General features: G+C 44.0%; 1 protein-coding gene across 2 annotated transcripts; it reads right to left on the reverse strand.

Annotated features, from left to right (window-relative positions):
- Window positions 1–9,471: 9,471 nt before the first annotated feature.
- Window positions 9,472–53,131, reverse strand: TPPP (tubulin polymerization promoting protein). Of its 2 annotated transcripts, none has more exons than XM_035134878.3 (4): window positions 52,387–52,606; window positions 38,315–38,629; window positions 16,742–16,892; window positions 9,472–11,320 (listed from the first exon to the last, which is right to left on the reverse strand). In XM_035134878.3, exons 2-4 carry the CDS (start codon window positions 38,623–38,625, stop codon window positions 11,126–11,128), a joined length of 657 nt encoding a protein of 218 aa, XP_034990769.1. In that variant the 5' UTR covers window positions 38,626–38,629; window positions 52,387–52,606; the 3' UTR covers window positions 9,472–11,125. The 2 variants fall into 2 exon arrangements, with proteins under 2 accessions (XP_034990769.1, XP_088512255.1); XM_088656129.1 differs by lacking the exon at window positions 52,387–52,606 and adding an exon at window positions 53,027–53,131 and having other exon boundaries at window positions 9,835–11,320.
- Window positions 53,132–59,754: the final 6,623 nt, after the last annotated feature.

Raw genomic sequence — 59,754 nt, forward strand, 5'->3', positions numbered from 1 at the left:
CAACCGTGGTCCGGCAGCGGTGGCAGAGCACCAGGGAAGCCTCGAACTGCAAAGGCTCCCCCTGCTGGTGAATTCCGTAACATCCATCAGCCCCTCACCCTGCACCCCAGAGCTTAAGTCTGAAGTTACACCAGGTGTTTTCCAAACTAGAAATTCTCAGTAACTGATCTCACTCCATGTTTACATAGGACTTTCATAACGTTCGAATCTCAGTGGGGACAACACGCACAATCTGGCAAAATGGGCACTACGTATGTTAAAATGCATGGTTGCGTTTTAACATGTTACTATTATAACAGCTATGGGGAGGATCCAGTAAGAATTCACACTGCTAGAAGGGGATTAACCGCCCACTACGCTTGCATCCTGACAAAAATTGCACCTCCAAAAAACATTCCCCCGAGAGAGCGGCTGCTGCTGGTGTATAAATCTATGCAGGCTCACTCATCAAGGCACACACCCCGTTTCATTTTAGTAGCTTCCAGAAAAAGCATGCCTAGGGCCCACTGTGCTCAGAGCAGCCAAATGTTACGCCTTCTGAGATCTGCGAGTACATTGTACAGGTTGCTGGTTCACTGGTTTTAATGCAAGACGTGTCAATGAGAAAAAAGAAACAGGTGGGAGCGCATGCCAGCTTTTATTATGCTGTCTAGTGTTCCGGGAGAGATAACAGCAAGTTCACCTTCTCCACCAGTAGTCAGCGTATGGTGCAATTGCATCTCTAGGTAGCCAAAGGGAAGCAAATTGAAAGCAAACCATGTGTTGTCATATGCTGGGGTAGCCAATGTGGTACCTTTAACTCCCATTAGCGTCTCCCAGCACGGCAAATGGTCAGGGTTGGGAGTCATCCAATAAGACGGGGGGGGGGGAATCACCACATTTCCCCTTCCCTGGCCATATGCCAATATTTTTATATATATACAACAAAAAGGTAAGCCAAACCTGTGTTTCCTTAAATTGTGCAAAACAAAAAAGAGGCAACAAAACATGCTCACAGTATTAGTCAAAAATACATTTTCAATGTAAATATATAATCTTCCTCTTGTGCTTAAAGTATGTGGAAACATTTACATTTCAACAAGGATAAACTCATATACTTATCCCTCTCCAGTTAACACCGCAGAGCAGGAGTTTTATAACTTGCTACCTTCCGAGAACCCTTTCTACATCTACACCTGATACAGAAACCGAGTTTGTTGCAGAAGAGAAGACACACAAGCAGCTCCTAGGAGAGAGTCCCTGTTCTTGTTGGCCCTGGCTGGCCCAGCCTCCTGTCCCCCACTAAACCAGAAGTGACCCCAAAACACACTAGTTTCCCTTATGTTTAGCTATGAATTGAGGGAGAAAGATGGCTATTGGAAGACAATGGTTAGGATCCAGTCTGAGGTTGTTGCACTTATTTCAGTGTCACCAAAGTTCACCTAAACGCAGCTGCAAAGTTATGCACACTTAACTGGGTGTACATCTGATAAAACTGAATGGGGTTTACTCCTAAGTAGACATTATTTAGGAGCAAGTCCCATTTAACTCAACAAGGCCCACCTTGGAGGAGACGTGTAGGAATGCATGGTTATTCTAGATACAACCCAGAAGCGTGGATCTGTCACTGTAGGTTCTCCAGATGCTGTGGACTAGTAACTTTAAAAGTACCATGCTGCCCTGGGCTAATGGGAATTGAAGTCCAGAACATCTGGAGAGCACAGGGTTTGGGATGGCTGCTGTAAACATTTGAGGAACATCCCCCCCCAAAAAAAAAACCATGAACAAAGTCAGGGAAGAGGAGGCAGTGGTGGAACACATGTAGTGGTTGACACACGTCTTTGCCAAGTGTGCCTAATGCACCTTTCGCCTGCAAATATGACCGCCAAAACCCCATAGAACCACGTGATAAAGTTGACATGCATTAGTTGTGAAATGGCTTCCATACACCAGTCATCTGATGTATGCAAAATGCAACAGCTGCATTCTGTGGTTCACATTTACCCCAATCATCAACTATACCCATATTCAATATTTACTTTTAAAATACATACAAACCCATCTAACTTTAAAAATAACAGCTAGTTTAAGAATTTTATGAACCATGCAAGTTTCTACGCTCCTCCCTGTCAACTACTGTTTATTCATTTTAAATTTGATTTGAGTAAGTTTTGACTTGCACTGACAATTTTAAACATAAGCGAGCCTTCCTTAAAAGAATGCAGAGACTGCAGCCAGAACCAGTTCCTTCAAGTGTCAAGAAACTTCATAACAAAAATCATTAAGATTTTGGTCATGGTGTGGTCTCTTAATCCATGTGCCATTTCTGGAGTAGCCATTCTGCCCTTTGGCAGTATCAGGATCTGTCCTTCACATTGATCATGCTCACACAATGCAAGCCTGAGACCACTGAAATAAATGGACATTTTGTCATATGCCTCAACTTTTGCGGAGTCTATTTAGAATATATAACCCTGAAAATGTTTGCTGTCATTTAAATTTCAGTTCCATGCATACTTGCATCTTGCAGACAATTCCAGGACAGACTTGAATATGTCTCCTGTTGGGAGCACAGAACCTAAACTGCAATTAAGTCTATCTAGCTCTTCCTCAGAACTATTTGCCACAACCAACTGGCCATGGGCAGGGAAATGGCCCACAAGGATTTCTACACATCAAAATGATTGTGTGGCTGCTCTCAGAAAGATGGTTGCTGTCAGGAAGCAAAGATGGAACAGGGCTGCCAGCTCCTGAGGACCCAACCCTTTTGAGCCCCCACACTGGGTGGTTGGGGGGGCAATGTTTAAAAAAGTCAGACCCAGGCGCAAAGTGATTTCATTGGCCGGATCTTTCTCCTCCTCCTGCCACAGAGGTGAAGGTGGGAGGAAGCAACTTTCAGGCAGTGGCAGGAGGAGGAGGAGGAGCCACCAGCCATTGAAGCAATGATGCCATCGCTTTCAGCTCCGCACCTGGCCCTTCTCAATGTCCTGATGTCGGGACGTTGCGCGTGTGATGTCGCATATGCAATGTCAGCCCTCCCAATCTCCCTCACAAGTTGGGGCTTCTGAGATGGAAGAGTTAATATCCATGTCCAAAACTGATGTGACCCATGCAGAATGCTAGATTGTTCGACCACAACTCCAACCTACAGCTCCACATTTATATCACACCAACCATGCAGTGAAACAATTACATGATCTCTTGGTCATATGTCAACCAGTTCATATTCTCAGTATATTAAGCAGGTCTTGTAGATTTGCCCCCTTAAAAGCAGAACCACTGTTGTAGTTTTCCCTAGTTTTATCAATATCTGTTAGCCCATGACCCTAGTTTGCTTGGAACAGAACAGCTACGGGAAATAATTTCCCTTTTAGCAAAAATACCCTGCTTTATTCATGGATTATTGCTTCCTTATATTTAACTGTTCATAACACTGGAGAGAACAGAAATATACTTTAGCATCTTAAATGTGTGAAAAATATATATCTATTCACAGTTAGGAGGAGGGGATTTTCCTAACTAATGCAGGGATTGTTGTTGTTTAGTTGTGTCCGACTCTTCGTGACCCCATGGACCAGAGCACAACAGGCAGTCTTCCACTGCCTCACGCAGGTTTAACCCACAGTGCCACCTACACCCCCTTTATCTTGCTTAGATAAATGTTAATGCTTATAAATGGGCAGCGTGACGCAAATTTAAGCCACTTATGCACGCAAAGTTTGGTGGGATAGGAGAGCTGGGGGGAAATTCACACCCAACAACCAATGTGCCCCTTGGGTTTCAGAAACATGGGTAGACGACCCATGGGTAGACGACCCATGACGAGTACATGGCCCAGGACACAAATTCCATGGTCCTCAAGTGGCTATGGTGGCTCATTTACATCTGAAAGTATATACACAGTTCTGACCAAATTAAGCCTCCTATATACAAAATATACATCAGGAAGCTTAGTTTGGTCAGAATCCGGGGCTTTTTAGACGGTCTACGCATGTACTGTCTGAAACCAAAGGAGTGCATTGGTTGCCAGATGTGAAATATATTGGCATTGTTTTCAGCTCCCCTACCCTGCTAAGTAAGATACTGATTTGGATCAGAATTTAAAACATACAAACACTGATTTAGAACGTAGTCCAGTTTGCAATCCAAAATATGCTTAGCGAGTAAGGTCCTCTGGGCATTTAGTTATTCACCTTCAGATGCCACCTGAACAGCAATACATAGTCAGAAAACAGAGGGAGACGAGGCCTTTCAGAGGGAGAAAAGGTCTTTTGGAATTCCAGTGAATTACAGGTGCAGTAGAAGTCAAGTACAGTGTACTCTACTCTCATTCTTTAACCAAACGGTGATTTAAAGAGGGATAGATTATGACAAGCCGCTTACATGTAACTAAGATCTGTTCTAGGTAGTCTACCGATGTTTTTAACATTTATCACCCATATCAAGTATTACCAATCGCAGGCACACAGATACATCTTGGCTCCCATGACTGAGTAGCTAACATGGAACATTAAAAGTTCGCAATGCAAGCCTAACATACAAAAAAGGAGTGACTGCTTTGGATTACCATGACGACGGCTTGCACATTTCCCTCCTTTTTGTGAAGTTTGAGACAGTGGCTTCTATACACAGCTGCACATGTAAGGCATAGGGAGACTTCAAGACACACTGTAGAGTACACTCAGGCACAAAGAGTTGAAAGTTTATTCCATGACAATATCCCACAAAGTAAATGGGAGTTTCAAAAAATTCCGATTTAAGATACAGTAAGCCCACAACTTACACAGGGGATACGTTCTGGAGATCATGCCTAAAGCCAAAATCACTTGCGTGTTCAGACCCAGAGACCTCCCCCCCTAAATAAAAACATATTTGACTCAAATTTTAGTTTGGTTTTTGGCAGAATTTAGGCCACAAATTTATTGATTACAGAAAGTGAGTGGTTGCATAGGTTCTGGTTCGACTAGCTCCCTGCACCCTTGCAGGTAGCGCTGACCCAGAGCTCTATCGTAGGTGAGCCAAGGGTGAACACATGAGGTAGAAAGCCCCGGTACAGGCTATGTCCACTCCCGCAGATGCTGCCCTGGTCTCAGGCACAGGCACAACCGCCTCTTGGGGGTTGACCAAACCAAGTTGAGTCCCTGGATTCCTTTAACAGAACACCTTTCACATAGGGATGGCGAGACCGTTCTTCCATCCCTATCACCTGAACCAGTGCCTATCCACAACCTTAACAAGTTGTGACGATTTGCTACGTGGCAAGCGAAACCCAAATGGCAACAGCCAATCAGCCAAGTGGGGGGAATTCCTGCCGTGCCCCTGTCCCAACAACAGACGACACACGACTGCATAGCAAGGTCAAGCGCAAAATGCCCTAAATAGAGGGAGAGGTGGGCGGGTGTTCCGATGCACGAGCCAAAAGAGGAAGCTCTGGGTTGTGTGCATAGTTATTTATAGGTCCCTCGATCCGTTGAGACAGCACAGCATTGGCCAGATTGAACCCAGCAACGAGGGACCTACCAGTCGGGTGTTGTGGCTGATCAATATACCCACCCACAACACGAGGGTCAGTCTCCAGGTCTCACCGCAACACATGCCCTCTTTTAGGGAGGACACGCTTTATAGTCAAAACCCATTGATGGCTGGGATTGCCAAAGTCATTTTTCTTGGGTCCTCACCCCCTTTTATTTATTCGGTTTTTTGGCCATGCGTGTAGAGCTTAATGCACACAAGTTAAATGTGCCCAAGTTGTGGCTTACTGTATGTTGGGGGATGGGGTCAAACAGTATAAGTTGCTACTCCCTAGAGAAGCACAAGGGCACCCCAAACTGAGACAGGAATAATAGTTTTATGTTTGGGAGACTGCAAAGTCATTTGCAAAGTAATCTCATTTGGGAGGCTTAAGAATAAACTATATACACACAAAAAAACAAAAGCATTGCAAAGCAATCCCCCCTATATAGGAAGCTAAAGCTTGGCATAGCATCTATCTGCTTTGCACATTAAAAAAGATGCAAGTTCATTTCTTGGCATCTCCTTCTAAGAGGATCTTTGGGCAATGGTAGAAAAAGCCACTTTCTGCCCGAGAGCTTACAGAGCTGCCTCCTGATCAAAGTAAACTGCTATGGGCATAGCTGCCAAGTCTCCCGTATTCCCCGGGAAATCCCCGTTTTTCCAGCTGTTCCTAGCTGAAAAAACTGATTTTTTTTGTTTTTCCCGGTTTATTCTGGTGCGACGGCCATTTTGAAACTGGGCAGAGCATGCTCAGAAGTGACTTTTGATGCTGCTCTGCCCAGTTCCATAATGGCTGCAGTGCGACTTCTGGCGCGGCGGCCATTTTGGAACTGGGCAAAGCGGCATCAAAAGTCACTTCTGAGCATGCTCCGCCCAGTTCCAAAATGGCGGCAGCGCTACTTCCGGCCTGCTACTTCCGGCCCGGTCCCTTATTTCTCGGACAGCAACTTGGCAGGTATGGCTTTGGGCTGAAGTCCAAACTGACGGATGGTCTCCCTCAGGATAAGGCGACTTCATACATCAAGGTGTAAGGCAGAGTCTATATATAAAAAAATGTAGAAGGGCCATGTTTGTTATAGTCCACTTTTCTTGGAAACCGCTTGACCGATTCCGCTCAAATTTGGACACAGCGCTCCTTGCCAATACGAGACTGTTTGCAGAACCTTAAATTGTTAAGATCCCACCTCCAGCACATCTAAAAACGTGATTTTCTCTTTTAAAAAGGCAAAATATACCGCCCTCAAGTGGACATCAAAGGAACAGACGGTAAATATTGCCAGAATCCCGCCCACTCCTCTTCCTCCTCCTCCTCCTCCTAGGCTGAAGCCTTTACAGACTAGGCTGAATGGAAGTACTGACTCGCCTGGGGAGGGGAGGAGGGGAGGGGACGGGTTGTAGGTCGGGACAGAGTTGGGGATTAACCAGGATGAGCCGGGGGGCGGGACGAACAGAATAGGTCATGGATCAGGACATGGTGGGGGCAGTCACAGGGATTAGCCACTGCAACGTGTGGCAGGGCCAGCTAGTTGGTAATAAAAAGCTCCATTCTGGGCAGGGCCGGCCTGGCCTGAGGCAAAACAGGAAGGTGCCACCCTGCTGGCGTTGTGTGGCAGCGCCCACAAAGCGGCGCCAATAACGGTGAGTTCTAGCAAGGTCTTGCAGAGCACACAAGGTCTGGTGAGATTTCTGCAAGGTCACACTGGAAGCTGCTACTGCTGCTGCCGCTACTGCCACTTCTCCAGCGGTGGCAGAAGTGGTGGGGAGCCTTTGAGGGTGCCATCTCTTGGAGTTCCACCACCTAAGGCAGCTGCCCCAGCCTGCCTCATGGGTGGACGGGCCCTGATCCTGGGAAGGCCTTCCCTCTTAAAGTGTCCCTGCTGCTCCTCCCTTCTGCCTGAATTGCTGTGCTTGGGCTTAGGAGGCCAGATAAATTGCCCACCTTATTCTAGACTTGTTTTAGATGTCAACTAAACACAAAGGAAGTGAGTAGGGGTTTTTTTGGGGGGGGGATGCGGGTAAGTTACATTCAGCCCAAAACGTCCAGTACAAATTCCAGTGACATGCACAGGAATGCAAGCAGGGGGGGGGGGAAGAAGATTGACTTGACTCCATAAATTGTATGTCTATAAAATTGGAAGGGAAATACAGGCTCCCATATACATACGCAGGTCCTTCTTGGGTGAGGAATGGGCTGTATTCTGGGCACATTTTTCCAGGTCTCAGCAGATAACAAGGAAGTCCCAGTGTGCATGATGCTACAAAAGTGTGCACCATTAAGAGGCTGCATAAAACTGCACGTATGTATATTTATTTATATATACATAATATACCCTGTAGTGATTTACACATAGCAAAAGAACACTATGTGCTTAATGTGATTTATTCAATCAGCAAAGAATTGTAAACACCTTGTGGTAGTAAAATAGCTTTTTGAAAAAACCTACAGATTGTATCATTTTCACATTTGAAGAATTCATATTTCCCCCTATTTATAAGCGTTCAAAAGGGCCTGATGACGATAACCTGTTGTATGGAAAGGAGACAACAAAGGCCGGCATCACTGGACGTTTACAGTATGTTTTGCACTTAAATAAATCTTTAAAGGGGGCAGAAATCACTGACAAGGAATATACAGGGATGAGAGTAGCTGATATAGTAAGAATATTCCAAGTACACTATTGCATGCAAACAGCGACTTAGGTTGCAATCCTATGCATGTTCACCCAGGAGCGAACCCCAAAGAACACAGTGGGACTTATTTTTGAGCAGACATGAATGGGATTGTGTTATTAGGTGACTGGACTGGAGGAAGTAGTCATTTTTTCCCATAAACTGTGGTCTGATGCATGGACACCCAGGCCTTGCTTCTTATGAGACAGCCTCCTCCTTTAGTGGCACAGTGGTAGAAAAAGGGATAGAAAAAGCCAACAGTTTCAGAACAAGGAATGGGGATGGGGAAAGGAAGAGAAACCGGGATGTCAGAAGAGCGTGTCATTGTTTCACAAAACTGCTCGCTTTTTAGACGTTCACGCTTCAATGGTAGCATCTCTTTGTCTTTTTGTTTTAAAATAAATGAAAATGAACATGGATTGCTCATTTTAAAAGTAGCTTTCCCTGGCTCTAGAAGGCCACCTGATATGTAATGCCTGCTCTAAAATCTTTAGATGACAGTTCTGCAGTAGACTTCAGTGCTAAAGGAAGTTTCTATCAAAAACAAAACTACTATTTGCCCAGAACCTGGTGGCATTATTGTTACCTTAAGCTCCTCCTTACAATGAGCAATCAGTGTTCATGGCCAATTCGTGTGAGCAAATAGCTGCCAGGTTTTGGACAAAAAAATGTTTCCCGAAAAGCAAAATACACAAGAGACAAGCTAGACTGGATCAACAAATCAGGTATCTTCCTGGTGTGCTCATCTGCTCATATTGCACGAATGGAGTCTTTCACATCCATTGTGTTGATTAGCTGCCACTGGATGACATAGCTGGATTTGTTCTGAATTTAGTGTAATTAAGTTTACAGTAATGAAGTTTAGTGTAATGAAGTTCCGGGTGTTCCCCATAAGCCTAGCCTCGTGTTAAGCTTGACAAATGGGTTCCAGAGGGTCTGTATTAAAATATTCAGTGCTCATTGTTCCATCAAAGCAAACAGCCCTATTATCAATTATAGGTAGGTAGCCGTGTTGGTCTGATGCAGTCAAAACAAAATTTAAAAAATCCTTCCAGTAGCACCTTAGAGACCAGCTATTATCAACACTCTAGATACTGAGCTTGTCCCCAGAAAGCAGTTGGATATATATAACTGATAGTAACTATCACTATTTCAATACCAACAGGACTGGCACACTCACAGACCCTTTCTAGCAACCACTAAAACCACCATCCTGCAAAAACATGCTGAGAATTCTACAGACTTCCTTCTTCCCAAACCTGACATTTCAAAATGTCAAAAAACAAAGGTTCCAGGCATACAACGGCAGTGCTTAACAACATTATCATCATTATTTTGGATTCATGCTTGTGGTACATGCTGAAGAATGCATGGTTGTAAAGTCACAATAAATACCTTCCTTAACAATTAGGATAAAGACAACTGCAAATGACAGATGGCCAGTGACCGGACAAGGGCCAACTTCAAGGTGCTGGCCTGTGCGAAGGAACAGTCAGAGTTACTGTAAGCAAATCAGTGCAGCCAACTCTTCAGCGTTTACTCGGCCTGTCAAAGAGATAGCTATTAAGAATGGCAGTAAAGTTGACCAATCTCTATTTTTCTACAGAGGAGATACAGCTGAACCGTATTCCACAGAAAACAAGACTGAGGACTCCACTTCTGGCAAACCTCCAAGAGAAAATTACAGCTATTATTTTACTGGATTGTAAGTTCAACACAGTGTGGTATTTACTCAATCATAAAGACAGGACACATAAAAATCACCTTATTGACTAGACAATTACTCTTCAGCATACACACACAGAAATCCTTCAAATAAATAAATACATTATGTATGTTGTCCTTTTTCAGAAAATATGTTAATTATATCCTTTTTTCTCCCTTAAAAGAAGCAACATTTCAGCACTATTTAGACTGGCTCACTGGAACATGATGGCTGATGACATCATTTGTAAAACAATGAATCTGCATTTAATCTTTTCTACCTTTGTTTTGCATCAGCAAACAATCTGACAATTAAATTCTGTCTGCTTTACACTGAGTGAACAAGAAAACAACAAATTTCCTTTATTTTGGAACTATTTAACCAACATAATGAATCAAAATGTTGTTTAAGGTAATGATCCAGACAAAGCAGATAATTTCAACTGGTAGTATTTCAAATACCGGTAGATATTTGGGTGGGGGTTTGAACTGTCATATTTCATGTTTCTTGCAATCTTACAGAAATAGTAATACATAACTTCAATGACACATAGTGTTTTGGTTTTTGGTTTTGGTTTTTTAAAAAAGAAAATATATTCGGAGGCTAGAAGTGAGAGCTGCAATTTCCCTTTTCTTTGAGAAGATGGGACAAGTGGGGTCTCAGTTTTCTACTAATGGAGGGGGAAAGTTGCTTTAAATTATTGTTTCTGCTCTTGTTCGCAAATGGTTGAAATAAATGTATTGGCTTTTACAGGATAGCACCTTTTTAAAATAAAAATAAAAGTCAATAGCCATTTAATTCCCTTCAGTTAAAGGCTGAATTCTTACATTTGAGGTGCATCTGTTCCATATTAAGACATTGTTCGATAAAATTAATCAAATTGAGCAATTGGATTCTTTTTAGCAAAGCTACTAGCACACGTAGCCTCCACTGTAGAAAAAAAAAGACAGCAGAACAAGACAGAGAATTAGGCATATAGGAATGTTTGCGATCTGCTACCAGTACAGACGAGGTGTGGTGAGAGAGCCCTTGGGTGTGGTTTCTTGCTCAGAACGCGTTGCTGCTTCCTTTTCACTGCCATAAAGCATGAGGAATGTAATGAAGTGGTGCTTTCACTGCAAGTCTCAGTCGATGTCAAAAGTGGATCCTACAAGACAGCTTTCCAACATAGTCTTTTTGGCATTGACAGCAACAGGTGAGACTCGTCTTGCTCACCCCTCACAGGTGAACCTTCCTTCAGGCTTTGAACCTTCAGGCTTACTTGCTTCCTTGCACTTTCTGATCATAGGTGCCAGCGTGCTTATACCCAGATACATAGCCAGATGTGTCCACCAGATCTTCACGTCCTGCTTTGCCTTTGCCTTTCCCAGTTGGATCAAATCTCTCTTTATGGGAACCAGTGAAACGCGTTGTGTCTGTAAGCCGTGAGACAGTCGGAGATGAAATGGCTTTCTATTAATGGGGTGAGAGAAAGACAGACAGAAGAGGGCATTAACAGTGTAATTGGTATTTGAAGAAGTGTGCATGCATACTATTTTATCTTTATAATGTAAATAACACACACACACACACACACACACACACACACACGTGCATGAATATATATGTAAATCAAGGTACTAAAACTTCATGGTCCTGAGGACCACTGTTCTGCTTTGCTTGTTCCTTGCAGACCACCAACCATGACTGGCTCATGGCTTTTGGCTTCCCCAAACAAAACAGGATGGGGGGTTTGAATGCTCAGTCAATAACTGGGATCAAATGAACCGTCACAGTACTGACAAGTTTTATTCAGTACTGCTCCAGCAGTTCCTCAAGCATAATGAGATGTGAATTGCCATGTGATGTTTCAGCCGTCCTCCTAAATCTGGTGGTGGTGGGGAAATGATGTTTATATTCATAAGTTTTGGGGGGAGGAAATTCTATCCCTGGTCTACATGAGCACTTCTAAAACATATGTTCAAATAGCCGGTGGTTTTGCTGGTGCTTTCAAATGCAGTAGGCACTTCTTCTTGAAATGCCCACATTGTTTGACAGCTAAACCACCCATGATGTAAACAGATTTAGCTCCTTAGAAGACCTAGAATCAATAGAACTCTGGGATGAGTTTTAAAACATAACCCAGCTTGCACCAAGAAATGGGCCAGGTGTCCTCTCTGTGGTCAAAGCAAAGGCAGAAAACTATGCAATGGTGCTTACCTTTAAAGCCCTACTCAGCCTAAGACCTGGGTACCTGAAATAACAGCTGTGCCCACACTTATCTGCCCCTTTACCGAGGTCATTTTCTAAGGGTCTCCTCTAGCTCCCTCCACCACCCAAGGCAAGGTGACCCGTGACAGAGAGCTCTTGTCGGTGGTGGCACCCCAAACCAGAGGGCATGGGAAAATAAACACACATTTGCCAGATGCTGAACAGTTAACATTGTTGGCACCAGGCAGGTGTATTTTTATCTGCACAGGCTTTTGAATATATTTTAATGTAATAATGGTTTTTAATGTTTATGTTTTATTTATGTTTTATCTTTCTTTTGTAAACTGCCCTGGACATCCTGCAAAAGGGTACTATAAAAATGTTGACATTGTTCTCGTAAGTGTTATGTTCTTTACATTGTGAGGTATTCCTGACCTCTTGGCAACTACTGTATGTTGGAAAGCTCTTAACCAAGTTTTCATTTGTTCACCTTTACTTCCCAATGGTGTCATGCTTAGTACAATCCTTGGGAATTGTTATTTTTTGTGACTTTCTTTGGGAAATTACAACAGCAACAAATAGATTGATACAACAAATTATGCAATCAATCCAATTGTGTTTTTTTAAAAAATTACATAGTGTAGCATAAAATGAGTGATGAGATCTCTGTCTGAAAGGTCTTATCTAAAAATAGACAAGAAAGTGGGAGAGGGAATTGTGTGAATAATATATTATTATTTCAGTGACAGCAACAGGTTTAATTACAGTAGGATATTAGGACTGCACAGAGTTTGCTTCTACATCATTGCAGAGGATTGTGGGACACACTCTCGGTTCACAGGGAGAGTTGGCCATGTCTAAGCATGAATGCTTGGACAAGTAAACTACTTCCAGCTTGATAGCTAGACCTTAACCATCCTGCCCTAGGGAAAAGCCTCACCTTCCTGAAGGGCTGGCCCAGAACGTTTCGCTGCTTGAGGCAAACCTCCCTGCCGCTGCACCCCACTACAAGCATGCGCTGCTGCCTCCTCCTCCTCCACGGACACACCATGCTGCTGCCATGTCCCTGCCTCCTCCACCCTGGGTGTGCCCTGCCACCACGGACACCCCCCTTGCCACTGCCACAGGGGGCAGCTTTGGTAAGTAGGTGGTGGAGGTGTGGCAGCAGAGATGAAGCACAGTTGTACAGGCAGAGGAGTCCGCAAGCGGCATGCTCCTTGGGCCCAGGTCCGCCGCCCGAGGTGTCTGCCTCACAGCCCTGCCTGCCTGTGTGGTACAGCTAGCCTTGCTACAGCATTTTCTTACTATCTGGCCATCATAAAGGCCACTTCAAAGGTTTCTGAATTAAAGCACTGCATTTGTCTTCAGTGCATTTATGGGAGGTGACCATGCACACCGTCCAATATGCCCAGATCCCCTGCAGCTTTCAATACTGAAAAGGAAAGTCATTATTTGGGTTTAAAATACAGTGGTACCTCGGTTTATGAACACAATTGGTTCCGGAAGTCTGTTCATAAACTGAAGCGTTCATAAACTGAAGTGAACTTTCCCATTGAAAGTAATGGAAAGTGGATTGATCCGTTCCAGACGGGTCCGCGGAGTACTCAACCTGAAGCGTACTAAACCCGAAGCATGGGTGTAATTGGTTTCGGAAGTCTGTTCATAAACTGAAGCGTTCATAAACTGAAGCGAACTTTCCCATTGAAAGTAATGGAAAGTGAATTAATCTGTTCCAGATGGGTCCGCGGCGTTCGTAAACCGAAAATTCGTAAACCGAGGTGTTCATAAACCGAGGCTCCACTGTAATTAATTTATTAAAAAATTAAAACAAGTTGCCCCTTCAGCATGTGGTAGAAATTTAAGAGGGATATCTGATACTTGAGCAAATGCTATTATTTTCACTGCGGACTGGTGCCAGTAGAGATTTTGCCAGTGCCGAGAAAACAGTAAGAGATGCAGGACCGACCTAGTCGTGAGGCAACTGCCTTAGGAGGCAGGATCCATGGGGCAGTAGATCCCATACATAGATCTTTAGTCCCCCCCCCAATCCTGATGTACCCTCATCCCTTCTTGCCTGGCCAGGGAAGGAAGCACCATTTTGTGGTTTGCCTCAGGTGCCAAAATGTCTTGGGCTTGCCCTAAGGACTGGGGATTCCTTCCAAATTGCTCCTAACTGAGTAAACGTTGGGCTTTCCAAAGTCCACCCAAAGGAATGATGAAACATTGCCACGTCCTTTCTCAAAGCTGGTGGCTGCAAGCCTTTCTGGCCACCTCTTAACACAAATCATTCTGGGAGACAGGGTGATTGAAGAGTCTGCCTCTAAAGGCATCTACTTCAAAAGAAAAATGGAATTTGAGCTAGGAAAACCCATGGGCTCTGCTGGACGTGCTCAAAAGAACCTCGGAGATAACAATTCAAATGGAGTAAGAGTTTCCATTCCTTTCTTTTTCACCGCTCATTGTGGATGCTGTGAAATTTATAGGTTGGATGGAAGAGCTCAAGTGACAGCTGTTCTAAACTTGATTAATGTCCACCATGCTTTGCACATCTATCAACCAAGGCATCAAAGAAACAGCAACGGTCTCCGATACAACAGTGGGGTCAGCCTCTAAGAAACCACAGGTTCACTTCTTTGCAGTTTTCCTAATCCATAGCAATCAACCATGTACATGTCACATTATTCTTAAGTCAAATCTCAGCTTGTCCAGTAGCTGTGCAGTCAGAGGCTTCTGATGGGAGTGCCTGCTTCACAGAAAACACTGTTCAAGATTGCATTTTGAATTTGGGGCACCTTTGTGTACATATCACACATCGACCACATTACATGAGTTAGGGGGATTCTATTCCCAGGCACAGGAGCAGGTTGTCCTCCTTCATTGATCAATCTCAGGCTTTCATCATATTAAGTTCTGTTGAGGTAAGAAGCAGAGCGTGGCCCTCCAACTCAGCCATCACCTCAGCAAACGTCTCAGCTTCAGTTCAATTTCTGTAAAGTGCCATGGGTCTTGAACCAGGAATAATGGCATCGCTTTCTCCCAGTAGTGGATGGGGGTGGGTGGGCTGCCACGGCTTACCTAACCTCCAGCTGGTTGCTACTGCTTACCAGGAGATGGAGTCAGTGGTGATACCAGCGTGTTGCAAATGTACTGGGCTCGGCTCTGCTGGCATATTTGTACTGTGCCAATCTTTCTCCTCATCTAGCGCCTGGTATGTCGCAGAAACACAACTAACCAGAGGTCAGGTGAGCAGTGGCAAGCCACTGCTGCTTACTCCCTATCATGGTATTTGGTAAAAGAGCCTCTGGTGCCCTTAAACCCATAATATAATGCATTGTTGATAAAGCTTGGTGTGAAAGAGGTAGTGCCACGGCCTGCTTGGCAATGCCATGGGCTGGTGATGGCTCGCCTTCTGTTAATCTTCAGAATTGGCCCTGGATTTTGAGAGTAGAAGCAAGCAACTCATTTCCAGTTAGGACTGAGCTGCAGCTTGGTGATCTAATACCCAGTGTGGCTTAGAATGCACCACAATGTGCATCCACCCCTTTTGGGGGGTGGGGAATAGGTAAGCAAAGACAGCCACACTGTGATTGCCCCTTTGTAGTTCAAAGTTCTCACTTTCCATTTAGCTGTATGTTGATGAGCACTGTGCGGACTAGAGCAAAATTATTTATACACGTGGCAAAGGCAAACTAAATGGCTGGGGTATTGTTCTAAAAAAGGAATGATCAACTGACTAAGCTTGGGCAGCTCAATCCTCCCAAATCCTACTATTTGGAGACTGCACCATGCCCCCCTTTGACATCACTGACAGCCTATGTATTATATATATACAGTGGTACCTCTGGTTGCAGACACAATCCATTCTGGGGTGCCATTCGCACCCCGAAAAGTCCGCAACCAGAGCAGCACTTCTGCACATGCGCAAAGTGTGATAGAGTGCTTTTGCGCATGCACGAAATGTGCAGAATGCTTCTGCGTGTGCGGCAAAACCCAGAAGTAAACACTTTTGGGTTTGCCACATTTGCAAGCTGAAAAGAGGCAACCTGAAGCAGACGCAACATGAGGTATGACTGTATATATATATACACACACACGTCACTAAGCTTGCAGTAGAATGGGAAAGATGCAAGAGCGAAAGAGCTGATTTTATTCTCACTGAAGACTGGCTTCATCCATTTCCACCCTTGCATCATTCACTCATTTAGCCACGTTATGTGTGGGGTGGGGGTGATATCTGCTGGTACAGTGGGAGCCACACAATGGCATGGTACAGAGAGAAGGCTGCTATCTTTGTTCTGAATTGTTCCATGGCTGATAAGCAAGTGGCATGTTATCAAAGTCCTACAAACCAGAAAGCCCACATTCTGAGAATTATGCAGTAGGAAAAACAGAATTTCTGTATTTTGCACATTTTAACTGAAAACAAGAAGTTTCTAGTAGAAATCAAAATCTTTACGCTTTAGGTGAACAGGAATATTGGTCATTAGGCTGCATCTCTTATGCAATGTTCTTGCTTAGCAAAAGCGGCCCTGCCACAGAGAACCTTAGAGTGAAACCAGATGAACATGCTGCTGGGTTGATCAAAACTTCAGGACTCTTCTTGTGAGAGAAAATGAGAAGTCTAGATTTGAAGAGAGGCCTTAGAAAAGAATGTAAGAGTTACTGAACATTAGGCTCCCATACCGTGACTCCAGCTATGACGGGTGCCTTCCCTTCAATGAGCTTGTGCATTTCTTGCACTGCTTCCTCGTTGCTCTTGTCTTTGAAACGCTTCTTGGAGAGCTCCTGAAGTGCTTCCTTGAACTGCTCAAAAGTAATTGTCCTGGATTTCCCCCTAAAGCATACAAAACAAAAATGGGAGGCGTTACAGAAACATCTCAATGTACCTATAAGGATTACTGCGCAAACAATATTTACTATGTGGACCACTAAATCTCCCAGTTTCCATGTCCTATGCAACTCTTAACAGAACATCTAAACTCAAGTTTCAGCTCTAAAACAGTTTTACTGTCCCCACAGGTTGCCTTCTGTGCTTTGGAGAAGTCAAAGAGCCATTTGACGTCAGAAAGAGAATAGATCATTGTGAGGCACCTTCCCCTTTGCTATCAATCTTTGTTATTAACAATGTAAAGCCAGTTTTGGAATATTTTGGAAAGATGTCACTGCTCTGCTCCTAATTTTCTCAAAACTGGAGGAGGCTATAGGTGAACATATGAGGTCTTAGTATGGGAACAGGGGCACAAATATTGGCCTTGATCTAGCTAAAGTCAGTCCCAGGCCTTACGGTGAAACCCTATTCTTGTCCACTGAAAAATAAGTTGCAACAAACTTGTTGCAACTTTCTTAATCCCATTGCTTTCAGTGGGACCTCCAACACAATCTTATGGTGGTTTAGTTAGAATTTAGTTCTGCGATGCTCAGTTGGGGGACTTACAATAAAAAAATGAGAAGATACTTAGTCACAAGGAACTTTAGTTGAATCGGGGCAACTGGCTTTTAAGAAAGTAAAATGGCAAGATGACAGCAATAAAAGGAGGGGGGAGGATCCCAGAAGGTATTTTGGGGAGACTTTTGATATGCAACAGAAATGGTAATATTGAGCATTTTGTGACCATTTTTTTAAGCAAACACAGTGAATAGTGTTCACACAAAAACATACAGGTCACACCTATCCCATTCTGCTGTGTTCTTAAATTAATTTTTTGTTGTGTCGTCACTGACTGGCAGATAATTGATCTACCTGGAAGTTTGCCCTGAGGCTAATCAAGTATCATCCCTGTTCTTGAGCAGATGCCAAGAGATCTGCGAGGAGCAATTAAGTCATGACCTTGGTCTTAGAGCAATGGCTTCACAGAGGAAAAGAGGGCCATGCTTTTAAAACCCCTGCTCTTCTCGCACCAAGGAGCCACACATGAGCTTGTCGTACTTGTTGCACATTTTATTCAGTTAATCTGTTACCAGCTACTGATACAGTTATTTTAGCTGAGTTATTACTTTAGTAATCAGTCCTATGTATATTCTTTTCCTTGTCATTTCTCTGGTTTCAATGGCTTTTGAAAAGTATCTGAAACATACTGCATTTCTCAGCTCAAAACTGCTCTGTATGTCCACTTACTCAACACACATGGATTTTCTCCACCCACCCAGAAACAAACATAATAACCAGACTAGACTCATGCATAACAAACATTAAACCAAACCATGGTTTACTGTAAATGCATGTCAACCCCTTTCCTTGGTCCTGCTTCTTCCATGCTTCCCACAGCTAAGCTGTGGTTTGGCTTACAGGCATACTGCTAAACCAATCTGTGCCATCATTAGTCCATTTTCCTGGAAACTTAAAATAGCTCCCCTCCCTCTCTTCTCTGACCCCAGAGTCGGAAGTTAATAAAATAATAATAATAATAATAATAATAATAATAATAATAATAATAATAATAAATACCGTACTATTGTGGGGACTTCCAAACTGGCCTGACTTCCAAATGGTCTTACATCTCTCCTCACTCTTAGTAGGAATCTCCCTTCTCTGTAGTCACATGGTCACACAAATTCACAAACTGCTTCTCAGCCTTCCATGCTCTCTCTCTCTCTCTCTCTCTCTCTCTCTCTCTCTCTCTCTCTCTCTCTCTCCCCCCCCCATGCTGTGCAGCTAAAATCTAACTCTCCTATAGGTTGTGGAACTGAAGGTGAACTGAGGACAGGCAAAGGCTGAATACTCTGTTCCAGTTCTACACTTTCAGGGATTTGAAAGAGGCAGAATGAGCCTCAGGCTCAGAATTATTCGTCAATAGTCGTACCACATAGAAACATGAGCATAAGCCAGTTAGGCAGTGAGTGCCTGACCTAATTACGGTACTCAGTTTCTAAGATAAATCCTAAAAGATATTGAGCAATATTGTCACCAAATACTCACCATGGTTCTACACACATCTCTAATTTAGGGCAATTTATTTTACTCAAACTGGACTGAATGTTATATCACATAACAACACCCAGGTTAATTAAAATTAGTTTGGAGAACTTAGGTTGTAAGTGGGCTATCCATCCAGGGAAGATGCTAATTCCAGTTTATTTTAGTTCTTCCAGGTTAGAAATTAAAGTAATAAAACAGTCTAAAAAGACAGGCCCCACCTCCTGCACTCAAACAGCAGCACCTTTCTCAACTGTGTTCAGCTGTCAACTGTAATAATAGGAAATGCCTGGCCTCTTGGAAAATGGCAAGGTCTATATGGGTCAACAAGGGAAGTCAATGTGCTAGATAACTGTACAGTACCTGCTTTGTAGGTATAGAAACTTCTACATAACTCTCATCCCAAACAACCCAATGCCAGACGTCACCATGACCAATTTCAGTGCTAAATGAAGTCAATTAGGATGAATGAGCAGCCTGAAGCTTTTGTAGGCAATGGTCTGCCCCCATGGCTAAGAGGGCCAGAAAAGCTGCCTTTAAACAGAAGAGGTTTCCAATGCTGGGGAGTAAAATATTACACATCCTAAATGGGAAATAAAAAAATTAACAAAACAAGAATGTTGCTCCTATCACTCTCTGTGTGTTCACTGCGCCAGCGAGGGTAGGGTGGCAAATCAACCATGACCTCTCTGTTATTTATTCATTTATATACTGCCCTTCATTTGAAGATTGCAGAGTGATCTACAAAACAAAAACACAAAATACGTAACAAAAACAAGCAAACCAACCAACCAATAACCCTCGCCCACAAGCACATTTAAAAAGTCACACAATGTTAATCAGCTAAAGGCCTCGTTATGAAGGAAAGTTTTTGCCTGGCGCCTAAAGGCATATAATGAAGATGCCAGGAGAGCCTACCTAGGGAGAGTACACAAAGAAGGGCCTCAGATTATGATCGCAGGGTCCAGATTGCCTCAGAGGGAGAGAAGCAGTCCTTGAGGTTTTCAGACTTTCACAGGTCAAAGCCAGCACTTTGAATTGGCAGCCAGTGCAGTGGGGCCAGAACTGGTGCTATATGCTCAAACCATCTTGTCCCAGTAAGCAACCTGGCCAATGAATTTTGCACCGGCTGAAGTTTTTCAACCGTCTTGCAGCTGAAGAGGTGAACAGGCTACAGTCTTGCTGCTTAACGCTAATACAGTGGTACCACTACTTACGAATTTAATGAGTTCCGAACGCACATTTGTAAGTCAAAAAAATTTGTAAGTCGAATCCCATAGGAATGCATTGGGAGAAAAAAATTGTAAGTAGAAGCAACCCTATCTAAAAATTCGTAAGTAGAAAAAATCCTATCTAAACCGCATCCAAGATGGCGGACGGAGCTCCATTCGTAAGTAGAAACATTCGTAAGTAGAGGTACCACTGTACATTCTATGGGCTGCATTTCTTTGTAACTTATGAAACTGACTTGGTTGCAACAGCTCACTACTGCTCTTTCTTTGCCTGCAAAGCTCATGGCAAACGACAGAGCCAGGAAACAACACCTGTATTTTGTCTGCCAATCAAGCTGAACAAGTATTCCAGTTCCAAATATGTAACAGAAGGAAGCTGGCATTGAGGGAGTCACCCTCAAAACTGCACCGCCCCCCCAGCCAACGCTGTTTGGTTGATAAATCACATTGTTGTGGCAGAGAAGAAAAGAAAAAGGAACCTAGCTGGCAGTTTCTCCCACCTCCTATAAAAGCCTGCACACTGCTGTTGTCTTAAATTAAAGGGGGCTCTGTGGACACAGAAACAGTGCTGGAAGGAATCTATCTGGAATATTAACCTCTAACCAAGAAAGGCCAATTTAGAATAACCAAGCAAAGCACTCCAACTAGTATGGAATGTGTTGTCACTCCAAGCAACAAAGAATTGTGATATAAACAGACCACAGAAACATCCCCAAAAGTAAACACAAAGCAGAAAAAAAATTCTCCAAACTGAAAAGCATCAACAGCTGCTGTTTTCAATAATTTTCTGCTGCTTTATCAACCTACTATTTTGCACATGAAAGTGAAAAATGAACACGAGAATGACCTGGACTAGTGACTCCACACCACTGGTCCAATTGTCAGATTTTAAAGCCATCCTTGTTAAAGGTTGTTTTTTTAAAAAAAGTTAAGTCCAGTCAAAGGCAACTATGGGGTGCAGCACTCACTCATCTTGCTTCAGGTGAAGGGAGCAGGCGTTTGTCCACAGACAGCTTTCTGGGTCATGTGGCCAGAATGACTAAACCGCTACTGGCGCACAGAACACCGTGAAAGAAGCCAGAGTGCACAGAAACGCTGTTTACCTTCCCACCACCACCTATATATCTACTTGCACTGGTGTGCCTTCGAACTGCCAAGTTGGCAGGAGCTGGGAGCTCACTCCATCGTGGGAATTCGAACCGCCAACCTTCCGATCAGCAGGCCCAAGAGGCTCAGTGGTTTAGACAGTGCCACCTGATTCCCCTTTGTTACTCCATCCTTGTTAAACCCCCTTGTTACAACCTTTACCAAAGGTGTCGTGGGCTTTGAAGACACTCGAGCTCAGGATGAAAGGGAGAAGCATGCTAAAAGGAAGTCACTTTTGGCAACCCCTCATCCTGATCAACTCCCACCCGGAAACCTATGTCCCCACTGCGCAACAACGTGTGGATCCAGAATTGGCCTCACAATCTCTTACTGTTAAAACAGTGTTCATAGAAGACAATCTTGCTCGGCTACGAGTGATCGCCAAAGAAGAAGAAGTTACTGAGTATCCTTGTTACTGAGAGCTGGTCCTGCAGCGAGACTGACCATCTTCCAGGGACAATTAGTCTGGTTATTGTAACATATAGCAGATATGCTTTTTACAGACTAGGTAGGATAGGTAGATATATCATGCACCTTGAATACAGCTCAGTTTTCATGATCTTACCTCATTCCAACTGCACCTTATTTTCTCATTTACTCGGTCGCTCCCCGTATGACACATTCAAACAGGAGTTATATAGGCTTGATTTGCACATAATACTAAGCCAAACTATGGCGATGCATGAACTCATTGTAAAAAAAATTGACAAATTCAATTTGCCCCTGGTTGTCATGTCGCCTTGCTACCTGCAGCTAAGCCATGGTTTGGCTTAATGTTACATGCCAACTGGGCCACAGACTAATTAGCCTGGGGCACTGGACCTTGAGGAGTGACGGGAACTCCTCAATCTTTCGTGGTCCTCAATCTGTCTTGTTTGTAGTGCTGACAGACTGAGGACCATTTATCCAAGAACATGCAATCATGTGATACAGCTTATCCTGGTTTGCATCACTTCCGACTGCATATCTGAAGGTTTCCCAACTCTCTGCACGTAGAAAACTAATGCATTAGGGGAAAAGGTGCAGCCCAGAAAATCTCCCAGACATTTTCTGCATGCAAGGAGGGGGGTGGAGGTTGCGGAGCATCCTGTAACTCTCTTGCCTCAAGTAGTTCAGTTCATGAGAAACTTCACTTCATTTCACTCATAAATATAATGTTAAAGGCCCAGTTTATACACAAACAGACCATGTACAACTCTGTGGCGATTTGTGTAAATTATTGTCTGGGATCAAAGGACAAAGAAGTCAGTTTGGTTCCCATGGGGAGAAAATGTTTAGAGCTCCAATAAGCTTCAATGCTTTTGCCCCTCAGAAGCCACATTGTTTGGTGTTTAAAAAAGAAGTAGAGGAGGAGGAGAGAAATAATTTGCTGGAAGAACATGAAAGGAATGAAGGGGGAGGGGGAGATGACATGGGGGGGAGACCTTGACATTCACTAGCAATGCTTTTGCTGCTATTAAGGCACCACAGCTGTTTATTAGTAAACATCTGTCAAAATGCACAAACTCGTATTTCATGCTAGGGCTGAGGAATGTCTTGTTTTCAACATCATGATATATCACCTGCTAAACATTGTGATATACCAATATATTACGATGTCTGAAATAAGGATGGAGCTACGTAGAGGAGAACGAGGTAATGTCCTGGCAGCTGCTACTATTTAGGAGTCTAAAACTGATAATGTTTGAAATTACCTTTAGCATAGTACAGTACTACAACTGTAATTTTATAGCAGAGATAATTTTAAAGTAACACATGTTCTCTAAAACTAAAACTGCAGAAGTAATTAGTAGCACAGATATCGAAGTTAAGATGTTCCCTAAAATGTTCCCTAAATGTTCCCTAAAACTTTAATTACATTACTAAACAAGGAAGAAGCCAATTCTGTGTCATACTTTTAGATATTCAAATACTATTGAGTTTTAGTTGAATGTGTGTATATATCCCCCAACACCAGTTATTTGATTGTTTGTTAATTTTCTTTTATAAACCAAGCCAAACTAGAAAGAATGGATAAAATTTTACAGAACAAAATAATAGAAGGGAGACACAAACATGCAGAAGGGGAGAACGGAGAGAAGAGGCTTACAGAAGAGGGCAAGGTTTATTTTTATTTTTAAACTCAGAAGTAAATAAGCCCAGTTTATTTTTCACAGGACTAGAGCTTTCCAAGCAAGCCCTGGCTGAGGGCAACAGCCATTCAAAGGGCAGGACTGGACAGCAACACAGGGTTTTTTTGGGGGGGGGAGGTGAGAAGGAAAGGGCTTCCTGCTCTTGCGAGGGCCCCAGTAGGGCTCAGGTGTCAGATGGGCCCTACCGGCCGAGGGAGCCCAATGGAGGACGAAAGGGGCTCCCAGAAAGAAGTCTAGAGCTGGCTCAGATGGTGCATTGTAGATGGATATTGCCTGTTACTGTTGCATTGCGCCACTAAGCAGGAATGGGGAGCCTGTGGCCCTCCAGATGTTGCTTGACTGCAACTTCCAGCCAGCACTGTCAGGGATGTTAGGAAATGTATTCCAGCCACAGGCTCCCCATCCTAATCAACCAACCATTCTGGAAGTGCATGGGGAGGTGGAACACGCTCTACCCAAAACACATGCATTGGAATATACAAATCTAAGAACTGCCCTGAAGAATCAGCCCATCTAGTTGAGCATGGGCCTGTTCTCCAGTGCAACGCAGATCCTTACAGGAAGTCTGCAAGCAGGACCTGTATTCATCTGTGTTCCCCACTTCTGATTCCTGTTAGATATTTCTGCACTCTACAGTATTTCCACCACATTTAACATTAGCCTTCTGGTTCTTTCCCAACATGTTTTTGGATAGTTACTATTTTTTCTATTGTTCATTGCTAGAATTAGGTACCATCTCAACATTACCTTAGAGCAATTTTCTGTTAAGCTTGTATTTAAATGAGAACTGCTTCCAGAGTTTCTCTCAGACTTCTACGGAAATAATATGTCCAACATCTTAAGCTCGTTTAACCATGTACTCTTTCACTTGCTCAGGCTTGCTCTCATATTTTGGTTTGTATAATCTTAAATTATCCATACTTTCTCCATTTTTGAAATCACTTTCTCAGATGAACAGTTTGCTCTCAAGTACTCTAGTACTGAAAACACTCAAATCATGGTGGAATTTGAAGGTGTGTACATCTTATTTCAGAGTCCTCAGTCATGTTATTGTTGTTATTATTAGAACAATTATTTTATAAAGTTTGTATTTGTATATCTAAATAGGTTGCTCATAACTGGGAATCTTGTGGCTCACTACTGGCCAGTGACTATTTGCACCCCTTGAGAGGGAGGAAGTGGGAGGAAAACTGCTATGGCAGTCCATTCCTGACCCTCTTAACTCACCCCTACGGCACCCATTTCCCTTCACATTTCTCTGCCACATCCCTTTGTAAGATATGCTACAGCACATGGATTGATGGCAGTTACCATCCAAGTGGCATCCAGCCCGCCTTCCTGCTATGGAGCAATTTCTCAGGCCAGTGGAGGGATTGCTGAAAGCGTCTCCTAAGCCATGCCTCATATGCACTGCCCTGTGGCCTCTTGTGTTTACCGAGAAGTACCAGTATATCCAAACAACGCAGCATTTCTTTAAACAATAGTTTCCCACTATTGTTAAGCACAGAGCAAGTCAGCAATTGAACAGGATTAACAACAGCACAATGACCTGCTGTCCTGTTACAAGGCCACTCACTCATCATTTTCATGTTTCCATTCATTCATTCATTTTTTATTATTATTATATATTTGTAAGAGAGGCATTATCTTGTGGGACATTAAATTAGGAGTTCTATTGATATTAAATATGAACGAATAAGAAAAAGGCTGCCATTGACTACAAAAACAATTCATGTACTGATTTCCTTAAATTAATAAACCTATAATCCTTACAGCTGAGCGTATCAGAATAAAATAATAATAATGAACATTTGGATGGTACCACAAAACACTGCAATGCATAATACTTTACTGCTATGCTAGATGCCTACCTAGCACAAGCTGATAACCTCCATAAATGGTACCAGCAGGCACTCAGTTCAGCTGAGCAAAAGGCACATTATTCTGTAGAGCAGCGGAAAATTTCGTCACGCTACCAGTTCCAACATGCCCCTCGAGTTAAAGATGTTGATTCTTGAGCTAGACACATTATTTTTTCCTTAGCCTCTCCTCAATCTTGCAAATAAAAGCTGCTTTACACATCACATTTTTAAGGTGTACATACCCAAGATGCTTGGATATAATGTGTGTTTCCAAAAAAACCCAGTGTATTTGTAAACACATTTATTGGAGAGGTACATATTCAGGGAGCCGTGAGATATAATACTGCACCCTGATGATTGCACACTTAGGGATGTTTCCTCTGTAAAACAGTGAAGTGCTCCAGAATCCACAAACATTGCTAACCTGTAAATATGTCAGATATCATTGGCACACTGAGAGCTTAGAAAAGGATAAAAGAAGAGCTGGAATATTTTCCAGCTTATAAAACCTTTCCTCATTTGCCATAGCGAGTAGCAGTTAAAGAGACCTCCAATAAGAAGGAAAGGAAAATGATCATTAATTAAAGACTTTCTAAATATATGAATACCTGGATGGTTTTTGTTTTGGAGTGGGGATGCCAAGTAACTTTTGCAGGGTACCATAGCTGGTATGGCTTTATTGTTAGTTAAAGAGAGCAGCATTATTAAGTGAGCCCCAGAAAGAAACGTAGCATAAACCAGGCCAGCTACATCCTGATCTCAAGCTGAGGCCTAGGAAGAATCTGCAAACAAACAGAAGAGAAGTAGTTACAGGCAGGTAGCCGTGTTGGTCTGAGTCGAAGCAAAATAAAAAAATTCCTTCAGTAGCACCTTAAAGACTTGAAGACCTTAAAGACTTGAAGAAGTGTGCATGCACACGACAGCTCATACCAGAAGAGAAGTACTCATCCATTCTGAACAGCAAAAAACACCAAGAGAAGCCTCAGACATCTTCTAAAAATAGTGGAGCCATAACAGTGGGACGAACCCACAGAACGGGAACATCTATCAGGCCAGTGAAATTGTAACACCCAGAAGTTTAAAAACGAAGAACAGTGAATGAGATCCACAGTATTCTAGCATGAGAGAGTTAGTTGCCAATGCCACAATGGAGGGGCCTGGAAATTTTAAGAGCCATTCTACAAATCGTGCTGAAGGAGGGATCAAAATTCTGGCTGTGTACTTCAGACTGGCGGGAAGCTGGGGAGAGAAAACGGCATGAAAATCTTTCTTGTGTACAAACTAGCATATTAAGGATTACAATATTTAAAAAGATACTTAAGTATACCTTCCAAAAAAAAAAACAGAAGCTTTTCTATTGGGGCTGATGGATAATGGAATTGCAAAAAGTGACCAGAGATTTTTTATGTATGCCATGGCCGCCACTAGATTACTAATTGCTCAAAAGTGGAAGTCACATGAGTTACCTCAGATTACGGAGTGGCAAACAAAGCTATTAGATCTTATGGAAATGGCCAAACTGACTTATAGAATACGGGACCAGGGTGACGAGAAATTCCATAGAGAATGGAGTAAATTTGTAGACTTTGCTAGGATGAACTATAAAGGAATGAAAACGTTGGCGGTTACGAGTTAAATCCTATATTTGTGATCTTAAGAGAAAGTTGAAATACGCGAGAGGACGGAACTAACTTACCTGCTGAGGGGGTGGGGGGAAGTCAGAGCTGGGGACAGCTATGTATCACATGGATTAATGTGTGTTGTTTAAATTGTTAAAAAATGGAAAATCAATAAAAATTTAATGGTTAAAAAAATTAATGGTTAAAAATTTAATGGTTAAAAATATTAAGGATTACAATAATGCTTCTACCTGGTCTATTAAATTTCTACATGAAGGGTGTACGGACACACACTTGTGTGCTTTAAATTGGGGAAGCGTTTAAAAAAGGTGAAGAAGAAGAAAGAAGAGGAGGAATCTTTATTATGGCCATAGGTCAGCAAAAGCACCTACATCCATAAGTTGTTGTTGTTGTTGTTGTTTAGTCGTGTCTGACTCTTCGTGACCCCATGGACCAGAGCACACCAGGCACTCCTGTCATCCACTGTAGTGCATGCTAAATAGTCAATAGGGCAACTGTAGAAGTTGGGTGTACAAATACTCATTCTCTCAATTATGACAGACCAGCATAAGACAAAAACACATAAAGCACATACATAAAGGGTTGTTCAGATCAAATTGGCATCTTTCCTGTCATTTGTTCCTGCAATAAATAAAATTATTAATTGACTCCATCCCCCCAGGCAGGAACGAACAAAAATAATGTGAGAGTAAAGCTTGTTTATTAAAGGTGCCAAGAGACCTGTGGCGGGCAAAAACCACTTCTAGAAACATTAAGGTAGTAAGCTGGTGTTACTCTGAAACTTGTAGAGACCCACACATTTTGTAAATAAGTAGTTTATTACAAAAGGCAGCACATGTCCCAAAACAAAGTTCTCACAAGGAACTTGATCCTCTAAAACAGCTTCACTGAAACTTCCTGTCCCTCAGGGAAGTAGAGAATGTGAAACAACATTTTTTTACAAACCAAATGGTTTCTCTGGAGAAAAACAATATTCAACTACAACACTGAAAGTTGTTGGTTTAACACTGAAAGTTGTTGGTTTAAACAACAACAAAAACAAAAACACCATTAATAATATGAACAAGCCCTCAGATATTACCAGTGTATTGTGGTGTGGAAATCACCTTGCCCATAAAAAGTTGGGCAATGGTGTTGTTATTCAGATCCTCAAGCTTTTGTTTCCAGGAAAATGCTGTGATGGAAACAGGGAAGTTAATCTAACTCAGGTGTCCTGTCTGAATTCAGTTTCTGCCATTGTTGTATTCAGCCTCTCCATTTTCCCACTGAGGAAAAATTTGGCCATGCTTCCTTCACTTCCTATATTAATCTCCTGTTTAGCAACCTAAAAATGTAAACAGATGCGATAATTCACCTCGGCACTGGTCACTATGGTGATTTTTCTACAGTTGTTCTGCAGGGGAGTGTTTTGCAGGAAATATGGTTATAATTAAAGAGCTCTTTAAAAAAAAATCAAAAAATCATATCCTTGTGAGCTTCACCTCACCCAACCCCACATACCAGTAGTTATTCTATGGGAAGTCCAAACAGAGACAAAAACAAAGAGAGCTTCCAGCATTTGAAGTGGGGCTCTAGGGTAGGGGTGGCTCATCTGTCTACCTCCAAGTGTCATTGGACTGCCAGCACCCCTGGTCAGTCTGGCCAATGGTGGACCACAGGCACAATTACTGCCTATGCAAACCAGCACCCAGCATGAAGAAGAGGGCAACAGGGGAATTACTGTCTGATCTATGGGCTGTTTCTGCATATCTTACATATGAGGACCTGGGTTTCACAAAATTGCACAACACGTAGAAATTGGACAATATTTTAGAGGTGTCCTATTTACTATTCTGCTTTCTCACTAAAGGCCTTAGTGCATAAAACTGTGTTTCTGTGCTACATACTGGTACATGGATTTAGAAATTAAAATCTCGTTCCCACATCACTACAACTTTCAAATGGGATAAGTAAAATACCAAGAGATGAAAGAAGGCAATAGGTGCATGCTTGCGTTTCCTACCCCTTCTGGAGTTAAAAACAAAATAAAATCCTAGATATTAACCACACCATTGAAGTCAACGTGAAAACTCAAAAGAGGAATGGTTTCATGTAACGTCAACTTCGGCTCCTTTAGCAATACAAGTCTCCCTTTATCTATATATAGTACATAAATTTCACACCAATTATCGTCTCTGTCAAAGCATGCAAAGACTGTTTTTTGATGGCAGTCCATTCTGTAACAAGATGCAATTAATAAGTTGCACTGTACTCTTTTGGCCCAAATCCCTTGCTACTTTTTTTAATCATGTCCCAAGCAGCTCCAATCCAAGTGCTCACTGCTTGGTTAGCATTTAACAAGCCAATGTTTCCATTCTTGTGCCGTAACTCTACTCTCAGGATTTCTGTTTGCCTGGCATGTAGCTATTGCAGCCTAGCATCATGATTAATGGATACTCTCTCTGCAGTTGAAAGCAGCCTTCAGGTCAACCTGTATCCACAACACAGCATCACATTTGCTGAGCAAATGTTACACGAGTAGAAGCAATTTTGATGTGCTGGTTTGAGCAACTCATGCTCCCTTATCCCCCACTGAAATATGCTGGAAAATACCAAGCACATCACAATCCAATTCACCTCACTTTACCACATAATAAAGACAGTAGTGCAAATAAATAAAACTGGCCATCACTGATACAAAAAAACCAGTATAATGTGCAACCCCCACAATATTCTGAGCAAAGCTCTTTGGAAGCATCACAAATTAGTCCCCCAAAGTTGGTAACATACAAGGTGTTTTTTTTAAAACTAGCCAGCTTGTCCACACATACTGTATATCTTCACCATCTGCAAACTAAAAGCAAAAGATTAAAAAGTCCCACCCCAATTACATTTGTCACAGGAGAGTGACTATGAGCCCATAGCTCTGTCATGACTCTTCATAGAATCATAGAATCGTAGAGTTGGAAGAGACCCCAAGGGCCATCCAGTCCAACCCCCTGCTGAGCAGGAAACACCATCATAGCATTCCTTACATATGGCTGTCAAGCCTCTGCTTAAAGACCTCCAAAGAAGGAAACTCCACCACACTCCTTGGTAGCAAATTCCACTGTCAAACAGCTCTTACTGTCAGGAAGTTCTTTCTAATGTTTAGGTGGAATCTTCTTTCTTGTAGTTTGAATCCATTGCTCCATGTCCACTTCTCTGGAGCAGCAGAAAACAACCTTTCACCCTCCTCTATATGACATCCTTTTATATATTTGAACATGGCTATCATATCACCCCTTAACCTTCTCTTCTCCAGGCTAAACATACCCAGCTCCCTAAGCCGTTCCTCATAAGGCATCGTTTCTAGGCCTTTGACCATTTTGGTTGCCCTCTTCTGGACACGTTCCAGCTTGTCAGTATCCTTCTTGAACTGTGGTGCCCAGAACTGGACACAGTACTCCAGGGTGAGGTCTGACCAGAGCAGAATACAGTGGTACTATTACTTCCCTTGATCTAGACGCTATACTCCTATTGTTTAGCCTGGAGAAGAGAAGGTTAAGGGGTGATATGATAGCCATGTTCAAATATATAAAAGGATGTCATATAGAGGAGGGTGAAAGGTGAAACAGTAAGAGCTGTTCGACAGTGGAATTTGCTGCCAAGAAGTGTGGTGGAGTCTCCTTCTTTGGAAGTCTTTAAGCCGGAATTAAGATTGCCGGAAGAAATATCAACAACCTCAGATATGCAGATGACACAACCTTGATGGCAGAAAGCGAGGAGGAATTAAAGAACCTTTTAATGAGGGTGAAAGAGGAGAGCGCAAAATATGGTCTGAAGCTCAACATCAAAAAAACCAAGATCATGGCCACCGGTCCCATCACCTCCTGGCAAATAGAAGGGGAAGAAATGGAGGCAGTGAGAGATTTTACTTTCTTGGGCTCCTTGATCACTGCAGATGGTGACAGCAGTCACGAAATTAAAAGACGCCTGCTTCTTGGGAGAAGAGCAATGACAAACCTAGACAGCATCTTAAAAAGCAGAGACATCACCTTGCCGACAAAGGTCCGTATAGTTAAAGCTATGGTTTTCCCAGTAGTGATGTATGGAAGTGAGAGCTGGACCATAAAGAAGGCTGATCGCCGAAGAATTGATGCTTTTGAATTATGGTGCTGGAGGAGACTCTTGAGAGTCCCATGGACTGCTAGAAGATCAAACCTATCCATTCTTAAGGAAATCAGCCCTGAGTGCTCCCTGGAAGGACAGATCGTGAAGCTGAGGCTCCAATACTTTGGCCACCTCATGAGAAGAGAAGAATCCTTGGAAAAGACCCTGATGTTGGGAAAGATTGAGGGCACTAGGAGAAGGGGACGACAGAGGACAAGATGGTTGGACAGTGTTCTCGAAGCTACGAACATGAGTTTGACCAAACTGCGGGAGGCAGTGCAAGACAGGAGTGCCTGGCGTGCTATGGTCCATGGGGTCACGAAGAGTCGGACACGACTAAACGACTAAACAACAACAAGCAGAGGCTTGACAGACATATGTCAAGAATGCTTTGATGGTGTTTCCTGCTTGGCAGGGGGTTGGCCTGGATGGCCCTTGTGGTCTCTTCCAACTCTATGATTCTATGATTCTATATGCACATGAAACAGCTTTGGATAGCATGAACAGCTGCATCGCACATATTCCCTGATTCAGGTCAACATACATCAGTATCCCAGACAAAGCCCAGGAGAGAATATAGACCCTATAAAAGACAGTCCACTTAGTATCTGGCACAAAAGGCAAACTCTCTCAAGAGACTACTTCATCCAAAGTATTTCTCATGCTTCCTTAAAAATGCATTTCTACTAAGGTTTTGTTCGTCTGTTTAATGATCAATTGATTTGAAAGCCAGATGACTGATCACCAAAAACACTGTTAGCACATCTTTTCAAGAGCTGACAGAGTGTGTCATTTAGCCACAAGAAGAGCTCACCCTATTAGATAAAGCATTCAGAGAGTCTCCAGAGATTATAAGGAAGTATTGAACCAGCACAGCTTTCCTCCAACTAATTTCATAAAGGACTTGTTTTAAAGGAATGGCAATTGTGAAACGCTCACCCCTTCGAAGTCTTAAGCAACAACATGCAAGGAAGGTAGAAGAGGCTTCCTTGCCTAAAATCCACCTACCCAGCTGTCAGGGACAACGGCTACATCTGGCTTACTTGATTTGCTGTATGCAGACATGCTTGCCTCAGGTGAGAAGCTTTTCAAGAGACCAGTGAGACCTGTACAGTGGGAACCGGGCTACAACAGCTGGCAATTGGAACTTGTGTTGTTGACAACATGGGTGGAAATTTTCAGAAGATAAGACACAGTGTGCCATAGGAGCACTCCAGGGAAAACCAACTACTTCTCCCCCCACCCCATAGCTGTCAAGTTTTCCCTTTTCTCGCAAGGAAGCCTATTCAGCATAAGGGAATTTCCCTTAAAAAGAGGGAGAACTTGACAGCTATGCCCCCCCCCAAACCCAGTATTTATTCTTTTGATGGGTGTGAAGAGACCTTTGGGGTGTGAAGAGACCTAAGTGTATTTATGGTGTCTCTTTATATTAACATTAATGTTGCTAGCAATCTGGTACAGAGACCCACATTTAAAATGTAACACTTGGTAACATCAGAGAAAAACACATATACAAACAGATGTTTCTATGGAGACATCTATCTAAATAAATGCTCACAAGAGATCCAGGGCATGATGTCATTCAGGCCTCCTGTGGCCATAGCAACATGCCAGTATGTGCAGAAATATTTGGATTTTTTCCCCTGTCAAGTAATGGCATCAAATGAGCAACTTAATGGCCATATTTTTCAGTGGCATCCACCACGGCTGTGGCTTTGAAAATAAAAAAGTATTTATACAGGAGGCTATTTGATTACTGCAACCAGCCAGGCAACATGACTTATGGCATATCTGCAGTATCAAATTCCCACAAACAGTTGCTGACCCCGATAAAAAGGAAAATTTATATGCCCAAAGCAATATGTCATAGGTTCCTCATATCTATTCTTAGAAGATTTTGGCTCCTCCCTCCCCTATCAGGATATAAAACACACACATGGTTAGTTTCAATGTGCAGGAGTGCACAGCTAAGCCAGGGAAAGCTGAGGATTGTATCCTATGCAAGTCCTACTTAGAGTAAACCCATTGACATGAATAGCCATAATTTAATTCACCTCCATTAATTTCAATGGGTTTACTCTGAGTAAAGCTTGGTTAGATGCAACCTGCATGAAGTTTTCCACACATTTGTGTCTGTACATATTTTGTTTTGCAATATTTACATCACATTTTGCTAGTTATGGGATGGAAAGAACTATGTAAAACCCTGAAGCCAGTGCCCTCCAGATGTGCAGAGTCATCTCCTTGCTTCTGAGAGCAGCAAATATTGGTCAAATGTTCATCATTGCAACCTTAGGGACTAGAAACTCATATTTTATTTAATTTCATTTTTAACGAAAGCTGAGTTTCTTAGGATGCCCAGTTCTCTGTCTAGTACCAAATTCATTGTTTGCTCAATCAAAATAACAAGTAAGTCTGCAATCATAAGCACACTTACCAGAGAAGAAGGAGGACTTGCTGTCATGGAAGATTTAGAGGACACACCAGTGTGGAAGCTAAACAAGAACTCTATTGTCTCTCTTAAACAAGAACAGTAACAGGAAACTCCTAGCTCCACCCTGACACAACTATTTATTGATACTGTCCACACACTTGTTTCTGAGTAACAGGATTGCATTGGGCATATAGGGTTAGAATACCTTTGGGTGACCCTCTCTTCTCCTGCACAGGTGTTCTCATTCAGCATCACACAACATCACAAATCACCTGTAATCTGCTGTTGTTGTTAACCTCTTCTCCTTGCTATTCCTTGAAAACTATTTTTTTAAAAAACCAGTCAGATTCTGCCTATTTCTCCTTCCACAGAGTAAAACCAGAAAACCCAAATTGAGATTTTATTGACTGTGTTGCTTTAAGAGAGGGAAATGATGGAAACATATACTGTGGTTTCTTACAATGGATGGGTGAAGTCGGTTAATGGGGAACGAATGGTGTAATATTAAAATATGTGACCTTAATCTGTTGATCGCTACAGACGGCTATTTTAACACTTTTTTTGAGACTGCTTAATCCAGGCTGCTGACATCTGTTAAACGGAGGATGGCAACATAATCCAACTATTTACTACACACTGGATGAAAAGAGGAAGGGCAGGAGTAAAACAAAAAATAACCTTTTCAGCAAATCATACGCACCAGCTGTTACTGAGCTGTGTCACTTTACACTGTAGGTATATCTGAATGTTTCTTCATATATAAAAGGGCTCTGCAGATAGAAAACTAGCATGTCAGGATAGAGACTAGGCCAGAACCCACCCACCCCCTCTTGACAGGCTAGCTTTTGATGTGCAGTGCATTTAAGCATGTGATTCTTTCACCATATAAAGAGCAACTACAATAGGAGAGGAAGCAGACTCACTAGAATTCATAGTTTCAACATCTAGTTAATATATATTCTTTGTTTTTGTTTCAAAATGGTGGGAAATTACAGGAAAATGCATTATTCAGGAGATATGGTAGGGTGTCCTGGCCTGTGTTTAGTTCCAGCTTCTGTACCACCTTGGAGCTGAATGGCTGATAGTGGCAGACTATGAGTTCAAAGTCCCAGATTTACCTCTTCACTGCACTAATGCATGGAGCCTATGCAATTTAAACCACTCTTCCACGCTGCAGGTGCCTAACTGGTAATAACTACCATCCACATAGAATGGAAAGGTGGGAAAGACCTTGATGGTCATCTAGTGATTCTAGCCACTGAGCCCCCTGCCTTAGTACAGGACAGCTAAAGGTGAAACATTCCTCCTTAGTTCTCATGTACAATGGTACCTCGGGTTACGAACACAATCCATTCCAGGTCGCAGTTCGTAACCCGAAAAGTTCGTAACCCGAACCGCCATTTTGCGCATGCGCAAAGCACTATTTTCGCACTTTGCGCATGCGCAAACCGTGTGCGCCGCTTCTGCGCACGCGCAGAACATGCGTGCGGCGAAAATACTTCCGGGTTTGCGCAGTTCGTAACCCGAGGTGTTCGTAACCCGAGGTGTTCGTAACCCAAGGTACGACTGTACCTCTCCCACACAGGGATGTGATTAGTTTTGTAATTGTGAAACAAAAATCCTGCCCACTCTTCCATAGTGCAGAATCAGCAAAAGATAAACGAGAGAAAAAGAGTGTCTTCTTTTTTAAATAGTTTTTGAGCTTATGGCACAGACAGGATTAAAGCTTTGGACTTAATAGGTTGCTGAAATGCATTGTAACTATTTGCAAACTTAGTTAACTACAAGCCAAACTATGGAAGGACTGGAGTCCAGGCAGAATAGTTCGGCATTATACTGCAGTGTTAGTTTGTGTCACTAAAGGTAAAGGGTAAAGGGACCCCTGACAGTTAAGTCCAGTCACAAACAACTCTGGGGTTGCAGTACTGATTTCACTTTACTGGCCAAGGTAGACGGCATACAGCTTCCAGGTCATGTGGCCAGCATGACTAAGCCACTTCTGGCAAACCAGAGCAGCGCACGGAAAGGCCATTTACCTTCCCGCTGGAGCAGTACCTATTTATCTACTTGCACTTTCACGCTTTTTCGAACTGCTAGGTTAGCAGGAGCTGGGACCGAGCAACGGGAGCCCACCCCGTCACAGGGATTTGAACTGCCGACCTTCCGATCGGCAAGCCCACGTCACTAGCAGTTAGTAAAAACACCTGCCTTTTAAGTAATTAGGTAAGCCTGTTGTGTGTGTGTGTGTGTGTGTGTGAGTGACACACACAGAGAGAGATTCTGAACAACTGCATATAATTTATATAAGCAGCAAGCATTTATCTTAATAAACCTCTCATCTTCAACAGACCGGGGGGGGGGGGAAACGTAAGGGTATACAGAGCCCGGAACAAATTTCATGATAAGGTGTGAGAAGCATAGCTGCCAAGTTTTCCCTTTTCTCGTGAGGAAGCCTATTCAGCATAAGGGAAAATCCCTTTAAAAAAGGGATAACTTGGCAGCTATGGTGAGAAGTGAAAAAGCATTTTCCTTGCAGCAAGGAGTTCCCTAATTCAGCTGTCCTCGAGTGAAATACAGACATTAGCTCTGGGAGGGAATCTGACTCAGCTTTCCATTTCCAGAAGTATATGCTGTTGCGAGACCACAGTGGTTCATACTGAGCATGTGTGAGAATTTTCTTATTGCCTCATAGAGTAACATTTGCCAGGAAAGTACCTTTTAAATAAAAACTACAAATATGTTACACTGCTACTAGGTAACAGCACATACCAAATGTCCCCCTTTGACCTTACAGAACATTTCCCCAAAAGCCCCAGTACAAACAGAAGCATTTTCTCCTAAGTCCACCTCAGCGAACTCTATGGGCAGAAACCGACATCACCCATCAAAATGCCAGAATCAAACATCAAACATTCAGCTCATTCAGAATAAGTCATTTCCTAGCCTTTCTAACCCAAGTTTGGCATGGACCATTCTCAACCCGCCTCTCCTACACTGCCAAGTTTCAACTCAAGGAACTATTTCCTAACCATAAGCCGAAGAACCTACTGCCCCCCGATTTCTTATTATAATGGCAGAATGGGATTCAGGCAACTCATTCCTAGCACAGAGCCATGTGCAGCACAGTCCATTTTGTTATCTCATTCTCCTTTATAGGAAATTGCTTTACGCCTGGTCAGACCACTGGTCAATGCTGGAACTCACCATGAATACCTCCCTTGTTCTCTTAGAATGGCAATGGCGCCCACCTGAGAGGTGCCAGAACTGAGTTCCAGATTGGGGGGGGGGAGCCCTGCCACTGGTCCATCTTGCTCTGCCCTGTCTCTGGCTGGCAGCAGCTGCTCTTCAGAGGCTCTTTCACATCACCTTCCACCTGGAATCTTTTAACTGGGAAGATGCCAGGGATTGAACCCAATACCAGCTGCCTGCCCAGGAGCTGCTCTGCCGCTAAGCTACAGTCCGTCCGTCCCCCAACTTATTCCCACAGAGGTCCTGTCCAAACTCAGGCCTGCTTAGCTTCAGCAAGGTTGCTCTATCAAGCACCTTCAGACTGTAACCAGGCCTTATGTTCAAGTAGCACATTCAGAAGAAGGGATGGACGGTTGTTGAGCTTCCCTTGCCCTTCCTTCTGCATGGCATCAGGTAGCCAGGCACTCGCTATCTCTCCTTTTCTTTTAAAGAAAGGTAACAATACTCAGCAAAAGCTAGATTCCAAAACATTTCAGAAGTGTACATACCAGGCACCATACATCTAATCTGCTAAACAGTTTTTCTCACACAAATATCCAGTGCACAGTAATTGTCCCAGAATAAAAATAGTATTAGAGATTTTCAGAAGTGAAGCTAATATTGGCCAGTGTACAAGGTTAGTCATATTTAGTCTCGCTGAAATTAATATTTTAAAAAAGTTCTAAGTCAAATTCAAGATATTACTATTAGTATATAAAGCCTTTAAGTTGACTTGAGGGATTGCCTTACCCTGTATGCCCCCGCTCAACTGCTTCTATCTGCAGAACTGACATTTTTACAACTGCCACATAATGTTTGTTCCTCACTTGCAAGGAACTGATCCTTTAGTGTAGCAGCACCTACACTTTGGAACATTATTTTTGGCACCTCTTAAAAGCATTTTTAAAGACAAGTCTATCCAGACATGTCATTTTAACTTTGTGCATTTGTTTTAAAACTACTGATTTTATTTATATTTTAATACTGTAAATGTTATGCCAACTTGGTGTTAGTGCTTGATTTCAATAGTATTTTAATCAATAACTTAATATGATTCTATGCTTTGATGTTATTAATTAAACAGTACATACATTTTGTCAATTAAAATATACTTAATTTTCTTAAGGCCATTAATTTCAATGTGACGACTCTTGAGTATGACTGTTGGCTATCACTCAATGTATTTTAGCCTGGAATGTGTAACCTGTGAATGCTAATCAGGATAGAAAAAGAAACTCAGGTGTGCAATCTAAACTTGTAAAGTATGGCAGAGCTAACCTGGTGCTCTCCAGATACTGCTGGACTATAAATTCCATCACCTGTGATCACTCCCCGTTCTAGCTGGGGCTGGAGAGAGCTGAAGTCCAACAATATCTAGAGGATATTTTACAGAACTTAAAAACAATGTTTTTGATGTCATTGGGGTATATGTAGCCAACATATTCCACCTATTATTACTCACAAACATACTCAGCAATACAAATATTGGGGGGGGGGGAGATGTAAGATAAGGCTGAAGAAGCAGAGGGAGAAATTACTTGATCTTGCTGAAGACGATGTCAACATCGGTGAGAGTCACGTTCTTGCTATCAATCACATGGCAATCCTTACACAACTTGGACCAGTTTTTCCCATGCATCTCTTTCCCCGTGGCTCTCGTATCCCCGTGGATAGCAAATTTCCTGAAAGCCTCTTCAAGAGCACTTAACTCTGGCCCACTGGCCCCGTCGTGGGAGCTGTTTGAGTCGCAGGATAACCTTTTGGCTGCTTTCTCTTTTGCGGAATCTGCAGGAGACCTTGGAGGTGTTTTGTTCACATGCTTGGTGAGTTTACTTGTGTTGTCAGCCATTGTGCTAAAGAGAAGATGGAGAAGAGGAAGTTGATTCTTTGTAGGCCACTGCTTGCATTAAAACAAAAACCAGACCAATCTAAACAGAATTGCCTTGCTTTTGGCCTTTTTGGAAAATACAGCAATATGCAATTTTTTGTTCTGTTTCTCTTAAACTGCTCTCACAACTGAAAAGTATTAATTCCAAAACAGATGTCAGGTGAGGGATGGCTTGTTGACATGAGAGAATGAGGCCCAGTCTATAAATGCTGCAATCTGAGGTAGTAGAGGGACTGCACCATTTCAGGATGCCAGTAAAGAATGACATTATTGAATACTTCCCTGTGTAAAACTCTCAGCCAGAAGAAAACCAACATATCAAGCCTAAAATGTCATAAACTAGGCTGTTCCCTACTCTGCTAGTCTTCTACTTCCACCCCCCACAATGCTCTCTTAGCCTTTTTTTTATTAACAGCAGCACAAATGGAGATAGCCAGGTGCTGGAAAACTGGGACTGGTCTCAGTGGCGGACCTTGGCACCTCAAATTTCAGAGGCACCCTGTGCAGCGCCAAAATCCAGTACCCCTGTCCCGCCTCCCATTGAAGCAATCGTGGTGGAAGAAGAAGAAGAGTTTGGATTTGATATCCCGCTTTATCACTACCCTAAGGAGTCTCAAAGCGGCTAACATTCTCCCTTCCCTTCCTCTCCCACAACAGACACCCTGTGAGGTGGGTGGGGCTGAGAGACTTCAGAGAAGTGTGACTAGCCCAAGGTCACCCAGCAGCTGCATGTGGAGGAGTGGAGACGCGAACCCGGTTCCCCAGATTACGAGTCTACCGCTCTTAACCACTACACCACACTGGCTCTCTCCGGCGCTTCAGAAGCACCATGCCTGGTACAACTGCACCGGTCGCACTCCCCTAGTCTTCCACTGGTCTCGGCATGGGCTCTTGGCATGCTGGAGTGTGGTCTATAGCATTGGTTGAGAAACCGGCATGTCAAGTTAGAGCAGCCAGGCATAATCCATTTTATTTCTACAGCATATTGCAAATACTTATTGAATACGGGAATTATTTGGACTGTGGCAGGAAACCACGCACTACCCATGAAAAAACATAGTGTGACCTTTTGGAATAATCAAATGAAACTTTATTATCCAGCATGACACAAATCTTTAAAAAATACCAGGTCAAGTTGTTCATTGCATATTGTTAGAACAGTTGTTTTCTCAAATGTACTTAATGTAATCTGAAAAAATAACAACATAAAAGGCATGCACACCCTGGCTAAAATCTCCATTCCTACTTTATTTGGCCAGATATGTAGACTAGGCCTCAGCCTTCAGAGACCTAACACCATGGACAGAACTTTCATATCTCTTATCTGCTTTTCAGTTTCCGTTGTTCATTCAAGTGCCAACCAGGAAGCATTGAGAGCTCAAGCAAGAAGAGATCAAGCAAAGTATGTCTGTGTGAGTGTCAAGCCTAAGATGGCATTTAGGGCGAATCATTAGCAGTTTGGAAAAAACGATTCATATTTTTAAAATTTCCTTTCAAGGGAATTGTTATTCCACTTTTGTAAGCCCAAGCGAACAGTCTTAAGTGGGTGACAGTGTGAGCAGCAGCATATCGGGGGGGGGGAGTGCAGGATAGGTGCCAGTGATAAGGCCAATGAGACAGATGAACAGAAGGGAGCGGGAAGCCCTGTTCCATCTCCCAGTTTGCCCCATGGCGTCTCATCCTGTACTCTCCAAATACAAGGGGGGAAGCCATGGATGACACAGCAGCCTTTCCCAGACAATCAGGGAACAGCAAAGGAGGAGGAGGAGGAGGAAGAGGAGGAGGAGGAGGAGGAGGAGGAGGAGGAGGTAGTGAGAGCCACCCATACAGGTGACAGTGGCAATGAATTGACTCTGGGGAGGCAGTCATGCCAGCTGTCCAAACCACAAAATCTGTTTACAAGAAATGGTGTTTTTTTAAAAAGGATTTTTTTTTTGGATCAAATTATTCATACCAGTATTTGAGCAACAGTAAGATTACCAGCGGCATGTTATTCTTTTTTAAGATAGCCTGGAAAATAAATCCACAGGCATTACTAGCCCATTAAGCCACCATCATGCAATCTGCCCTACAACATCCCCACCTGCTTTGGAAACCCCTCCCCAAATCTCTAGCCACTTTGAAAGTGGCTATTCTGAGCTACTCTCCCCTTTATATCTGCCAAGCAAGAAAAACATATGTGCACCCACTGCAAATATTCCTTGTGGCTATTTTAACTATTTAGGCTTTTAAAATTACTGTATGTTTATAGGCTTGGTGTATTTTTCAAGTCTCTGTATCTTATCAACCACAATTACCACATTTTCCATGTATAAGACACACCCTGTTTTGGGGGACTCCAAATAAAGAAAATGGGGGGAGATTGTATCCGTGTAAAAGACGACCCCCAGTTTTAAATGTATTTTTTAAAGAAGAAGAAACCTAGTCTTATACATAGAAAAATATGGTAATTCTCACTCTTCTTCCCACAAACTCCCAGAAGTTGCTCTAATTCACCATAGCTGCTATTTCTGCCAGGAGCTTTTCATCCTAGAAATTATCAGCCATGGAAGTTTCTGTTTCCCCATTGTACCTCCTGTCCTGAATCTGGCTCAGAGAGCTCTCTGGTCCTTGGTGTGCTTAAACCCCAGAAGTTCCTCAGGCATTATTGACACTTGCTTTTAAATTTTGTTGCCATCATCTTTGCTAGCACAACCAGCAACAGAAGGAATCCTAATGCTCAACCAGTAGGGGTTGTTTCCTGGTGCCCTCTCTCACCTAAAACCTCCCAAAGCTTTCTGCCCAAGAAGAAGACATTCAGATGACACGTCTCATGACACCTGTCAAGTGACAGACTTCCATTTTAGACAGAGCAGACATAGCATAGTCAGGATTACAATGGAAGTCTTGTTTTCAGCATAGACAGGCACAGAGGACAACCAGTCCATCAACAGTTCAACTACAGAGATCATGTCAGGACAGATAAGGGTGGAAGTGGGTAACGGCCGAGTAAGGATAATGGTTGTACAATTTATACTATTCCCTGTACAACAGATACTTGTTCCAGCCAGGGTTCATCAAGCACAGTGTATGTAGCAGGCTGAGACTGCAGCAATTTAGGGCCACAAGATTTTCTCCCCAGTATTACCCAACCAACAAGAACTACAAACCTTTGCAAGTGAAAAGGTTCATATATAAAGGTTTTAATTTCCACCTTCTGTCAGCCAAGGTCCTCAAAGTGCCACACAACATCAGATAAAAAGAAGCACAATAAAATACAAATAAAAACTGCTAAGAAGCAGCGAACGATGCAGCTGGAAGGACACTATTATATATATCATAAAAGCGGGAGACAGAATCCTATATATGCTAATAGCAGACACATTCTCTGAGTGTGCATCCTTATGTAGCTAAGAAAGTGACCAGGCAGCTCAGGGAAACTCCAAGGTTTGAAGAAGTACAAAATTTTACTGGGTGACCAAAGGGGGCAAAAGCAAAATTAAAGACCCCAAGCAACCCAACAAGGGCTGAGCATGTTTTGGCCACAAAACACAAAAAACAGGGTATCCTGAAAAGAGCAGGGCTGACTCACTGTTCCCATGTTTAAAACTAATATTCAGTTTTAAATCTTAAAAAGCCTGGTAGAAAAGAAATGAATTTAATGTCTTTCTTAAAGCACTCATTGAATCAACCAGGGAATCTACTCTGGGGAAATTCGCTAGAAGGGGAGCCATCTCCAAACAAAGTTTGTTTCTGGAACAGGTCAACTGTGCCTCAGATGCTATAATTTAGCACCAAACCTATAATCCTACTCTGTGATCACAATTCACTAGTGTGCTCCTCATAGATAGTTCCTGACAAAGCCACACAGCTGCATTTGGGGCCGGCTGAAGTTTCTGAATTGTCATCCTCAATGTCAGTCTGCAGTAGTCAAGAACTTACCAGCAAATGCACAATAATGGGAAGTTCCATATCAGACATCTATCAGAATAAGAGCTACACCCTGATTTGTAATATGCAAAGGTTCTGCAATATGCAAAGGCAGGGGAGATGAGGAATTCTGAAAAATGAGCAGTTTGCTCAGTTATGGCAATTTCCCCCACAAGTTTGTGGTCGAACACACAGGAAGCCTGGAGCATGTGTTCCAGTGAAAACTCCCACCATTGCTTTGGCTGCTGAGAATACAGGGTGTGGGGAGGAAAGAAATGAATGAATAGCCCCCCCCCATATGCTTAAAAACTGGAGGGTCACACTACTACTGTATGTGCTCCTGCAGTACTAAATAGGAACAGACATTCCCACTCACTGCAGATGTGGGCATCAAATTCAATCAACAACTGTTTGTGTGTCCTTGTGCAGCAGCTCCTGCTCATTTCATATAGGGCTTGCACAGAGAAAACTTCCTGATAACAGTACTTCCTATACTATATTGGTATTTTCATTCCATCTTTTGACAAAGCGTACTCAGAAAAACTGGATGGGCTGGGCGGACGCAGCAGGAGAATAGTTGTTTTCTTGTAATTCAGAGGATGATTAGCTTAAGGCCATCACTGTGAATGCATCTCTGGCCCAATTTTTATAAGCATCAGTAAGAATCAGCGTTAATGCAGCCTGTTTCTCAGTTCAGCTCAGGGCTGAATTAAGAGACATGTTTCTACGCTACACACAAAGTTGATTTTACTGTCAGCTGCTGCAGTTCTTCTGAGAACACGGGTGATCCAAGGCTCCCTTTAGGAAAGGAAACCCTAAAGAGAATTTACTGATTTTTCTGAGGGCACATAATGGCTAGGGACTGGGGGGTGGGCGATAGAACATGTTAGTTTACATAGGGGTTTTGCAGTTCCATACAGAACCTCTTTCCAAATTGACTTGTCTCTGTTTCCACTCTGGGGAGGGTAAAGCAGGTCCAGCTAGGCAGCTGTCCTAATCTCTCTATAAGACATTTGCAGAGAGAGTAATCAAAAATAAGGAAATGCTACATAACATGCTTTCCCCTACATTGCAAAAAATGGCTATGAAACTACCCACGTTTCTCCAAAAATAAGACACCGTCTTATATTTATTTTTCCACAAAAAACCACACTATGGCTTATTTTCAGGGGGTGTCTTATTTTTTTCCTCCTCCTCCTGCCGCGGCCGGCATTGCTGCTGCACCTATCACTATGTCTTATTTTCGGGGTATGGCTTATATTCCTTGAATGCTTAAAAATCCTGCTATGGCTTATTTTATTGGTATGTCTTAAAATATGAGAAACAGGGTATATCTGCTTTGCAAGAGATGTCTTTATTTCCCACCCTTTCTCCTAACACTACACAAAGTAACACAGCACAACAATACAAACTAGCATTAACACAAAAACAACGTGAACGATGGGAAGTGCCGTAGCTCAATGGTAAATCATCTACTTTACACACAGAAAGTCCCAGTTCCATCCTAGGCATTTCTGGGCAGCACGGGGGGGAAACCCAGTCAGAAATTCTGGAGAGTCGCTGCCACTCAGTGTGGACAAAACTGAGCTAAATAGAGCAATGGTCCGACTCTACAGGAGGCAGCCGACTCTGTTCCTAGTAACACTGTCAGCAATAAGGCTGATTACATTACAAAGGCCTGGGTAAACAAAACGGTTTTCATCTTGTGCTAAATGAGGACATGGTTTCATAATCAGGGGGCCACCCCTAACAATGCCCTGTCTCACATTGTCAAGCAGCCAGAAAGGGCAGTCCACATAAAGCACATTGCAGTGATCACATTTAGAAGATGGGTACCTGAGATCAAGATGTTCTAGTCCAGGAATGGCTACAGCTGGACAGACCAGCTGGACATGGGCATTCCTCCAGCAATAATGTGGAATCAAGGTGCGCTCTGAAACTGCAAACTTGGTCCTTCAGGTAAAGCACTATCCCATACAGAACTGGCCAACTCCCTAATTCCCAAACCTATAAACCACTGATCCACAGAACCTCAGACTTCCTGGGATTCACTTTCAGCTTACTGGCCCTCATCCAGCCCATAACTAAGACCAGACGCTGTTCCAGCACTTATAGCACCAAACAAAATGTGGGAAAGGCCAAAGTCCCAACAAGGCAAAGATTCTGAGATTTGCTCAATAAGAAACAACCTGACGAAAGATGGTGAGAGCTACTGCAGGCCAGTGAGCAGGAAGCCCTGCTGCTACAGGATTAATATATTTGCCTAACCATGTCACTTACTAGTAAAGCCGAGTTTGTGTCAGCCTAACCTACACGACAGGGTTGTTGTGAGAATGAAAGGGGGAAATGTGCATGCTCCTCGGAGGAATGGCAGCAGACGAACGGAGCAGTACGTAAACCCTGCACAGCTCCAAGAGGGAAGGCTGACCTGAGTGCCATGGGCCACCCATGCTGTATGAACACAAGAGCTTCCTGATAAAGGCATTCCACTTTTGCCGAAACTGGACATAATCTGTTTTTGGTTTTTATTAGATGGCAAATTAGAAAGGAACCACCTAAAACTCTAGTGCAAAAGGCCTTCAGGGTTTGCTTGAAAATCCTGCATGAAACTAGATGCTGTGTGTGCACTGGGAAGAGCAGCCATGCCATCATCCCGTTGCAGCCAAAGGGTGTCACAAAGGATCAGCATTTACATGGGTGACTTTAAACGCATCCCTGGGTCTCGTAGTAAACATTGCCACTGATAAAGAAAAGGATCACTGTTTCTTTTAGTGAGCTCTGAACAGCTGCCCTGTACAGCTCTAGGGTGCTGCACAGCTGCTGTGTGTGTGTGTGTGTGTGTGTGTGTGTGTGTGTGTGTGTGTGTGTCAGAGGCAAATTGAAGAGGTGGTGACTGCTTGAAGACATCAGAGAGAGATTTCAGGGTGTCAATTTCACTTTCCTGGCCCTATTGAATTTCTGCAATCTGACCATTTAATCCCCCACTCCATCCCCACCTTGTTAAATTCAGTTCTATGGAATATTGTTACCAGTTAATTAAACAGTTGTGCTCTATCCCATTTCAACACTGAGGTGGAAATGAACACAAAGCTGAAGTGTGATTACCTAAATCAGCCTGAAGAAGAAGAGCCACCAATATTTGCAGCACTTCCCTAATCATGTACTCACTGATCCTTACTCACCACAGGTGAGTGCCTGTTTGCAAGCCTTTTTCCAATTGTGGAGCTGGGTTGGGGGGCTAGAAACCATAAAATGCTGGTATCTAGTGCTATTTTTCTAGAAAAAGAGGTGCCAGAACTCACCATGACTGTCTCCCTTGTTCTCTGATAGGTGGCAAACTGAGTTCCAATGAGTTTGGGCTGAAAAACATCCTAATACTCAAATTTAAATTTGGGTGAAGCTTGACAAGATTGCATGAAGGGTGCCCTGGGGTGAAGGACCAGCTTTCCAAGGGAGAAGTCGGTTTTGCAGAGCCACCACATTGTGGGACAATGTCAGATGGGGAAAGGTTTCTAATGGTTTGGTGGCCTATCAGCTGATGGGATATTTGGCCCTTCCAGATGACCTAAGGCTGATGTAGATGACTCTCAGGTCTGGTCCCTGCGATCCAAACCCAGCTAGTGCTGCCAGTCTGTTATCCCAGTTTGTTCTTGCAGCTGCCACTCTCAACACAAGTTGAAAGTGGACATGCCTGACTTATCTTCAGGGGTGATACTGAAGGCAAGCAATAAGTGGAGGCCATGCCTTGCTTGTGAGCATCTAGACATCTGGGCACTGCTGAAAGCAGAACTCTTTTGAAAGTTGGACCTTTATGTGATCCAGCAAAGAAGTTCCTATAGTCTAATACAGGATAGAGTTAAGTGTTTCAGGGCTTTACAGAAAACAGGAATCAATTGGTGCAGTGGGGTGCAGAATATGCAAGCAGTGTTTTGCAATTCAAAACACCAATCCTAATTACATATTCAGTCATCTACCTATGCTAGCAAATCTCAGCACCAAGATAACCAATGACACAGAACACGGGGGATAAATGGAGAGTGGATTCTCTTGGATCAGCTGGTTGTCAGGTCTTGCTTACCGGTAAGTCCCTTTCAAAGTGCTGGCCAAGATAGAAACGGACTTAGGAAGAGACTGCAATTAAGGGGCGGGATTTGGGAAGCCCCTTTCAGAGTTCTATCTTGTGCCATGCTTTGAAAGGGGATTCTTCAGAGGGTCTTGTAGAGCACTATGCAAGACACACGCAGGACATGAAAGTCATCGGATGCTTTTTCGATATCAGCTGATGGGCAGGTACTCCCTGCTCTCGGGAGAACTCGTCATGACAGCTTTCTCTAAACAATTTTGTTTGTACATGTGTCTCATGCTCACATGCTGCATCACTTCTCCCCTCCTACATAACCATCCTCTCTAGCTGGGTGCCTTTCTGAGGCTGAGATAACAGAGCACAAAATATCTTCAGGTACAGAGCTAACATTCTGTGTTAGGTTTCAGGTGGTGTGCATTCGGCTCCCGCAAAAACTCATTTTGAGCGCTTCAAAGCAAAATGGGACTGGGTAGTTTGCATAGTCATAGCAAGCAAAGAATAATGTTCCAGGCCAAAGTGGCCATCTCTTCTCTTTTGCTTATAGCTACTCTGCGGCCTGTTTTGCACAATGAGCTACACCAAACTGCAGCTTAGCAAGATTACAGAAGCATGAGGACTCCTGGAGGGGAGCTTGCAGGCACTTTGCTCCTGCCCAGTCCTTTTTGCTGCTGTACAGTATCGTGAACGTTTGTTCTTGCTTCCGATTAGTGAGGAAAGAGCTTAACCACGAATCCTAGCTGGATGACGAGCCAAGCCAAACCTTGGTACAGCGCAGTGCAGCAGCAAAAAGGACTGGGCAGGGCAAAGCAGGTGTGAACCCAAACATTCATATGATCTCACTAAGCCAAGGTTTGGCTTAAGTGTGAGTACTTAAGTTGCCTCTTCAGATGTTGCAGCATGGCCAATGGCCAGGGATGAGGAGGGTTGTGGGTAAGCAGCTCCTGGGCCTATGGATCAGTTTTCCAGGGAGATTATGGATTCCCACCACATTAACAATCTTGTATGTGCTGTTCATCGTATTTTGCTTGCCAGAGGAGGAGATTGAAAGCTTGCACCTCTATTCCCTGAGATACAGTATGAGGTGACCTGAGAGGGCATTCTCTATGGTGGCACTGAGACTCAGCACCAACGCTGATGGAGCTATGCACCCAAGAGCATGTAATAAATAATAAATAATAAAAATACAGCTATGTGAGTTTATTGATTCATCATTACTCTGGAGGCATGTTTGTTTGCAGTGTCCACACAGTATCACCCTCATCAAAATGGCACCCCATTTTCTCCCCCATTATAATCTGACAAATACCTAATACATTAAAAAAAAAAACCTGCAGAAATGATAAATCTGCATTAAAGGGAGGAGATGTGGGACGGTGTTTTGATGAGCAGGACATCATAGAGATGCTGCAAAAACTAAACTGCAAGCATGAGTAGCAACAAACCCACAATAAACTCACATACACGAGTGCACTACCTTAATGTGAAGTCATTACGTTTTTCTCATTCATTGACAAAGAACAGAGAGGCATGCGTTTAGGCCTAGTTAGATAAGGTCATGAAATGGCACCTGCCAGAAATCCTATAATGAATGTGTGCTGAGCTGCAATAGGCCCCCTTTCTGGATGTGTCACCACCACCCCCTAAAAATATGGATGAGTAACACTGAAGGCATCCAGAACTGTGTAGACAGCAAAAACTCTCCCATTCTGGGAAAGGGAGGACCTTCTGCTGCCTGGGAAAAGGTGGAAACACCATGGAGAAAATACTGGAAGACAATGATTGGATGACGTCTTCATGTGGATACTTCATTAAAAGTTAGTACATATAGCAATTTCACATAAAAGGCCAGGCATGGAAGCACTCAGTGTTGTCCTTGGTTAAAGAGAGTTTGCAGGTTTCTGAATCACCCCCAAAAAGTTACAAACCTGTGAAGAGACATTACAGTGGGATGAGCATGCACACCATTGGCAATGATGCCTATCTTAGATCACTCTTCAGCTCTCTGAAAGAACTATTGTCTCCAGAAACAATAAACAATAGAACTTAGAACTACCAAACTTGAGTGTCATTTGAAAGAGTGGGGGAACCACTTTGCCCATGTAGACAAAAAACTAATTTGTATTAAGATCATATGGAAATGGCATAAGAATGTAATTTTGGTTACTCAGATAACCCTAGTAATAGATTCATCAATTGCAAAGTTTTCAATTTTACAAAGTTCTAAGAAATTGCTCTTCTCTCCCTATGAACAAACCAAGCAGGTGGTTAATAGCACACAGAAAGCCAGCATGTCAATGAGAGAAGGGCTCTAGGCTAGTCTTCTCCTTGATATACCACTTTTCTATGTGCAGTGCAGATAATGCATTCCTTCTCACAAGCCTCCACCTACACTATAAAATGGTACCCTTCAAGGCACAAGTTTCACCACCTTAGCAAGAACCAGGCCAAAACTGTAACAGGCAGAATAAAAATAATCTGTTTTCCAGTGCTGTAACTGTCCTGAAATACGTAATAAAAAAGATTCTGAGCTTGTGCACAGTGGCTCTCTTTAGCACCCAGATAACCGCAACAAGCCATCATTATTTTACTGGTACAAAGATCCTCCAAGTCAGACCCAGGTCAGACCCAACATGGCTGCTCACTGAAGACACAGACAGCAGTTTGAGGGGAGGGGGTTGCTGGACAGGGCATGACATGCACAGTGCAGACATGCGCAGCCCCCCTCACACAGTCGCTGTGATGTGCTTCTGAACACCCCGATTGGGCACGGCACAGCAAAACACAAGATATATTTACCCTTTACAGTTATTTACTAAGATATAGTTCAGTTACCCTGCAAATATAACATACAAGTAGCAAACACCTAAACATTTAGTCCAGTCACCCCAGTGCTTTTGTCCTCACTGGTCAGCATACTAGAAGGCAGAAGGGGGCAGGGCCGGCTCTAGGTAGACCCCCGGTGGCGCAGGGCACCACGGCGCCGGCCCACCAGGAGGGCGCCGCGAGCTGCGCCCGCCCGCTGGCCGGCCGTTCCGCCGTTCTGACGCACAGCAACCGCGCTGCGCCCGCCCACCGCGCTGGGAAACAGGGTGGGGGGCGCCGGAGGGATCTGTCGCTCCACGGCGCCAGGGGCGCTTAAGACGGCCCTGGAAGGGGGGGGTTACTATATAACAAGGTAGAATCCTGCCTGCCTATCTTTCCCTTCTATTGACTTGCGGTTCGAGGACCCGCCCCCCGTGAAAAATAAAGACACAGTGACACATGGAATTTGAGTTAATGGGTAAAATAAGGCCACAACTTTATTGGTTAGAGCAAGTGAGAGGTATTGGCATAGGCATTGGACACCCTAGCAAGCATGACTCTACCCCACTCCGTGGGGGGGGGTCATATAAGGTTAACACCCTGAGGGAGGAGCCTGTTGATGCAAATACAACTGAAAGCTCCCCCAGTGTCACCGGGGGTCGTGCCATGGCCCTAGCCCCCTGCAAGGCATCAGACGGGATCCACGACCGCCGGATTCCTTAAGGGGATACCCCTATAAGAGGAGGGTTGGATGATGGCCACAACCAGTCCTCGAACACACCAGACAACTCCATAGTCCAATGCCTAACCGCCAAATACTAAGAAGTTGTGACAAATTGCTACGAGGTAGGTGAAAAAACCAAGAGGCCGGTGCCAATTAGCCAATTGGATAAAAAACTCCTACCAGGCCCCTTGGGCAACCAAAGGCGACCAACCGAAGTCCATAGCAAGGTCAAAGCAAACACACTAAGGGAAGACCTAAAGGGAGGGTGGGCGGTAGATCCGTTGAGGAGCAGCAGCATACTATATAACAAGGTAGAATCCTAGTTACAGGTAGGTAGCCGTGTTGGTCTGACATAGTCAAAACAAAATAAAATAAAAATCCTTCCAGCAGAACCTTAAAGACCAACACTGAAGAAGTATCTGAAGAATACACTGAATAGACTGAAGTGCATCTGAAGAAGTGCGCATGCACATGAAAGCTCATACCAAAATAAAAAACTTAGTTGGTCTTTAAGGTGCTGCTGCAAGGTAGAATCCTGCCTGCCTATATACTACATAACAAGGTAGAATCCTGCCTGCCTGTCTTTCCCTTCTATTAACTTGTGTAAATCCAAAGGCTGTAAAAGAATGAAAGCGGAAAATTCAGGGAAGGGGCCTCGGTGTGCTGACAGATCCTGCCTCCCCCTCCCCCTTGCAGAGGACACAAGACCACCTGAGCCCCTGTGCTTTGGGGATTTGTCCCAGTCCTCCACCTCCCTCGCTCTGCAATCTTCCTGACTGACGCAAGGGGCTTGCTCTGAAATTGCCAGGTCTGAGGATTGCAGCTCAAATCAGGTGCTGTGCACAGACAGCAACATGCTGAGGAAATGAGTAAATTATGCTCTCCTTCTGGCTGGAATGAAATTAGAAAGTGGAACCGAAGGATCCAGTGTGAATCATTTCCATTGCACCTGCTACCTCCAGGGAAGGTGCATAATTTATTCCCCACAGTGAAAGGGGGTGGGGAGTAGAAGGAATCCCACTGAAGGATCCAGCCGCTCCCTCATAGGTTCCACCTTGTGAAACAGATGCTGAAGGATCATCAGTTGCTGCTCCCGCCACCCAGATATTGCTTGACAACCTCTGGAGAAGCCCAGTAGCTTCTCAGGAACCTTCTTCCCCAGAAAATGAAAGATAAACACTGCAATGGAAGGGGAAAGAGAAGGGAGTCCTCAGCGAGTCTGACACAGACTCCAGTTTTCTAGATCTATTACGTAACACTGAAGCACCTAGAAAAACACCAGAAAGATCTAGAAGCCATAACTAGGAAGAACCTACAGATTCCCCCATCACATCCACACATCCCCCCTACAAGCCACCATCTAAATGGAGAATACCCCCCCCTCGTGTATATGTGCAGCTTCTTTTTGCAGGAAGATGCTGTTTGTTTGCCAGCAAAATCTTTCAGATTTCTCTGGGTTGAGGGGCAGAAAGGATCTAGAAAGGGAGTCACGTTTTTTAAAGCAAGATCTATTAGAGCAGAAGGGTGGACGTCTCAGAGCAAGAGGTCCAAAGGCATCCATCCCTTGAATTGCAAGAAAGCTCCTGCAATTTCAAAGAATGCCATCTCTCAGGGGTACACCTTGTATACATGATGATGCGCCTGTTTGTTTCGACCGGTCAACGAGCTTTGAGAGCCTTTCGCCCGCGGCCGCGAGGGCTAGAAATTACAGCCGCAAGCGGGCAGCTGGGATCTCTCTTAGAAGAGGGCGGTCAACAGCAAAAGCCCGGCAATGTTTAGACGCCGCGGCTGCGCTGGCTAACTTCAGCAGGAGGAAACCGCCGTCTCCCTCCTCCTCCCCCCGGCCCCGTCGTGCATGCCTCTTCTTCGCTTTCGTTTTGCAGCCCGAGAGACGGCAAGCCAGCAGCGCCTTTCTCGGCGCGGCAGACCCAGCGCGGGCGCCCACAGGCAGGAGGAGCAGGCGCAACCCGTGCGCCCGCCCGCTCGCCCTTGCCGACAGCCCGACCGCCGGTCACATTCTGCAGCCTTCAGCGGCCGGGCGCGGAGCTCTGTGGGGCAGGCTGCCTGCCCGCAGCAGCAGTCCAAAAAAGGCCACAGGGGACCCGGAACTCGCTCGCTCGCCCGCCGGCCGCGGATGCTCCTCGGAAGGCGGCGCTGGAGGCGCGCAGTCCCGCCAAGCCCCCCGCTCCTCCGCCTCGCTTACCTCCCCGCTCGGACGGGCTCCGCTCCTCTCGGCTCCTGCCCGTCCGCGCTGCCAACTCTCGGCCCCGGACTCGGGCGCGCGGAGCCCGCAGAAGAAGAAGCGTCCGCAGCAGCGGCGGCGGCTGAGCGAGGCTCGGCGAGCGCGGCGCTGAGGCGGCCGGCCGGCTCCGCCCTGCGCGCCTGGCATTGGCGAAGGGCCGTCGAGGGGCCCGCCCAGCGCGCGCTACCCACCCCCCAGGCGCCCGGCCGGACGCGGGACTCCGCCCCAGTCAGGCGCCTTCCGTGGCCCTCGGCGCGCGCGACCGCGGCTCCCCGACGGCCGGGCGGGCAGGTGAGCTCGGCCGGGACCGGGAGCCGCTGCCTCGCGCTGAGCGCTCTCCACACGGGCAGCAGGTGGCTGCGTCACGGAGCGTCTCCAGTCTTTCCAGCAATCAGGCCAAATAATGTTTGGGGGTGTTTTTTTTATATTGTAATTTTATGTTGTGAACCGCCCTGAGATCTACGAGTATAGGGCGGTATACTTCATGCACATACCGTACATACATGCATACTTGGCTGGGTCTGGACTTCCTGTGTGGTGGCACTGCTGCCCCCGAATTTATCCCTTTTGGAGGGAAGTTCCACACCCCGCAAAAACCAACCTGATGACCAAGACAGCCCAGATCCAAAATCGCCTCTCTTTTCTTTACTCCGCAGAGTCGAGATGCAAGCAAGAAACATCTTCTCTTCCACTTGCTAACAGCAGCTAAGTTAGCGGTAGCAAAAAAAATGGAAATCTCTCAGGTTGCAGGAATGCAAGTTGCAACATTGTAAAACAATTTGTCCAGTCCAGACAAACAAAGCGAGCGGGGGTGGGGGGTGGGGTCTACAGGTTCTATGCAACACATGGTATCCTTTTATTGACATTGTAAAATCAATTGAACGTGGTTTTTAATCTGCCATCAACACACGTGGGAAAGGAGGCAGGAAATGGGTAAGAAGCCACCAGTTGGGACCTCTCTACAAATATAAAAAACAGTGTCCTTCTGTGAATCCTTGCCAGAATCACTTCTACCTTTTAAACAAGGGTACCCAGTGATGTGTGGTGGGGCTGGGAGGGGTGATAACAGGCTTCTCACAACTTAGTGTTTTCCTCCTGGAAATAGGGTAAAATGTAAAACATAATTTCATTCATTGCACTGGTAAGGTGATGGTGCCTACTTTCTATAAGCCAGTATTCAGTTTTGCCTGAAGTAATGCCAATTTCGCTGCTTGGCATGAAAACGACGTTGCCAGTACCTATATGTTTGCTTGTTTGTTAAACCATCATTCATCCAAAGATCAAAGGGTGGTTCACAACATAAAAATACCAAGTAAGAACACTAAAACACACTAAAACAAAGTGTTTCCCATACCTGCTGTGACTCATCTGTTAATGGCACAATTCACTGTGGTCCATTGGGATTAGAAAACATTAATGAAGTTCATCCATAACACATGCTCTGCTTACTACTTACTTACCAATACTTGAAATACATACAAATTCATGGGAGTTATCCTAAGCAGAATGCTTTTTGCCCAGTTGTTGGCACTAGCTATTGTGAAGACATCAAGACAGATGCAGTTTTGCATATGTATAAAACAGGGAGCCTCCCGTACATGGAACTGAAGAGCAATCTTATTTTATTTATTTACTTATTTAATTCTATATTGCCCTTCATCCAAAGATCATGGGGCAATTTACCATATAACCCTCAGCAACAAGGGGTAGGCATCCGATTAAAAAATTGCTCTCATGCTCTAGTTATCTCCTGCTTGGACTACTGCAATGCGCTCTACGTCGGGCTACCTTTGAAGGAGACTTGGAAACTGCAATTAATCCAGAATGCGGCAGCTAGACTGGTGACTGGGATTGGCTGCCGGGACCGTATAACACCAGTCCTGAGAGATCTGCATTGGCTCCCAATACGTTTCCAAGCCCAATTCAAAGTGTTGGTGCTGACCTTTAGAGCCCTAAACGGCCTTGGCCCAGTGTATCTGAAGGAGCATCTCCACCCCCATCGTTCTGCCTGGACACTGAGATCCAGTGCCGAGGGCCTTCTGGCAGTTCCCTCACTGCGAGAAGTGAGGTTACAGGGAACCAGGCAGAGGGCCTTCTCGGTAGTGGCACCCGCCCTGTGGAATGCCCTCCAATCAGATGTCAAGGAAATAAGCAGCTATCCTATTTTTAAAAGACATCTGAAGGCAGCCCTGTTTAGGGAAGTTTTTAATATTTAATGCTGTATTGTTTTTAACACTCGATTGGGAGCCACCCAGAGTGACTGGGGAAACTCAGCCGGATGGGCAGGGTATAAATAATAAATTATTAATTATCATCATCATCATCATCACTCTTTAAGCTTCGGTTCAGTCACCACAGGACCCCCACCCCATCCCCCCAAAAGAAGCTAGGATTCTGTCTCATCTGAAGAGAAGCACCGTTTTAATCATTTTTTAATGGGTAGAGCAAATGTTGGCAGGGGTTTGGATGAGATAGAATTGTCCCTCCTTGCTGCATTTTTGGGCTGGTAGGTGGAAGCTATTGTTGGAGGTATGCCCATGGACAGAAGCCATTATAAAACCACTGAAACAAGTTGGGGAGTACTGGTAGGTGGAGCTGGAGCAGCAAAAGGCCCATTGCATTGTAAGCTGGCTCACCTGCTGGATGATGGAGGCCTGTTCGCTGCTGCCCAAAGCTTTACTTCATTTATCAGCAGCCAATTTAAACCAGTTAACACTTGGTAACTATCTGTGGGTGACAGTTTATGTGCCTTCAGTGTGGCTCTTGCATGCACATGAGCATGGTGTTTATCAAAATGGTATCCCATTTTATTGCCTCCTTAATCCAGATATAACAGTACAGTTTCCAAGGCATATCCCAGGCACCAGTGTGGCAAAGTGTGGACTGAATTAGTCCTATCCAAAGTAATAATTTGCTCCATGGATCCATCCCAAGCCACATTCACTTGCCCTACACAAGTAGGATAATGCATAAAATGCCAGTTGTGCAGCAGGTAAAGGTGGGACCCCCTCCCCAAGGTAGGAGGATAGGAAGGGAATTTCACTCATACAATATTGGATCTCACCCAATCAAAAAGAGGAAGAAAAGGCAGTATGGATTGTACAGTATTTCATTTTGCTCTGATAACAATGGCACATTCAAGGTTTGATTAGCTGCATTTGAATTGGTATACAATGTTAGCAATACAAAAATGCACATTTGTATAGCACTTTTGAATGTTCAAAGGATGTAATATACATTACCTTGTAGCAGGCATCCCCAAACTGCGGCCCTCCAGATGTTTTGACCTACAACTCCCATGATCCCTAGCTAACAGGGCCAGTGGTCGGGGAAGATGGAAATTGTAGTCCAAAACATCGGGAAGGTCAGGAGAAATGGAATCTATCGGCCATATACTTTTGCGATGCTGCTTCTACGAGTAGGTGCGAGGCGAGCTTCATAGCTGCCAAGTTTTCCCTTTTCTCGCGAGGAAGCCTATTCAGCATAATGGAATTTCCCTTAAAAAAAGGGATAACTTGGCCGCTATGGCGAGCTTATCCACACTATACTGGCAGAGCTACCTGGACGCTCGGATAATTTCTATATAGAGTAGCTTCTTTCCGACGCTAACTCTAATGTGTCAGCGAAGGTAGCCAAATTCTGTGCTAGAGTCATAAAAATTCGGTCTAATCTAATTAGCAGTGTCCAAATATCTTCAGAACATCTTCAGGACTAGCTAAAGAGGACCCAGTGTTATTAATTGCTGTAGTCTACCTCCCTAAGTAGTAACACTCCTTTTAATCAGTTTTCTTTTAAACCTTTGTTAAAACCTATATTTATTGCCTATTTTTATATTATTACTGTTTTTCTTTTATTGTTTTATGTATTGCATATTTATGTGTGCTTGTCAAGAACCGTAATCAATCAATTCAATCAATCAATCAGGAGGGCCGAAGTTTGGGGATGCCTGCCTTGTAGCATCAATCATTACAGCAACTCTGCCAGATTGATTCGCATTAGCCCCATAATGGAGACAGGAAGAGTTGTGTGCTTAAAGCAGTGGTTTTCAACCAGTGTGCCATGTCACCCTCAGGTGCCTTGAAGGATGGTCAGGGGTTGCCACCGGCAACACTGGCCCCTGTCCTCCTTTCCTCCCCTCCCTCCCTCCTCTGATGTCCTCTCGTGTCTCTGCCTTTCCAAGGCTTGCACAGCTGTTTGATGCAGCAGCCCTGGCTACAAGCTCCGCAGGTGAATGGTGCTTCTGGTGCTGGCCAGGGGGTGCTTCCCAGGCCCCTGTGGGGCAATGTGAGGAGTCACCTCTTTTTGGGGCAGAGGGGGCAGTTGAGAGACCTGGAGTGGCAGTTGCAGCTGCCCAGAGGACTCCCAAGGAGAGGGGAGAAGAGAGAGGCTGAGGGAACACTCCGCAGGGAGGGTTTTTGAAAAAGGGTGAGAGGCTGCAAGCTCTGCAGGCAAGCGGTGACCATAAACGGATTCCTAAGCCCCATAGGGGTGCCGCAGAAAGAATGTACTGTAGTTGGTCAAGGGAGCCGTGGATTAAAAAAATTGAAAACCTCCAGCCTAAGGCAACTGAGTGAGTGTGTGACCAAAGATATATTTGGGCTATGTTGTTGTTGTTTAGTCGTTTAGTCGTGTCCGACTCTTCGTGACCCCATGGACCATAGCACGCCAGGCACTCCTGTCTTGCACTGCCTCCCGCAGTTTGGTCAAACTCATGTTCGTAGCTTCGAGAACACTGTCCAACCATCTTGTCCTCTGGTGTCCCCTTCTCCTAGTGCCCCCAATCTTTCCCAACATCAGGGTCTTTTCCAGGGAGTCTTCTCTTCTCATGAGGTGGCCAAAGTATTGGAGCCTCAGCTTCAGGATCTGTCCTTCCAGGGAGCACTCAGGGCTGATTTCCTTCAGAATGGATAGGTTTGATCTTCTTGCAGTCCATGGGACTCTCAAGAGTCTCCTCCAGCACCATAATTCAAAAGCATCAATTCTTCGGCGATCAGCCTTCTTTATGGTCCAGCTCTCACTTCCATACATCACTACTGGGAAAACCATAGCTTTAACTATACGGACCTTTGTCGGCAAGGTGATGTCTCTGCTTTTTAAGATGCTGTCTAGGTTTGTCATTGCTTTTCTCCCAAGAAGCAGGCGTCTTTTAATTTCGTGACTGCTGTCACCATCTGCAGTGATCAAGGAGCCCAAGAAGGTGAAATCTCTCACTGCCTCCATTTCTTCCCCTTCTATTTGCCAGGAGGTGATGGGACCAGTGGCCATGATCTTGGTTTTTTTGATGTTGAGCTTCAGACCATATTTTGCTGCTCTCCTCTTTCACCCTCATTAAAAGGTTCTTTAATTCCTCCTCACTTTCTGCCATCAAGGTTGTGTCATCTGCATATCTGAGGTTGTTGATATTTCTTCTGGCAATCTTAATTCCGGCTTGGGATTCATCTAGTCCAGCCTTTCACATGATGAATTCTGCATATAAGTTAAATAAGCAGGGAGACAATATACAACCTTGTCGTACTCCTTTCCCAATTTTGAACCACTCAGTTGTTCCATATCCAGTTCTAACTGTAGATTATTGTCCCACATAGAGATTTGGGCTATACAGTACAAACACCTGATTCATGTATGTACTATAGCCCAATCTTAAAAATTTCTACTCAGAAGTAAACCATATTGAATCCAGTGAGAATTACTCCTGGATAAGTGGGGTTATTGCATCTTTGGCCTCCTAGCCAGTATGCTACACCAGCTCTTACACTTATTTAGCAAAAGGGCTTTTGTTCCTTTTCTATGGATAGTCACTTTGCTCAAGATCACTAGCAGACTTCTCTAGTTCTCTGTAGACTTCAGCTGCATAATCTTCTGGTTTAGAAATTTCAAAACTTGAGGCAGGCAACACTGGGTGGGCAATTGGTAACCCAGCCTGACAGATTTCCATCTTTCAGTCTGGGAACTGGCAAGCATAAACATCATGGTGGGAATACAAATGTTTGCACACTAATTATTATTTAGTTTTTTTTCCCTGATTGCTTTTGCTAATTGCAAAATTCAGTTTTGTCTTTGGCCAAACCACTAGATTCCAAAGAAGGGAGGGGGAAATTAACGGATTTGAAAGCCTAAGTCTTTCCCTCCCCTGAAAAGTTTCCCTGTTCAGTTATTCAATTGTTTGGATTATGTTTACTGGTCATTGTAGATCTCTTTGTTAAACACAGCTACCGTTGAGATCATTCCTCATCCCGAGAAGATAAAGCTCTGTGTTTTCCCTCAACATCTGCACAGGGCAAACCTCCAAGATTAAGTTCCCCATTCACATTTGAATATTTGTATTATCAGCTTTTGAGAAAGACATTCATGTTTTTAAAAACAAACATGTAAAATGAGTGCCTGGTCCCCTGCCCTAAATCAAATAATTCAGCAAAATGGTGAAAGAGATGTGTTTCCCAGCTGCTGTTTATAAATCCCAGTTGCTAGGCTGCTGTTATCAGAAGTTATGACTGAGTTGCATAGTTACCCTCCGCAAAGTCTTCCTGTTCTTGACAATGGGGCAAAGGACTCTGCCCCTCAACTATCTGATTAGAACAAGTTGATGGGAGAAAAAGTGTTCGGCTGGGCATTTGATTATGAAACAAACCTAAATTTAATCCTAATTTAATCCACATTCTTGCCAGCCTCTATGAGTTGCATCCCATCTCTTGCCAGAAGTCTTTCTTCATGGAAGTGAGAACCATGGTCAAAGAAGCCAATATTTTCCCTTTCTTCCTGTGTCATCACTCAACAGGAAGGAGTGATGAAATCACACGTGCCCAAGTGCTTCAGCTTCCTACCCATAGTCTCCTAGTCACTTGCTATATGCCGAAGGCTGTGTCTGGTGGTATCATTTGTACCCACATGGGATACAAGGGAGGGAGGGAGGGAGGGAGGGAGGGAGGGATGTGTAATGGTCGATGGGCTTTATAAGAGTTGGTAACTTCTCTGTCACATCTTGAATCTTTGCAGCTGGGAGACAGCACACCTCCTGAGACATCTGCACACTGCAACTTCTGTCCCATCAGCAGGGGAGTCACCTATCACCTACCACCACCACAACATATCACATCCATCTCCGTCTCCACCTCCATCATTCTGCCCGGACACTGAGGTCCAACACCGAGGGTCTTCTGGCGGTTCCCTCGTTGCGAGAAGCCAAGTTGCAGGGAACTAGGCAGAGGGCCTTCTCGGTGGTGGCGCCTGCCCTGTGGAACGCCCTCCCAACGGATGTAAAAGAGGAAAACAACTACCAGACTTTTAGAAGACATCTGAAGGCAGCCCTGTTCAGGGAGGCTTTAGTAATAA

Source organism: Zootoca vivipara, chromosome 12, assembly GCF_965207765.1.
Source record: "Zootoca vivipara chromosome 12, rZooViv2.hap1.1, whole genome shotgun sequence".
NCBI classification, from domain to species: Eukaryota; Metazoa; Chordata; class Lepidosauria; order Squamata; family Lacertidae; genus Zootoca; species Zootoca vivipara.

Coding starts and splice junctions, on each gene's coding strand:
- TPPP (XM_035134878.3), bottom strand. CDS start 38,625: ATGGCTGACAACACAAGTAAACTCACCAAGCATGTGAACAAAACACCT. Junction 16,893..38,314: donor ATCGTCTTCAGCAAGATCAA/GTAATTTCTCCC, acceptor TGTATGCTTTAG/GGGGAAATCCAGGACAATTA. Junction 11,321..16,741: donor CCGTCATAGCTGGAGTCACG/GTATGGGAGCCT, acceptor CCCCATTAATAG/AAAGCCATTTCATCTCCGAC.